This window comes from Coenobita brevimanus, chromosome 20 (assembly GCF_032717465.1).
Source record: "Coenobita brevimanus isolate Jiangsu-jjx chromosome 20, ASM3271746v2, whole genome shotgun sequence".
Classification (NCBI taxonomy): domain Eukaryota; kingdom Metazoa; phylum Arthropoda; class Malacostraca; order Decapoda; family Coenobitidae; genus Coenobita; species Coenobita brevimanus.
Window position 1 is genome coordinate 14,495,087 of NC_136973.1, and position 72,089 is coordinate 14,567,175.

Genomic DNA, 72,089 nt, shown 5'->3' on the forward strand with positions numbered 1-72,089 from the left:
ACACCTCTAGTGACCATCGAAGGCAACTTGACGGCTCCAACACACGTCGACAATGCTCTCAGGCCCAGTGTGATCCCGTTTCTGCCCGACCACCCAGGTGTAACAAGGTTACAATAACATAATGCTCATCCACATGCTGCTCGTGTCACAACTGAGTTTCTGCATGGTGAGAATGTCGGTACATTACCATGGCCTGCCTACTCACCTGATATAAACCCAATTGAACTGATCCAGGCAGTGCAAGAAGAGTGGGAGAGGCTTCCACAGTACACATTACGCGAACAGATGTACAGTATGGTATGAGGCATAGGATTACCTCTTGCATGGCTCCAAACGGTAGCCCCATCCCATATTGACGGACACATGTAGTGTGGCATTGCCGCATAGGAGAAAATTAACAAATGTGCTGACGACTGTTTATGTAATAAATTTCTTGACCTTATAGTCTGGCATAAAGTTGTAATAGATATTAATGGATTCACTGTGTGAACTACATTTAGATATGCCGAAACTTATATACAATAAACCATAGGTAACCTAATGTTGAGTTTCCATTAACTTAGTATAAATAGATAGATAGATAGATAGATATAGATATAGATAGATAGATAGATAGATAGATAAATAGATACATAAATAGATAGATAGATAGATAGATATAGATATAGATAGATAGATAGATAGATATATAAATAGATAGATAAATAGATAGATAGATACAGATATATAGATAGATAGATATAGATAGATAGATAGATATGCATGTACGTATAATTTAACTGTAGCAATTCCCTCTTTATATATGTTTTCGAGCAGTTTTACAATGTTCTCATTCAGTCCTTGTTCTTGCAATTTTATAATTGCTATTTGCTCCAGTGAGTCGAAAGCCTTTTCGTAATTAACAAAACCGAAGTATAATGGTTTATTATATTCTGTAGTTTTTATTAGCTGATTCATTTTATGTAGATGATCAGTAGTCGATTACTCCCTTCGGAATCTTGCCTGTTCACGAGGTTGGTTTTCCTCCAAATTTGTTGTTATTTTGTTAGTAAGGACTTTTGTGATGAGTTTGTAAATAACTGATAATAAGCTAATGGGTCGATAGTTCTGTCTGTCTATCTATCTGTTTATTGCCAGACGCCTTAATCTCATTCGGGGTGGCCACAAACAAATCGCCTCCACGTCGCCCTGTTCCCCACAATTTCACTGCCCTGCTCCCAACTCACATCCCCCTCTCTCTTATACCTGTCTACACCAACCATCCATCTCATCCTTGGCCTCCCCCTCCCCCTCTCCCCCTCCACCTCACTCACATACACTCTCCTCGTCAGTCTCTCACTCTCCATCCTCTCCATATGGCCAAACCACCTCAGTGTGTTTCTCCTAACGCTTCCTATCACATCCACATCTACGCCACAACGCTCCTTCACATCCTTATTTGTCAATCTGTCTCTCCATGTGACTCCACATGCTCCTCTCAAGTAACACATTTCCACAGCTCTCACTCTTGACTTGTGTCCCTCCAACAACGTCGAAGCTTCACTTTCATACCTTAGGACTGGTATCATAATACTGTCATGTAATAACTTCTTTTACTTCCATGCTTACACCCATGTTTCTTATCACTGCTTTCAAGGAACCAGAAACCTTTCTTCCTTGCTGTACCCTTTCAAGCACTTCACCCTCCAATCTTCCATCCTTACTCATCACACTACCCAAGTACTTAAACGAACTCACATTTTCCATTTCCTCATCATAGTCAATTCACTGACTTCACTTCTCTCAAAGACAATAACTTTACTCTTTCCTACATTCACCTTTAGATTCCGTTTCTTACACACTCTCCCAAACTCATCCACCAAGCCTTGCAGCTCCCCTTTGTTTTTACTCAACAACACAGTATCATCTGCAAACAATAGTACAGGAAGTTTCCGTACACTGCCCTCTCTCGCTAGGGCCGCTCCATCATCCACTGCCCTACCTTGTATCGCTTTTATAACCCCATCCATGTACAGACTGAACAACCATGGAGACATGACACATCCCTGTTTCAACCCAACTTTCAAACAGAAAAATTCACTCAGTTCACTATCCACACGCACTGCAGCCTTAGCACTTTCATACATATTCTTCACATCATTGAACAACTTCCCATCTACTCCATATATTCTTAATACTTTCCACAATCCTTGTCTATCCACCCTGTCATATGCTTTTTCCAGATCCATGAAGGCTGCATACAATTTCATTCCCTTCTCTAGAAACGCTTCCACTAAAGATCTAAGAATGTATATCTGATCTACACAACCTCTTCCCTTCCTAAAACCTCCCTGTTCTTCTCCAACTGCTTCCTCTGTTATTTCCCTAACTCTGTCAATAAGTATCCTACCATATACTTTTCCTATTACACTAAGAAGACAAATGCCCCTATGATTACAAACGTGAAATCCAATCCTCCGGGACCCTACCTTCCTCCCAGGCCAATCTGCACATCTTCCACATCCATTCTACTACTATCTCACCCCCATGTTTCAGCATTTCACCACAGACTCCATCAATTCCTCGGACTTTCCCCATTTTGACTTTCTTCATTGCTTCCTCAACTTCCATCCTACTGATTTCTTCCTGTCTTCTCACCTCCCGTCTTCTCGCAGCCATTCCCCAGCCACTTATACTCGCGCTACTTTCATTCTCTATGTTCAACATTTCCTTAAAGTGTTCTTTCTATCTGCTCACTTTTTCTTCCTTCTCTACTAGGAATCTACCATTTTTTTCTTTCATACCCCCACCAACTTCATTGCCACCCTGTCTAACTCTACCTTTTTCCAGAACACTTCTTTCAGTCCTCCACTTCACACTCAAATTCCTTCCAAATTCCTCATCCACTCTCTTCTTACTCTCTCTTACTAATCTTTTCACCTCTCTCTTCCTTTCTACATATAACTCTTTCTTCCATCTCTCAACTTCTTCCACGCCCCTATTTCTCATCCAGTCATTATATGCTTTCTTCTTCTGTGCCACAGCCTGTCTCACCTCTTCATTCCACCATGCTGGTCCTTGCACCCCCTTTTGTGTTCTCTTCATCCCACATACCACTTCACATGCTGCACGTACTTCTTCTGTGAATATCTTGCTCACACCTTCCACGTCCCCCATCTGCTCCAATTCTTATTTACCCAGTCGTTCCTCCACTTCTCTCTTACATTCTGCCTTTTTCTCATCCTTTTGTAACCTTTCCACTCCCCCAATCTCTATGCTCTTGCATCTATTACACACCTTTGCAACCTTTCATCCACACACACATAATCGATCATTGCCTTCCGTTCATTCACTTCACCACCCACCCTTCTCATGACTCGCCATGTATACTTGTGGATTATTTTGTGCCTGAAGAGGGTATTCGCTATCACCAACCCCCTCCTGGCACAAATCTCCACTGAAGCACTGCCATTCTCATCTATCTCAGCAGGCACACTCCACTCACCAACTACTCCATCCACCTTCACATTCCCTACTTTACCATTCATATCACCAATGAAAAACTCTCATTCCTTTCAAACTTTTCCATGCACACTTTCACATTTGTCCAGAACTCTTCTCTCACTCTGCTTCCACGATTTTGCGTTGACGCATACACGCACACAATTGCCCCCATTTGTAGTCCAACTTTCAATCTTACGTACACAATCCTTGAGCCAATTGATCCATACTCTCTTGTATTTTCCTTCCATTTGTTACTCACAACAATGCACACTCCTTCCTTTGCCTCTCATTGTCACCTACTCCTGCACATGTACCTCATCTATACTCCCATTACTAAGATCTTTTGAGTCACATTTTTTGTCAAGTAAAATAATTATTGCATTAGACCATGTTATGGGAAATTTCGCCTGCTTTGTACTACTCCTGCACTCAGCAGTAAATTTGCTATTACTCCATCTTCTCCCGGAGCCATCCCCCATTTCATATTTTTGAGAGAAATATTTAGTATTTCACTTGTGTTAACTGGAAAGTTATCTATTGGTACTACTGTCTTTAATGCATACAGTTCACTGTAAAATTCTTCAACTCTCTTCACCATCTCATCTCTACTTTTAATAACTTCACAGTTTTTATCCTTCAGTGACGTAATTTGTTGCTCTCCTAGTGCCATTTTACTAAAACCTATTTCATACTTCTTCCTTTTTTAATGGTTTCGTTGCTCTAATCCATGTCTATCATTGTTTTGTCTTCTCTTTGTCTCCTGTTGATAAGCTTATTTTATTCCGCTAGTTCTATTTCATTTGTCTTTGTTCTTACTTTCATTTCCTTTTTTCATAAGCTTGAGTGTCTTTTCTGAATTCTTCTTGGTTTTGGTTGTATTAGGTTTTCCTACTACCTCTGCTGATTCTTATATATACACACACACACACATAGACGTGTTAGAGGGAAGACGGGTCCACATATCGCTCCCCACCAGGCCAATCTCGGCCTCGAATGGCTATACCTAAAAAGTATCTTTGTATGAGTCAAGCTCTGTACCAGGTCCAACTAAATAGTGTTCTAATATAAAAGAGGAAGTTTAAGTAAAAGCGTAGTTTCAATAACAGAATACAACGAAGTAGTGTATGCACTGAACAAGCAAATCAGCTGCTTAGTGTTTATTGTTTCGTCTGCTCACGTAGAAGAATGCAAAACTGTGAGTAGAATCCTTCTTTTAACACCACAAGATGACCACCATCTTTAGCAAAACAAATTTGGAAGGAGTAAAGAAAAGGGATAAAGGTAGAAAGCAGGATGATAATTTCTACCAGGAACTGGTAGAAATGGAGCCGCATAATAAGCTGGTAGAACGAGTGTACAGATTAGAGAAGGCATCTCAGAGTGAAAAGGATGAAATTAAGAAGCAACTGCTCATGTAGAAGAAGGAAAATGACAAATTAGTAAAGGAGGTGAACAAGAAAGACACAACAATAAATAACCTGTTAGTAGAGGCAGATACACTTAGAAGGAAAATCAGTGAAATGGCAAGCACAGTTGTTAACCAGGAGAGTATTATGGAAGAGTTCAGAAACGATACAGAGACAATAAGGCAGGCAAGAACTCTGATAGATCATAGCAGTGGTACTGAGGAGAAGATAACTCAGGTGAATGAAGCGATGCAAAGCTACTAAAATGATGTGGAAACCACATATGCTGAAATGGTGAAAGTAAAGAAAGACTAAGACACAAGAGTGGAAGAAAAGAGCATTAAAAAGGAAGTGAAGAAAATAATCCAAAACAATCCAAACTTGGTCAAAGATACAGCAGACATCAACAAATCTATAGTAATCACTGGTATAGAGGAAGAAGAAATAAAAAAAAAACAAGATGTTGAGACACAAAAAGGAGATTGCAAATTTAATGAGCATATTAAAGGAAGTATCAGAGGAAATCTGTAGTAAAGACAAAGAGGAACACAAAAGGCTAGAGAAATATGAGAGAAATAAATCAAGGCCCCTGAAGGTAACCTTCCAGAGTGTAAACACTGTGGAGGAAATACTAAAAAAAATGCATACAAACTTATGGAAAAGAGAATTTCCAAAAATGTATGGATAAAAAGATGCCTAACTTAAGAGGAACTGGGATTACTAAAGAGAAGAGGGAGGAGGCAAAAACAAAGAATGAGGGAAGATCAGAGGAAGAGAACACATTCTTTTACAAAGTAATCAGATTGCAGGTACGAAAGTGGTACATAAACAGGAGGGAATAAAAAGGAGGAAGGTAGTAGACCCAAGTCGTGACAAATATGTAAACAAGATGATTAAGTTGATGTACTCTAATGTAGATGGAATGGTATCTAAATTACTAGAGATGAATGATTATACCAGAGGAAAGGAACCACATGTTTGCCAAACTGAAACAAAATTAACATCAAGGATATCAAAGGATACCCTAAACCTAGAGGAACACAATATTATGGAGAAAAGATAGGAACTTAAAAAAGGAGGAGGAATTATAATATTAACAAAGGAAAATCTGCAAGTCAAAGAAATAGAACTAGATGTACCCTCACAGGTAGAACTGATCACAGTAGAGATTAGCATATCTGAAGTGAAAGTAATTGTGGCAAATTTATACATGCCACCCAGATCATACATTTGGGAAAAAGGCGAATATGAAGACCTGGCAGAGAGCACAATTCAAAGTTTAAGACCATTACTACATAGAATGGAGAAGAAATGTGAAAGAATTATACTAACTGGAGATTTCAATACAAATATAAAATGGAATACTCTAGATATAAAAAGCCAGGAAAGCTGCTGGGACAAAAAGCTCCTGGACCTTGTGCAGGCGTTTTTCCTAACGCAGCATGTAAAAGAAAGCAGCAGAAAAAGAGGACTTGATGTGCCATCAGTACTAGATCTTATATTTACGAGGCAAGAAAATGATATTGACAATATTGTGTATCCCCCTCCATTCGGCAAAAGAGACCATGCAGTATTAAATTATAACTTCAGGATTGCATGTTTCACAGTTAATAGTAATGAAAGTAATAAAAAGAGCCTTAACTACAACAAGGGCAACTATCATGACCTAAAGAAATGCTTTTTAGATTGGGAAAAAGAGCATAGAGGACAAGATTTTATAGAAAATTTTGTGAACTTTATGAAATAGTAGTCCAAAATTACATCCCTTGGCACAAAGAAGCGGAAATGAAAATAAGAAAATGGTTTGTTGAAGAATGTAAAAAATCAAAGGAAATAAGAGACTTTCTTCTGGAATAGATAGAGAAGACACAATAGTGAGAGGGCATATAACAACTATAAACAGACAAGGAACGAATACACAAGAATAAGGAGAGAAGCCCCTAAAACAGTTTGAGGAGGACATCATAAACAAAAGTAGTGATCAACCGAAGCTATTTTACAGCTACATTCGAAGCAAAACCAAAGTTAAAGATAAAATACAAAACATTACGGATGAGGGATTCCTCTATACACAAGAGAAATATACCTGTGAAGCACTAAATATGAATTTCCAATCAGTTTTTAAAGAAGAAAATAATTTTGAGAGGGATAATATGGAACATGCAATCCCAAACATATTACCAGATATACAAATATCAGAAAAAAGAAATACAGGAGGAGTTACGTAAATTAGACAAAGGAAAAGCAAATAGTAGACGAAATTTCATGTTGGGTGCTACATGAATGTGCAGAGGAGTTAAGTAGACCATTATCTCTAATATTCAAGGAATCCTTGGGACAAGGTAAACTACCTGATATTTGGAAGAAAGCAAACATTGTTCCCTTCTTCAAGAAAGGGAATGGCCAAAATCCACTCAACTACTGATCAGTATCACTTACCAATGTTGTAAGTAAGATACTGGAAAAGCTGATAAGAAAAGTTTGGGTAAACCATCTAGAAGAACACAGTATGATAAAAGAAAAGAAATTTGGTTTCAGAAAGGGAAAATCATGTGTTACTAATCTATTAAGCTACTATTACAGAGATGTAGAAACTTTACAGAAAGATAAGGATGGGTGGACAGTATTTATCTAGATTTCAAGAAAGCTTTTGACACAGTACCATACCAAAGCCTGTTATGGAAACTGTACCATCAAGGAAGAATCCGAGGCAAACTGGACTGTTGGATGCAAGATTTTCTCAGGAAAAGGGAAATGAGAACACTATTAAGAGGAAATTACTTACCATGGGGGGAAGTGACTAGCGGAGTTCCACAGGGTTCAGTGCTGGCACCAATTATGTTTTAGTGTATATAAGTGATATAGATAGTAACATGTGAAATGAAAGCTATCTAAATATGTTGGCTGATAATAAAAAATACAAAGGAGAATTACTAACACAGACTCTTGTAAAGAGCTACAAGAAGAATTAAATAAACTTCATGAATGGAGTAATACATGGCAAATGGAATTCAGTGTGGACAAGTGTCATGTAATCAAGTTTGGTAAAAGTGGAGAAAGATCAGATTCGGATTACAAGTTAGGAAGTAAAACCCTACACATATCAGAAAGAGAGAAGGACTTAGGTGTGATTATCAATAACAGACTCTCCGACTGACCACATAAGTGAGAAGGTACTGAACATGTATACACTGCTTGCAAATATGAGAATAGCATTCACATACATAAATGAAGACATGCTGAGGAAGATAATAACATCTTTCATCAGACCAGCCCTGGAATATGCATCAGTATTCTGGAATCCTCATCTCAAGAAACACATAGGTAAGACTGAAAAAGTTCAAAGGGCCGCTGCAAGATGGGTACCAAGCTTAAGAGATCTAAGATATGAAGAAAGACTAGAAAAACTGAATCTGCCAACACTAGAGGAGAGAAAGAAAAGAGGAGACCTTATTATGGCATATAAATGCATATCAGGGAAGGAGAAAATAGACATAAATGAATATATAACCTATGGGGAAGCATCAGCAAGAGGACATTGCAAAAAAATGCATAAAATTAGAGGCGATAAAGACTTAAGGAAATTTAGTTTCCCAAGTACGGCAATTGATCAGTGGAATGCACTACCGAATGAAACAGTATGTGTCAAAACAATTCATAAATTAAAGGAGATGTATGATAATGGTTTTAAACACGGGACAGAACGAGCTTGACTCATTCCTGTAAAGATGCAATCAGGTAAGAATAATTAGGTAAGAACACACACACACACACACACACACACACACACATATATATATATATATATATATATATATATATATATATATATATATATATATAATTGACCAAGGACTGATCCCTGAGGTACACTGCAAGTTTCTTATCTCTTGTTTGATTTAGTGCCATTTACTGACATGCTTTGCTGCTGATAGGGGTCACACTGATGTGGTGGGGGGGCTCGAAGCACGGTTGGCAGTGCCACCCACTCTGCTGACCTGCCTACATTTGCAGGGAAGAAGCATCTCCCTCTTCGTCGCTGGAAGAGAAGGCCTGCTGGTGATTTTGCTCGTTCCTGCCCCTCCTCCATCTCGGGCTTGGTTATTGCCTCTCCAGTGTGTTTGTCGTGCGTAGCATCCTGTAATAGGTTGCGTGATGCTGCATGGTGCACCGTGCAGCTAGTAACATACCTCTTTGGTCACCTCTTCTGGCTAGACGGGCGGCCTGGTTGGGCCTGAGCAGGTCAACCGGCTGGTCATTTGTTGGCTAGGATCAAGTGGACACTGGGGGAGCCTGGTAGCTCCTATCGTCCTGGAGTCACCCTTAAATGGGTCACCCGAGCGATTACCTGCATATACTCCCTCACAACCTTTGGGGTAGCCAGCAGTGTTCTCCCTGACACATGACCTCCCAATCCTGGGCTCCTTGGTGAATGGAGGGGTGGGGGAATGAAGATGATCGTTGATGTACAATTACAAATGTTGACCATGCTGCATCTGCCGCCAGACATTCTTTAGACTTTTATTGCTACTCCTTTCAAAGCCCTTGAAGACTGTCCTTCTTTGCCCCAATGTCCAACTGGGACAACGGCTTTCACGTTGGGTTGGTGTGGCTTTGGGGTCAGGCCAAGACAGACTGTTTTGTATGTGAAATATCAAGCCCTGAAATCCTCTAGGGGTGGGTCAGTATTAAACTGACATTTTTGACCTTTACCATGCCATTGTTTCTGCTTGTGGCCATAAAACTAAAATCTCTTCCTTTTTGAGGTATCCTCCCCGGAAGAGAGCTCCTGTCTACAGGCTCTGACCTCTGTATCTGATAATGATATTTCTTGTGTTCCTCGTGCTACCTTCAACCAGTGTATGGGTGTCATTTTTTCCTACAACGTTCTCTAATACTTAGAGGCAAGGCTGTCGGAAGAACTGCAGTCTTCTGGTGTGGTGACTATTGAGCAGCTGCAGAAGGAAATAAATGGTATTCTGGCCCCAATTCCGACCTTGTTCTTGACATTTGGCAAGTTAACGTTGCCCGCTTCTATGAGACTTGCCTGGCTGTTACTTCCTGTCAAGCCTTACGTGCTGACCCCAGAGTGGTGTTTCCATTGTCAAGGGTATGGACATGTTAGCTGCTTTAGTCGCCATGCACTGGCTGGCCTTCCTAGTGTCTGTCTCCTGTAACAGCTGAAGCCATGCTGGGGACTGTCAAGGACCTCTGAATTACTATCACTGTGGGGCTGCCCATGCTGCATCTTCTCAACAATGTCCTCACTACCTCCTGGAGAAGATTTTGGCGATTCATACCCATGCAAACATTTCATTTCCTGATGCATAGAATGGGGCCCAGACTCTCTTTTTCCAACCCCAGGTTACTTATGCCTCTGTTCTTTCTAGTGCTCATGTGTGCCGTCCTGTGTCTCGAAAGCTGCCTCGATCTATTCCATTGCTCACTTCTCCATCTGATAATTTGCAGGATGCTGTTCTCGAGGCTCATACTGCTTGTGAAACTGGTTCTGCGCCCACTTCAGTGGCAGAGGGTTTGGTCTCTTCCATGGTGGTGGTGGATGTCCACACTGATGTCTCCTGTCCTGCTTTGTCCAGCCTTCCCAAAGTTCCATATGCACCTGTCAAGCATCACCATGGCTCTTCACACTCCTCTGAGCTTGAAGACCTCCCACTTACAGCTAAATCATCGAGAGAACAACAGCCCAGTGGTCCCTCACACCAGACCTGTGTTGGTGGACAGCTGATCAGTCTGGACTCACCTACAGCTTAACCACGATGAGAAAAACATCTCAGTGCTCCCTCACACCCGACCTTTCCTTCCACACTACCTAGACATGTAAACTGCTCGAAAGCAGTTCTTGCATTTTTTTTTTTGTTACTGTGAATATACAGTGCTCTGGAACTTCAGATTGATTAGATAGACACAGCAAGACACCGAGATGCATTTTCTGTATTTATATAAATAGTAGACTTTTGAACTTAGCAACAAAAACAAAAAATTTTAGATAATGAAGAGCTGTTACTCCTGTCCCCCTGGACCAGATGTTCTCAGCCAGGGGTAAATTTACTTCTAAGAGGTAAAAATATCCCATGGTTAAGGGTAAATATACTGTGCATCAATGAAAATGTACCATTAGGTTACCTATGTTTTATTGTATGTAAATTTCAGCATATCTAAATGTACAGTACTTCACACAGTGAGTCCATCAATATCTACAAGTTTATGCCAGACTATAAGGGTAAGAAATTCCTTACATAAACATTCATCAATGCATTTGTTAATTTACTCCTAGGCAGGCAATCCCACACTACATGTGCCCATCAATACGGGATGTGGCCACCATTTGCAGCCATGCAAGATGTAATCCTATGCCTCATACCGGACAACAGTTTGCGTAGTGTGTACTGTGGAAGCCTCTCCCACTCCTCTTGCATTGCATGGATCAGTTATCGTCTGCTTTGGGTAGACTGTAGCACCAGTCGAGCAGGGCAGTACTCCCGAGGTGGATGGAAAGCTGATGAGAGGGAGTGCTGGTGCTCCCGTTTCATCAGCCCTCAGGACTAGTTCCTGACCATCCCCCTTTGCTGAACTTTTTCAGTGTCTCAGTTACACAGAGAGTAGGCCAGCATGCTCTCCAATACTAGTTTCTCTAACTATCTACACCAAATTACATGCACAGTACACAATACACTTCCTTTTCCAAAATTCAGAAGAAAATTATGGCAGCTTAACACACGGCCTCAGAGTCCCCAGGGGAGGGGGGACCATAAATGACCCCACCTTCCGCCCCTCTCCCGGTGACGACTTGAGCTGCCTGGAACCACTGCCTGACTCACTTCTTCATTTCTGCAAAATTCATGGCCTTCCCTCTAACTTTTGCAATGTTGAGCACCACCTCACTTCCCCTAAACCTCACCTTCTCTTTCTAACTGAGACTAAGCTGTCTGAGGCAACTGACAGCAAACTCTTTTCTGTACCCTCCTACTTTCTTTATACTCATTTCAAAGCAAAAGGTGGCTGTTATGTATATACACACGACAACTTATCTTGCTCTCGTGTTCCTGAACTCGATTCTTCTGAATTCTTTACTCTCTGGCTTTGGCTCCCTTGATATTCTATGACTAAATATATCTGTGCTGCTTACTTATCTCCTAATTCTACTAACTATCAAAAATTCTTCGACTATCTTACTTCTACGATGGAACACATTCTATCCATTTCTCCTTTCTCTGAACTCTCCATTTTAGGAGATTTCAATGTTCACCATCACCTTTGGCTCTCCTCTCCTTTCACTGATCCACCTGGTGAACAAGCTTACATCTTTTCTATCCTTAATGACCTAGAGCAGCTTGTACAGCACCCTACCCGTATCCCAGACCGCCTTGGAGAGAGCTCCAACATACTTGACCTCTTCCTTACAACTAATCCTCCTGCTTACACTGTTAATCTTTTCTCTCCGTTGGGCTGCTGCAATCACAACCTTATCACCTTAACCTGTCCTATCACTCCGGTATGGCCTGTGGACCCTCCAAGGAAACATCGTCTGTAGTACTTTGGAGCTGCGGATTGGGAGGCCCTCAGGCAGCACTTCTTTGTTTTCCTTGGATTGATTATTGCTTCCATGGCTGTGAGCCATCTGAGTGTGCATCACGCATTACAGTGTTTATTCTCTCGGGCATGAAAGCATACATTCCTTTCTCATATCCTCTGACTAATGCAAGAAAGCCTTGGTTTAATCACGCTTGTTCTAATGCTGTCTGCAACAAGGAGAAGGCCTTTAAATGGTACCAGAGCCAACCCACCCCTAAATCACATCATTTATACGTTTCTGCCCGGAATCGTGCTAAGTCTGTTCTTCGCTCTGCTAAAAATCTTCGCTCAGACTTTCTCCTCCAATTCCACCTTAGACGGTTCCAGTGCTGTTCCTTCTTCACTTCCCCCCCTCTGACTTCCTCATGGCCGACATTAAAATGTTTTCAGCTGATGTATTTTCTGCCATCACAGGCCTCAATACTAACAAGGCATATGGGTCTGATGGAGTCCCTCCTGTTGTTCTCAAGAACTGTGCTTCTGTGCTTACATCCTGCCTAGGCAAACTCTTTCGTCCTTGTCTATGAACTTGTACCTTTCCTTCTTGCTGGAAGTTTGCTATTATTCAGGTAGTCCCAAAGAAGGGTGACCATTCCCAACCCTCTAACTATCGTTCCAACCTGGGGTTGGAAAAAGAGAGTCTCAAAAGTTTTCGAGTCAATTCTTAACAGAAAAATTTTAAAGCATCTTTCTTATCACAACCTTCTTTCTGATTGTCAATATGGGTTCTGTCAGGGACGCTCCACTGGCGATCTTCTCACCTACCTTTCAGACTCTTGGTCATCCATCTTTCGGGACTTTAGCGAAAGCTTTGCCATTGCACTCAACATCTCAAAGGCTTTCGATCGAGTCTGGCATAAATCTTTAATCTCCAAACTGCCCTCTTACGGTTTCTATCCTTCTATCTGTGCCTTCATCTCTAGCTTCCTTTCTGGTCGTTCTATAGCCGCTGTTGTAGATGGCCATCGTTCTTCTCCTAGATCTACCAACAGTGGTGTTCCTCAGGACTCTGTCCTATCACCAATTCTCTTCCTTTTAATCTCCAAAGACCTTCTAAGCTGTACATCTAACCCTATCCACTCATATGCTGATGACTCCACCCTTCACCTTTCCATTCAGTTCCCGCAACGTCCATCTCAGCAGTTACTTCAACAAACAAGGGATGAGGCTATGGCACACCTATCGTCTGACATGGCTCGTATCTCTGACTGGGGTAAAAATAATCTTGTTGTTTTTAATGCATCGGAGACTGAGTTCTTACACCTATCTACCCAACAAAATCTTCCACAGGTGTACCCACTAAAGTTCAATAATATGCAGCTTAATCCTGCATCGTCCTTGGACATTTTTTTTTTTTTTTTTTTTTTTTTATGTGTCTGACTCTGGGCAAAGGCTCAGGGCCTATTTCTTGGGGGCAGTCACCTATCCCAAGACCCAGTAGTCCTACATCTCCACATGTCACCACTTCGGCACTAACACCCACCGTCCATATTGAATACATGCTAGGGCTGTCTCATACAGGACTGGTGTATTGGTATTAGCGGGGGTACTTTTATGACATGTCGGCGGGTCATCTGGTAGATCAGGAAAGTCCGCTTTTAGGAAATTCAAATCCTTAAACTGTTCCCTGCCCTAGCCGGGATTCGATCCTGGGTCCATTAGGACTGCAGGCCGCCTCTCTACCGATTCAGCCACCGCCTCCCCCAATGCTTGGGGTTTCATTCACTCGGGACTCATCTTGGGAGGATCATATAACATCTCTTGTGAAATCTGCTTCCAAGAGATTGGGTGTGGTAAGCCGACTCCATTCCTTTTATACCCCTGCACAATTGATGAGTCTATACACAGGTTTTATCCGCCCCTGTGCGGAGTACAACTCGCATGTGTGGGGAGGTTCTCCGTATACAGCTCTTCTCAATAGGGTGGAGTCAAAGGCTTTTCGTCTCATTAACTCACCTCCTCTTACTGGCTCCCTTCAACCTTTGTCTCTTCGCTGCACTGTTGCATCTTTATCACTTTTCTATCACTACTTCAATGGTCACTGCTCCTCTGAACTGTCTGCATGCATTCCTCCACCTCTACGACGGTCATGTAGCACCCGTCAAGCAGCACACTCTCATCCCTTTTCTGTCCAACTCTCTAATGAGAGCGTTAACCGTTACTCCCAGTCCTTCATTTATGCAACAGGTCAACTCTGGAGATGTCTCCCTCTTTCTGTATTTCCTGCTTCCTATGATCTCCAGTCTTTCAAACGCAGTGTGTCCAGGGATCTCGAAATGATTGAATCTTGAATTTGGCTCTCTCTTGTATTTTGTTTTTCTCTTGGAATGAACGGTTTTTGCGGGCTTGTGGCCTTTGGTTCCTTCTTCCTAGCATTAAAAAATAATAAAAAAACGTGACAATTGGCGCCTCTTAAGATAATCCCACACACGTTCAGTAGGAGCGTTCACAAACTCAGGAGTTGCCAGTGACTACCGGGTAATTTAATTAGGAACTCGGTCAACTTCTTCCGGCACGCACAATCAGTACATTTTCTAAAGCTTCTTCCATGATATTTAGTGAGGAACAGTACATAAATTCTTCACTACTATAATCACTGGTTATCATGTTACTTTTTTATATGTGATTTACTGAGTAAAATAATGCAGAACAGTTATGGGAATCCATAAAATGACAAGTGGTCCATTAGCACTGATCTTATAATATTAGACGTCTCACTGCATGATTAATTTGAAACGCTTAACATTTAATTATCAAAGAGATTAATGCTTCGTCTGGCAAGTGCTGAAGAGAATGTACTAACTATTTGTGATCTATCTATCTATCTATCTATCTATCTATCTATCTATATATATATATATATATATATATATATATATATATATATATATATATATATAAAGGCATAATTGTGGAGCCAATAAAATGTGAAGACGAAGCCGCCAACCGAAATCGCAAGTAGCGATGTTTTCAGGAAGACAACAATAACACTTTATGCGTACATGTGCATGTAATTTTCATCTGATCCCTGTATCCAGCAAAACAAATTTATGTTAGTATTAAGTATAGGTATATATGTCTGACTAATTAATATGATCAGAATTATAGTGATAGACATGACTAAGAATATGAACAATCACTTTTAATCAACAAACAATATTTGTCCCGAGGTTAAGACGGTATAGTAGGCTAGTTTAGTGATTCCCTTCGAGTTAATCATACCGAAGCTTCTTTTCCTCATTATATTGAGTAAATATGTTAATATTATACTTATGAACAAAGTGATAAAGGAAACACAAAACAATAGTTTAGCTGACCGCATATGTATTATTCAGTTTAAAGGATCAGGTGAAGACCAGCAACTTTTGGGAGTTTGAATTCTCCCATTGGGTTTAAATCGGGTAAGCAAGCAGGCCGTGGTAATATACCGAAATTCTTAGCCTGCAGAAACTCAGTTGTGACACGAGCAGCATGTGGACGAGCATCTTGTTGCAGCCTTGTCACACCTGGATGGTCGGGTAGAAATGGGATCACATTGGGCCTGAGAACATTGTTGACGTGTCTTGGAGCCGTCCGGTTGCCTTCGATCATCACTAGAGGTGTATTGTAGTTGTCTGAAATGGCTGCCCATGCCATGATGCCGGGTCCACTCCAGCAATTACCCTGTCTCACACAACAGTTAGCATAAAGTTCATTACATTGCCTCCAAACACGCAGACGTCCGTGCCGTTTGTCCTGCTGACCAGAATCAGTCCCGGAGATGCAGCGTTCAGATTTTTTTTTTTTTTTTTTTTTTATGCGAGGAAGAAGGAATCAAAGGCCATGAGCCCGCAGTAACAGTTCCCTCCAAGAGAAAAACAAAATACAATAGAGAGCCAAATTCAAGATCCGATCATTTTGAGATGCCTGGACACACTGCGTTTGAAAGACTGGAGATCATAGGCAGCAGGAAATACAGATAAAGGGAGACAGTTCCAGAGCTGACCTGTTGCATAAATGAAAGACTGGGAGTAACGGTTAACTCTTGCATTAGAGAGTTGGACAGAAAAGGGATGAGAGTTTGCTGCCAGACGGGTGCTACGCGCACGTCGTAGAGGTGGAGGAATGCAAGCAGACAGTTCAGAGGAGCAGTGACCATTAAAGTAGCGATAGAAAAGAGATAAAGATGCAACAGTGCGGCGAAGAGACAGAGGTTGAAGGGAGTCAGTAAGAGGAGGAGAGTTAATGACGTTCTGTCGTGACGTATACTCTTCCAGGACGCCGTTGGTCGTTATGATGCCGCTGGATGAGCCTGACAATCGTTGAATCATGACAACCCAATCTTCGGGCTACCTCACGTTGCACCATAGCGCCCTCCAGCATCCCTAAGGCACGATGACATTCAACGCATGACAACCGTGGCATGGTGGCAATCTTTCAAAATCTAACATACCGTATTCCACTTACACACGAACCCGTCCTACACATAAAACAACCGCATCTTCCCTTTCCACTAACAGTCTAGTGGCTCAGCCCCCAATAAACATATGTTTGTGTGCTTTATGAAACAAGCATCAAATCTGGCACACAGATAGATATTGCCTTTGTGAATAATGCAGGCTATAGAAACACCACTGCAGCGCCCCCTGGTGGCAGGTGGGGTCACATATAAGCAACAAGGGCTCATAGGCTATGTCAGGTAAATGGTCATTACTTGTTTTGTAAATGAAATCTTATTATTCTAATTTCAGATTTCATTTCTTTGGATCATAAACAAAATCAAATGCAGCGCCCCCTAGTGGCAGGTGGCGTCACATATAGGCAGCAAGGGGTTAAAGGCTAAACACTGTCAGGTAAATGGTAAATAATTGGAATCTAAATGAAATTTTGATGATGCTGATTTAGTGCACTTATTAGAGCCAAGGACGGCCCAAACATTTAGTGAGTACGCTTCAACAGTCTTTCTGCCATACATTGACAGGCGACTACAAGATGTGCAACGTCTTGATTTTGTTTGAGACACATATGTACCTGAAATCCTGAAAGCATCAACCATAGGAAAGAGAGGGAAGGGAACCAGAAAGAAAGTCTGTGGGACATAAAAAATCCCAGCTTACTGGGGAAGTTATTCTTGGTGGAGGAAACAAGGAAGAACTTTTTGCCATCTTGTCACATGCAGTCATGGACAAACCACAAACAGAAAAGGCTAGGAACACCCAAAGCAATATTGTTGACATCATTTCACGCATTCACGGGATGCAATACGGTGTCCTCCTTTGCAGGAAGATCCAAGAAAATAGGCTTTTTGAAGAGTATGGAGAAGTTAATCAATCATTCGACAGTTTTTCCAAAAGCATTAGCACAATCATTGCAGACACTCATGCCCTGTTGGAGAGATTTGTCATTTTCCTGTAAGATCGAACAAGCCAACTAACAAACGTCAGTGAAGCAAGGAAGGACCTTTTCACAAGAAAAGGTAGATTCAAGCATAACAACCTTCCACCGACAAAAGCAGCCCTTAGTGAGCATGTTAAAAGGGCAGCATACCAAAGTGGACATGTATGGGGGCAAACTATGGATCCACACATATGACTGCCTGATCCAACAGAGTGAGGTTGGTCAAGAGGTGATGGTGGATGGCAGCCATGCTGGACGTCACTTCCTCAAGCCTCAAAAGGATGCAGGGAACTCATAAAATGCTGGTGTAGGAGGGTATGCAACCAAGGTCGTTGTGGATGTTTCCGTGCCCAGTTACCATGCACCACATTACGCTCATGTATTCTCATGGATGAAACGTAGACGTATTCTGAACAGCTGGAGTTGAATGTCCTTAGCAAAAGGGCAAAATATGTCTTCATGAAGACTTTGTCTTCAAACAGATGCAATGCATTTTTACGCTTTTCCCAAGTCCTGATAACAGTGTGCTCCCACTATTTATCTATATAATAGTTTATTTTATTTTCATGTAGGATTTTTGAAACTGATATATTATTCTGTTATCTGTATTTAAAGCATTATATATCTGTGGATGAAAATGACACATATAGCCTAAACTGTAAAACCGTTTCTGGCCTTGCATAGACAGTTCAGTAATCTGTCTACTAACAAGAAAATACTTTTATATGATCCATACAATTACACGGTCATGGCATAATATGTTAAGTATACAGACTGGATAGATGGATACATGTGTGGATGATGAACAGATGTCTGTGTTTGAGTAAAATATGGAGTCTAAAAATGATGCCGTGTTTAGAATGATCACTTCAGCTTGGTAATGTATGCAAATATGCTAACACATCAAGAAAATAGGAAGCTATTTATGCCTAGAATATAGCCAGTTAGTCTTATCATACATTTGCAGGGATTTTAAGCAGTCGGTTAAAAAATCTAAATGATAAAAGTCTGTTCAAATCAAAAGTTATGACCATTTATTTGATATGAAATGGTAGGTGATAAGAGATGGAAGGAGCACTTTGAGGATTTATTGAATGTAGAGAGTGAGAGCAATGAGAGTATAAATGGTTGGGGAGTGGCTGGGAGAAGAAGAGATGAGTGGAGGGAGGAAGATACCAGTAGGGCGGAAGTAGTTGAAGCATTGTGAAATGCTGAAGTATGAGGGAGGGGATGGCATTGTTGTGGAGTGGATATGGAGATTGTGTAGATTGGCTTGGGAAGAGGAAAGGGTTCCAGAGGACGGAAAATCAGGTATAATTGTTCCTTTAAATAAAAGGAAAAAGGGAGAGAGGAGTATGTGGTAACCATAAGGGTATTTGCCTTCTTAATGTGAGTGAAGAAATATATGGTGGAATACTTATTGATAGGGTTAGGCATATAACAGAGGAGCTAGCTGGAGAAGAACAAGGGGCATATAGTTAGGGAAAAGGGTGTGTAGATCAGATATTTGTTCTCAGATGTTTAGTGGAGAAGTAGCTAGAGGAGGGAAGGAAGGTGTATGCTGCCTTCATGGACTTGAAGAAAGCATATGACAGAATATACAGGCAAGGTATGTAGAATGTACTAAGAATGTTTGGAGTGGTTGGGAAATTGTTGAGTGCCGTTAAGAGTATGTACGAGCGAGCTACAGCTACGGTGCGAGTGAATGTGAGCTGAGTGAGTTCTTTGATCTAAATGTGGGACTGAAACTAGGATGTGTGATTTCTCCATGGCTGTTTAATGTATTCATTGTTGGGGTTGTAAGGGAGGTGCAAGGTGGGGCAGTGGATGTGGGGCTGGCTCTAATGAATGAGGGTGAGTGTGGAAGATTCCGGTGTTGTTGTTTGCTGATGATACAGTATTGCTGAGTGAAGATGAATGGGAGTTGCAACGTTTGGTGAATAAATTTGGGACAGTGTGTAAGAAGAGGAATCTGAAAGTTATGTAAACAAGAGTAAAGTTATGGTGTTTGAGAGAATGAAGTCACAGAATGCACAGTGAGGTTGGATGGTGAGGATATGGAGAATGTGAGTGTATTCAAGTACTTGGGTAGTGTGGTGAGTAAACATGGAAGTTTGGGGGATGAAGTGCTTGAAAGGGTACAGCCGGGAAGGAAGATTGTTGGTTCACTGAAAGCGGTGATGAGATATAGGGAGATGAGTATGGAAGGTAAGAAGTCACTGCATGATAGTACTGTGATCCCTGCCATGAAGTATGGAAGCGAGACGTGGACCTTGCTAAAGGGGAACAAGTCAAGAGTGTGAGCAGTGGAAATAAGTTACCTGAAAGGAGCATGTGGAGTGACATGGAGGGACAGGTTAAATGAAGAAGTAAATGAATGTTGTGGAGTGGATGTGGATGTGGTTGAGAAAATTAGGAGAAATACACTGAGGTGGTTTGGACATGTGGAGAGAATGCAGGATGAAAGACTGACTAAGAGGGTGTATGTAGGTGAAGTGGAGGGAGGGAGAGGGAGGAAGACACCGAGGAAGAGGTGGAGGGATGGAACTGAGAGGTAGACTGTATGAGGGAGGGGGGGGTGAGTTGGGAGGAGGGCAGAGAAACGGTGGGTGACAGAGCGACTTGGAGGCGTTTTGTCTGCGGCCACCCTTTGCTGGGGTAGGGCGTTGGGCGATACAGTAGATAGATATATGGATAGATAGTACCCCTACAATGAGCAGGTGGCGCCACCTGCCACCTTGGGACGCTGCAGAGGTGTTGCAGTAGCCTACATTATCAAAAATGGTGATGTCTGTCTGTGTGCCAAATTTGATGCTTGTTTCCAAAAGTGCACAACCACTCAGCTAAGCCGCTAGACCACAATGGGTAGCGAATGGAATGGGTGGATTAGATTAATCTCATCTCTGAGACAGCAGACACTGCTTCGTGAACAATGCAAATCTTATTGTTCAGATGGGTGATGTATGAGTTCATGATCATATCAAACTAGACCAATATTGGAAACAAGTAACGGTGCACGAATTATTGCATCTGTATTAGGTGGTGCGTTACCTTTGACTCTCGGAATATATCAGTCCTAAAATGCATTAATATTTTTGATTAACTCAATAAGTAAACTGGCTGACACACTGCAGCGGTAATGTTTCTGCTAATAATGTCCCTGGTATTTTTGCTCCATTCTGACTTATATGAGTGAACCGTATTTTTGTCTTCCTTATTCTAAGCTATTTTTTTTTATATAATACCTTGATATGAAAGGTACTTTTTAACGTCGTATTTTGTGCCTTTGTGCCTTTTATTGCGCGGGGGTCGTGGGTGGGGGGAAGGGCTGGTTACATCAAGCCTTGAGGGTAAATGACAGCAAAAAGGGTGGAAATCACTGCCCTAGACAAATTTTTCTGTGGCTGCACATGCTCAGTTGCATCATGACGTCAGGAGTTGCCACTGTTGATCCTTAGAGATCATAAAACATAGAAAAAGAGGAAATGCTGAACCTGCTTGATAATCAATGTAAATACTTCAGTGATCCCGTAAGTCGTCAACAGCGAAATTTACAGACTCGAAAGATACCAGGAGAATAAATTATGTGATCATCAGCTTGGAATTCACCCAGTCTAGGCTGGATGAATTGTTGCCTGGTCTCGCCTCTGCTGTCAAGGAGAGGAATAATGATGTTGCCAGAATTCAAGTACTCGCTAAAGAAAATCATAAGCTGGTACAGTAAACTCCAGTACATTGTTCACATTCATTTTGTTTGACGATGGTAACACCATTTAACCCGCGCCGTCCCGAGGACGTACTTCCACGTCCTCACGTTTTGTCACAGCTAATCCCGAGGACGTACTTCAACGTCCTGCAATTGCAAGGTTCATAATTTCCACAATTTTCAATTTTCGTGAGTCATTTTTGGTACGTATACACGGGACACCTGCCTCAACAAGATGCCAGGCAGAGACAATGCCTTACCCAGCATGACCTCCTCCCCCCCCCTGCATGCCCTTTTCTCAGCAATTCACCTGTTATCAGTGACCTGGCCAGTATAGCCATGTCATGCCACGGTACGAAATTCAGGGCCAGAGTGATTCCCCAATCAATGACAATGTGGAGGACAAACTTTACATAGCATTAGAGGCAGAAACAGTTAGAAATGATGATCAGGTAATGTGGCAAAAAAAGGTCAGGTATTAGTGAGTGAAACAATGCTTATAATGCCTATATTACTGCTTGAAAACCAATATACTCTTGTACTACATATAAATTCGTAACGGTAAATAAATAAATACCGTTTATGAGTGGTGTGAAATAGTTATCCTCCCATAGAACTCGTTTTCTTTGGTGCCAGCCTGATAGAAAACCCAGTAAGGTAAGGAGGCTCTCCTACCTGTAATGAGTATTTTAAACCTCAGGTGAGCGATTTCTCTATGAATTTTCGATGTTTATCACCAAAAGCGAAAGTTTTAGCAAAAAAAAAAAGGGTCGAAAAATGGTCGGGATTGGGGGGTACCAGTGGTCAAAAAGTGGTCGGGACGGGGCGGGTTAAGTGAATGGCGAGTTAAATAATGCTAAATATTGGATAACCTCAAACACACTTACATTTAATACTGTACTGATAAAACTAAATATATTATCTTTCACAGAAACAAGTAAATTCCTCAAACTATTGAACCCATAAAAATCGGAGACACAGTAGTGAATGTGAGATAGCATAAGTTTTCTCGGGGTTGTGGTAGATAAACAACTATCACGCAGTAATCTGGTTCATCACCTATCGAACAACAGTTGCTTCCAGTTCTGGTGCACTAAAACAGATATATTACTCTCTAATATATCAATATCATTCCTGCTGCCACATAGTAGCCTACCTATGGGGAGCAGCAGGGAAGAATAAACTAGATACTTCTGCAGTCGCACAGAAAAAGGTTGTTCGAACTATTACCTATAGCTCTAAATATACCCACACTAACGATCTGTTTCGGAATCTGAGACTGGTAAGTCTAGATGACGTTAATACCTATTATACTGTTGTATTTATGTATAAATTACTGCAATAATCACAGTACATGGGACTATTCAGTCAACATAAAAATGCCTGGTATAGCGTACGTAATAGCAGCCATTTAGAAGCTCCATACTGATAAGCTCCAGACAGTCACAAACATGTTGGCTTAGCAAGTTCCACAACGTGAAGCTCTGGAACAGCCTGCCTCATCACATACAAAATAATCCCTTAATATCTAGCTCTAAGTCTCTCAGGTCCTGGATACTACGTCAGTATTTACGCTATTTGATATCAAAATTTCTAAGAATTCAGATAAAATATAATGCTTATATTCTGTAACAGTTCATGTGGGCATATGCGCATCCAGATGTATCAATGTGTGTAGAGATTCACGTTGGGGCATTAAGAAGAGTGTAGTGTATGAAACAATACATTATATTTTCTAGACAGAAATTCTGCCATAAATGCTACAGCACTTGGACATTTGTAGAAGTAGGAAACTTCTGTGTTTTCAGATTGGCATTAACAAATTTGTTTTCGCAAATAATATTTTGAGTGTCAAACATACAAGGTGCCTTTAGGAGAGTTTACTCTCAAAAGGCTTAGCAGCCATTTTTGCTATATAGAAAGTACTGTAATAGTTTTAAGATTTATTGGCTGTCATCCTAATTTACTGGATACCCTCCTCACAGGGTTCTGGTCCTGTGGAGTCTGCTTCTACTTCTGAGGATTCTGAATGGTGGCAGTAGTTGCCCTACTTCACCCAGGGCGGCCTGTAAGATGACTTCCAAGCACCGTGTTCCTCCAGCTCAGAAGAGGATTGTTATAAAAATTTTCTTTCTCCTTGTTATCACCTTTGTCTTTGGATTGTCGGCACAATGTGCAGATTCCTGTGCTAGGCACTCTTTCTCTAACCCAGCGCGCTGGTTGACGTGTACAGCCGTCACGATTTGGGGGCGGATAAATGCCGGTTGACGTGAATAGCCACAAGCATCCTCTGCCACCCTTTGAACTTTAACTTATCCTTTCTCATCGACGGGACCACCTGGAGACGTGGGAATACTTTCATTTGAAAGACGGAGAGTTGATGAGTCTTATATATCTTTACTTTTTTCTCTAGCTGTTATAGTCTGGCAGATATTAGGGTTTGAAGTAAGTTTTTTTTTTTAAATCACGAAATCCCCCGTAGGGAGGAACGTGCAACATCAGAAATCCCTCAGCGTGTAGGGGCAAAGGGCTTTCCTATGCATCAGTCCAAACGTGCTCACTTGTAAGGGGCTGTGCAGCCCCACACCTTATCTTGATCCTCCTTCCTCTATGGGTTCTATCATTCAGTGCAACTGTCAGGATTACTTGCCAGTTGGGTGGAATTATGTTATCTTATTGCACAATTTTTGCCTGTATGCAAGTGCATCCAGGAGACCATTGTTGGTGATGCTGTTCCTTCTGGTCCTTTTGATTACCATGCTATTTATTCTGATCCTGTGCTAGGCCAAGTTCGTCAAGGAAGTAGTACTATTTTTCCTTCTGCTTGATGTTCAATTTACTCCTCTGGATCTCTCCACTCAACCACAAGCTGCTACTGTTCTGGCACTTCTATGCCATTGATAAACATTTTGTAGTATTATCTTCCTCCTAGTGCTACTGTCGAAAGGGTGGAAATTGAACACTTTCATAGCCTTCCTTCCCCCTTTCTTTTACTGGGTAATATGAATGGTCGTCACCAACCGTGGGCTGAAGCAAGGCCAGTCATTGGGGTGCTATGTTGGCATCCTTAGTGGACGTGAGGGGAATTGGGTGCTTTGAATTCCAATGAAATGACTCATTTCCAAAGCCACACTAGAATTTTTATTGCTAATGATTTCTCCCCATGTTCGGCTGATGCTGTTTTAGATTTTAATTAGGGTGTGTTGCCAGACCTGTATGGCAGTGACTATTACCTCTTACTTTTAACTCGCCTTCCTCACTGGCACTTGGATATGGCAGAGTGTCCACTTTTCATGGAAATAAGTTCCATTGACCATTCTGCGAATTATTTTGCCGGTGTTAATGAGGTCACACCAAATGCGGGAGAATCCCCTCAGGGCTGCGTCATCACTTATTCACAATTTCTCTCCATTTATTTCTGTCACGCACGGCCACTCTTCCTTGCTCAACAGACATCCCTCTCGCATCCAGCGCTCTCTTCACACTGTCCATCCATCCTATTCGTGGTCTTCCTCTCAGCCTTACACCTCTCACATCAGATCTAGTTAGCTTTTTCACCAATCGCTCATTATCCATTCTCTCCATATGCTGTGGCATATGGAGAGCATATGTTATGATGTGGCAGGGGTAAACCAGTTCTGCTGTCGGGCCCTGCTGCGGATGTCACTGATTGCATTGCGCAGTTGACCCTTGTGCGGTGTGGTGCGGTGAGGATCTGTCCGTTCTCCCCTTTGGGGTTAAGATGCGAATGAATGTGTTTGAATGGATGAGTAAATGGGGAGTGTGTCGTCCTGTCTCGGCTACCTCCCTTTCCATGGGGGAAGCAGCCTAGGTATATAGATAGATAGAGTTAATGAGGTGGTGTCTTATTTCTCTGATGTATTGCACTCAACGACCCTGATATCTATTCCAAGGACTAAAGGTCAGTTTCCTAAATGTCCAGTTCCTTGGTGGACCCTTGAGTGCAGTTCCACAGGAGAGCCAAACAATTCGCTTTCCCTCGGTTTCGTTGCCACCATGGGGATCGTCAGTATTTGGTGCCATTTCAGAGGGCATGAGCTCATGTATGCTGGGATTTAAAGGAAGCCAGACGTTCATACTGGAATGGCTGTTTCCTCCAGCAACCCGAGGACTTCCCTCACTTAGGTGTGGAACCAGATGAGGAAACTGGAATGTTTACCATTCTTTCCCCTCCTGTTTTATCTGAAGCAGGTAGGACTGTAGCTGATCCTTTTGCTGTTGCAGAGTTGTTTGTCGGACATTTTGCCAGTGTGTCACAGAATGATGTACATTCACTTTCGGCATGCCATGATCTGTACTCAGAGTCTAGTTGTCGCAGTTTTGCCTGTTCTGGGGGAGAGTCTTATAATGTCCCTTTTATTCTTCATGAACATTGGACGACTTTGTCACAGTGCCATACTTCATCTCCTGCTGTGATGACATTCCTTATGTCCTTTTACATCACCTGTCTGTTGAGGCCCTTTCGTTTTTGCTATTGCTGTTTAACAGGATCTGGTGTACTGGTATGTTGGGCTGTTTCTGTGTTATCCCCATCCCCAAGCCAGTTAAGGATCATCAGGCATCAAAATTATCGGCCCATTTCCATGACTTCTTGTATGTGTAAGTTCTTGGAAAAGATGGTAAATGGTCGACTTGTGTGGTTTTGTGAGAGAGACATGACCTGTTATCCCCAGCCCAGTATGGTTTTTGCATAGTGCAGTCTGCTTCTGATGCCCTGCTGTCCTTGGAATCTTCTGTCTGAGGCTGTCTTCACTAAACAGCATTAGGTCACGGCTTTGATCTGGAAAAGACACTACCTTGTATCACGGAATTTTACGTTCTCTTCATGAGTTTGGTCTTCGTGGGCTCTTGCTTCTTTTTAATCAGTTCTTATCTAACCGTTTTTTAAGAGTCCGAGCTGGGGTATGCTTTCTAATGCCCATGCACTTGAAGATGGGATGCCTCAGGGGAGTCTCATTATTGTTGCACTGTTTGTTGTGCCATCAACAGCATATTCAATGTACTACAAGGTTGTGTACATTGCTCATAACATGTCGATGATCCTTTGATATCCATCACTGCATCTAGAAAGTCTCTGGTTGAGAGGAAGTTGTAGCTTGTTCTAATAGAGTTTCCAAGTGAGGTATGTCCCGTAGTTTCCATTTTTCTTCTACAAAGACTGTGGTTGTGAATTTTTGTTGTCTTTGTGGGGTTCACCCAGATTCTGACCTGTATCTCTGTTGTTGCAAAATCTCCTGTGTGGAAGAGACTGGGTTTTTTGGTTTCATAATTATTTGATAGACGAATGACCCAGATTCCTCATATTCATAATGTTCAGGCAGCTTGTATTATGACCTTGAGTCATTTGAGGCTTTTGGCTCATACCTCCTGGGGTGCTGACCATCAAACCCTCCTCCTGTTGCATAGATCCCTAATTCTTTATAAACTTCAATAAAGGGTATGAGGTCTACTCCTCTGCTACAGATGCCCGACTCAGGATGTTAGATTCCATGCATCTCACTGGTGTTCATTTGGCAGCTCGGGCATTTAGGTCATCCTCGATTTTGAGTTTATTGGTGGTTGCTGATGCCCTCCCTTTGGATTTATGTCACCAGTCATTGATGATGGTTTGTTGGTATCATCTGCACCACCTTCCAGATGTATTGCCTTGCATCTTGATCTCCCAGGATTTCCCCCCGGCTGAGGGGGGGTTACCTTGACGTGGTGGCGGAACTTGAAGCGTGGTTGGCTGTGCCACCTACTCGGGAGGCATACCTGCCTTTGTAGGATTCGGTGTTTGTCAGCCTCGTGGAATAAGTACACCCTACATCACTGGTGGAGGAAGCCTGCTGGTGATGTTAATCCCTGCCCATTTGCCATCTAGGGTGGGACTGTTGCCACCCTACATGTTTGCCGTGTGTGGCATCCACGTAATGCTGGGAGACAGGAGTCCTGGGGATTGAGCGATGCTGCACGATGCACCTTGAAGCTAGCAATACACCTCTTTGTCCCTTATTCTGGCTAGATGGGTGGCCTGGTTGGGCTGGATTAGGTCAATCAGGTGGTCATGCATTGGTTAGGGTCAAGTGGACATTAGGGGGCCTGGTGGCTCCGATCGTCCTGGAGTCACCCTTGCCCAAGTCCCCCGGTGGTTACCCACATATACTCTCCTGTTACCTCTGGGATTGCCAGTGGTGTTGTCCCAGGCATAAGACCTCCTCTTGTTGGGCTCCATGGTGGGTGAAAGGGTGGGGGAATGAAGTTTATGTAGCATATTAATGGCTTTTTTACAAAAAAATAAAAGTAAAAACTGTTGATGACGCCTCATCTGTCCCCAGCAGCTCTTCAGAGTCTTCCTCCATCATTGCCACCCTGAAGCCTTTCCAGGACCCAAAGCACTATCCTCCTCTGACCCAGCGTTCAGCCGGGAATGGGAGAAGGTTATGTCAGTTGGTTTGGCTACGGGGTTCTGCACAGAAGATAATGTGCAGGAGACCTTTGCTGAGTATCTAATACTGAAGCCCTCTGTGGGTTGTACAGTGCTGGATGTAGACATTGTCCAATTGCACCGTGCCATTGTTTGCTTGTGGCCATGAACCGGTGATCATGACCCAGGGGGATGGTAGCCTACTTATTGAGGTGCCCTTCCCAGCAGAGAGCTCCCATCTCCAGACCCTGACCTTCTTATCTGGTCGCAGTATATCTTGTGTACCTCGTGCAACCATTAACCAGTGTAAGGGAGTCATATACTCTCAGAACCTCCTTCGGTACCCAGAGGCCCGGTTATTGGAGGAACTTCACTCTTCTGGTGCTGTAAGTGTTGATGGGGTACAGAAGAAAATTAATGTGTTCTGACCCCAACTCCGATGCTGTTCTTGACCTTTGACATATAAACATTGCCTGCTTCAGTGAAACTTGCTTGACTCTCTCTTCCTGTGATGACATGTTCTGTACCTGAAGAGATCTTTCCACTGTCAGGGGTATGGGCATGTTAGCCATTCTTGTTGCTGGGCACAGGGAGGTCTTTCTGGTATTTGTGTTTCTTGTGGTAGTTCCTCTCATGATGGTGTCTGTCAGGGGCCTACTAAATGCTACCATTTGGGGATGCCCATGCTGCGTCTTCTTAACAATGCCCTCACTATAGCTTTGAAAGGGAAATCTTACCTATTTTTACCCATGACAAGATTTCTTTTCCTGAAGCGAGGAAGAGCCCAGACTTGTTTTTTCCAACCAGAAGTTACTGATGTCTCTGTCCTTTCTGGTGCTTCTGTGCGGCATCCCAGGTTTCTAAAGGTTCCCTGAACTGTGCCATCACCAGCACCTCTTTCTTGCGATCTGCAGGCTGCCATCCCTGGGGATCATATTGTGAGACTACTGTTTCTGTACCATCTTCCACCCCTGTTTCCGCCTCCATTTCCATGGAGGAGGGGTGCTGCCCTTCTGTAGTTGTGGTGGACATTCATGTCGATGCTTCTCCTTGTCCTGATATATCCCAACAACCCGTTGTGCCTCCTGTGCATGGCATGCGTCATTGTGACTCCTCAGATTGCTCAGAGGCTGAACCCTGTCACCAAAAGTTTATGCTGTGGAGCCCCCTCCTCATTCTACTCGAGATTCTCAGGGGTCTGGACGAGTGCAGGCTGAGGATGGTGCTTTGTTAAAGGTCCGGCCCCCACCTGACAACAGTGATGCCCGGGTCATTGATGCGCCTCCTCAGCTGCATAAGACCTTGCCCTCTTGAGATCCTAGTACTGTGGGGTGAGCTACTGATCGTACTCCTCCTCGGGATGGCACTGCCTGCCTGTTTCAGCTAAGGCAGCTTGCAGCTACTTACAAAGCCATCTCTTACTCCACTGCAGAAGACCATTGTCTGGCCTTCTTGTTCCTCCTATTCGCTGTCTTTCAAATCGGGTATCTCAGGTTCCTCATCCAAGGGATTAGCCATAGTTAGGAAACCTGTTACTAAACCTAATCTTCGACCAGGTACTCGGAAACCCATCAAGGATCCCAGTCTCCAGAACTCCAGTACTGGAAGTAACCTGAAATAATACCACTCTTTATGGGATTTATAATTCAATGAAATTGTCGTAGTTTACGTGCTAATTGGGAGGAACTGCGTTGTCTTATTGCCTGCTTTTCCCCAGTATGCATCCAGGAGACGATGGTTGGGGATGCTGCTCCCTCCGGTCCTCCTGGATACCATGTATTTTATTCTGATCCTCTTCCTGCCCAGGGACATCATGGTGGAGGTGCTCTCTAGTTCATTGTGATGTCCCATTCACTTGTCTGAGTCTTTCAACTCCACTGCAGGATGGTGCTGTTCACATTTTCATTTGCCATCAATATATGTTGTGTAGTCTTCATCTCCCTCCAAGTGTTTCTGTTTAGAAGGTAATCTTGTTCACCTGGTTCGTGACCTTCCATCCCCCTTTCTTTTACTGGATGATCTGAATGGTCGCCACTCACTGTGGGGTGACAGTATGACCAACCCCAAAGGTGCTATGCTGGGTTCTTTGTTGGAGGACGAGGAACTGGGGGTGTTGAATTCAGGAGAAATGACGTACTTTCATAGTCAGACTGGTGTTTTCATTGTCTTTGATTTGTCTCTGTGCTCACCTAGTGCTCTTTTAGATTTCAGGAGGGATGTGTGGCCAGATATGCATGGCACTGACCACTTCCCGCTTATTTTAACTTCTGCTTAGTGTAAGCTGCAATGTCGTCTTCCTCACTGGCGCCTGGATAAGGTGAACTGGTCACTTTTCAAGGAGTTATGTGCCACTGACCACAATGTGGACGGTTTTAGTACTGCTGATCAGGCAATGGCATATATAATTGATGTAATGCACTTAGCAGCTCTTTTATCTATTCCCAAGACTTCTGGTCGATTTCCTAAACATCCAGTTCCCTGGTGGACCCATGAATACACCTCTGCAATGAGAGCCAAGTGGATCGCCTTCTCTCGACTTCGCCACCATAATGGGGACACTCAATATTTGGTGGCTTTTCGGAGGGCACGAGCTCATGCACATAACATGCTGAAGGAGGCCAGACATTCTTCATGGCAGTAAGTTTTTTCCCTTCACTCGCGGTCTTCTCTCACCCAATTGTGGAACCTGGTCAGAAAGAGTTCTGGCAGCTTTCCTGTTCCTTCCCATCCTGTTTTATCTGATGCAGATGGGGCTGTGACTGACCCCTTTGCTGTTGCTGAAGCTTTTATCAAACATTTTGCTGGTGTGTCTAAAAAGGACGTGGATCCGCCTTCAGCAGGCCAATGTCAGTGCTTGGAATCCTGTAGCCTCAGCTTCATCTCCTGGGGGAGAGTCTTACAAAGTCTTCTTTTCTGTTCCGGAACTTCGGTCAGCTTTGTCACAATGTCATGATTCGTCTCCTGGCTGTGATGATATTCCATACGCCCTTTTACGTCATATGCCTGATGAATCCCTTTCCTTTTTACTGGCGATATATAATAGACTTTGGTGTACTGACGAGTTTCTGCCCTCTTGGGGTGTTGTTGTAATTATCCCCATTCCTAAGCCTGGAAAGGATCATCTGCAGGCAACAAATTATCGTCCCATCTCTCTGACCTCTTGTGTTTGCAAGGTGTTGGAGAAGATGGTAAATGGCCAGCTCATGTGGTATTTGGAGAGAGGTAATTACAAAAGCTGTAATAAATCTAGCTAAATCAAACTTTCTTCAAAAGCAAGCATCAAAATATTTAACACCCCTAATGACAATAGAATATTTTGGTCAACTCTTAATTTTTTCAATAATAACTTTAACAAGTCATCTTCCATTCCCCCACTAAAGTCTTCAGATGGCAACATTACAAATGACCCGTGTGGGAAAGCGGATATTTTTGCCAGTACATTTGGCAGAAACTTTACCATAGACGATACCAGCCAGAATGTCCCAGTACTAGAACTTGACTCTCCCGAGTTCACCCCACTTAAAATACAGACAAGATACCTAAAATCCATTCTAGACAATTTACCTACCAACAAAGCTCCAGGCCCAGATGGAATTCCACCAGTTGTTTTGAAAAAGTGTTCCTTTGAACTTGCCTCTGTTCTAGTTAAATTATTCAGACTATGCATACGTACTTCTTTATTTCTAAATTCATGGAAAGAAGCCAATATTCACCCAGTTCCGAAGAAAGGAAGTTCCTCTGACCCCTCTGATTACAGACCAATAGCTGTCACATCTTCTCTTGGTAAGGTATTTGAAACTTTAATTAATAAGCACATTGTTAAGAATCTTGAATCCAACAACTTAATTAGTGATAGACAATATGGTTTTCGCCATGAAAGATCCACCATTGACATACTCTCTCTTGAATCATACCATCCATCAATCAATTGATCTACATGGAGAAACTCATGCAGCAGCTCTTGATATTTCTAAAGCTGTCGACAGAGTATGGCATCGTTCCCTGCTGTCCAAACTCCCTTGCTATGGACTAACATCTTTTGTTCCTTTGATTTCTTCATATCTTAGTGACAGGAAAATAAGAGTAAAAGTAGATGATGCTTATTCCAATTTAAACTCAATTATATCCGCTGTGCCGCAGGGGTCAGTTCTGGTGCCAACCCTATTACTGGTTCATATTAATGATTTCTTATCTGTCACCTACAATCCCATCCACTCATACGCAGATGACTCAACACTACATAGTTCATTCACAATCAGACACCCATTTACAAAGTCTAATATCTCTACCTCTAAACTCAGTACTGCCTTCTCCATAAATGAACACCTATCTACGATCAGTGAATGGGAACAAAACAACCTTGTCTCATTTAATGCTAGTAAAACTAAATATATACAATTTACTAATAGACAGATTTTGCCAGATTCATACATTACCTTCAGTGCTACTAATATTTCCATCTCCAAAAGTATTGAAATTCTCGGCGTCTCACTTAACAATGCCGTCAGCTGGACTTTACATGTTAGATCACTTGCTAAAACTGCCTAAAAAAAAAACTTGGATTATTGTACAGAGTCCATAACTTCTTTACTGATGAGTAGTTAGCTACAATGTATAAGAATTGCTCACCCTTGTGGAATGGATGTGGAGAGGTTGCATTAAAACAAGTAGACAAAATTCAGAAAAAAGCTGTTAGAATTATTAACAACCCTGCCATTGCAATTAAACTACGTCCCCTGCAAGTAAGAAGGAATGTTGCCTCCCTTGCATTATTTCAGATATTTTTATGGCAAATGCTCATACGAAGTTGCGTCCATGGTGCCACCTCTCCAAGCCTTTCCTCGTGCTACACGGGCATCTGGTAGCGCTCATGGCTGGGATGTCACTCAGCCATATTGCAGAACTTCTGCGTATCAGAATTCTTTCATTCCCCGAACTGCATCTCTCTGGAACTCGCCTCTGCAGAGCTGTTTCCCTCCAAAATTCAACCAACTGTTCAAGTCTAACTGTTACAGATACGAACAGAGGACACCAGTAATCTGGTGTATGGATTATTATTTTTTATTCAATTGTTTTTCCTTCCTCCATTCTGATATATATATATATATCACCAGTCCAGTATGGTGTTTGTAAAATGTGATCTACCACCACAGATGCCCTGCTGTCCTTGGAATCTTCTGTCTGAGAAGCTTTCTCCATTAACCAACACCAGGTTACTGTCTTCTTCGATCTGGAGAAAACATGCGGCAGTACCTGGAGTCATGGCATTTTACTTTCACTTCATGAGTTTGATCTTCGCGGGCACTTACCTATATATATTCAGCAGTTTTCATGTAACTGTTTTTTATGGGTTTGAGTGGGAGTAGTGCTTTCTAATGCTCAGGCACTTGAAGATGGGGTGCCACAGTCGAGTATCTTTAGTGTTACTCTCTTTGCTGTGGCCATAAACAGTGTAATCAGTGTACTTCCCAACGGTGTGTGAGGCCCATTATACATAGATGACCTCTCAATTTCCTTCACTGCATCTAGGATGTCTCTGATAGAGAGGAAGTTGCAGCTGGCTTTTAATAGAATTTCTAAATGGGCTGAGTCTCTTGGCTTCCGTTATTTCTTAACAAAAGCCAGTGGCAATGCACTTTTGTCATCTTCGGGGGGTTCACCCAGATTGTGACTTGTATCTTTATGGTCGTAGAATACCCTGTATGGAAGAGACTCAGTTTTTGGGTCTTCTGCTTCATAGACGACTAACCTGGGTTCCTTATAATCGTTCTGTGATGGCAACTTGTATTAAGGCTTTGTGTCTTCTGAGGAATTTGGGACATACTTCTTGGGGTGCTGATCATCAGACCCTCCTCCTCATGCATAGATCTCTTATCCTTTCTAGACTTGCACGTGGGTGTGAGTCTGCTCCTTTGTAACAATTCAGCTCATCCCCTTTTCGAGTTTGTTGGTGGATGCTGATGCCCTCCCTTGGCTTTGTGTCGCCAGTCATTGATGATATATTGGCATCGTCATCACAGCCTTCAGACTGTTTCTTTTGCTATTATCTCCTAGGATTCCCGATCATGTTAATGATTCCCGTCCTAGTTTCCCGAAGCCCTTTGGTTACAGAGTCCAGTCTGTTATGTCAGCCCTCTCTGTTCCCAGACTGGCAGTCTGTCCACATCATATCCCAAGGATGGGCTACTACCTCTTTTAACATTCTGTAGGTCAGTTGTTGGAAAAAAGGGTTTCTTTCCCTCTCACATGTCCCTTTCTCTCTTTTTAGAACATGCCTCCACTCATGAGGGTTCTACCCCTGTCTATAATGATGGATCTAAGACTGATACTGGAGTAGGCTTTGGTGTTGTCTACCCTTCCTTCAGTAGGGGAGGAGTAGCCTTCCTGGTGTTGCTTCAGCGTATGCAGCGGAACTGACTGCAATTTTATTTGCTCTCCAAATCATATTTACTCTTCCCCAATCTGCTTTTGTGATTTTTAGTGACTCCCATAGTGCTGTCTCTGCACTGGAGTCTATTAATGCATCCCATCCATTAGTTTTATCCATTTTAAAATGGCTCTTTCTTCTTGTCCATCGTGGCCACTGTGTAGATTTCTGCTGGGTTCCCGCACATGTTGGTGTTGTGGGCGATGAGAGGGCAGATACTTAAGCTAAAGGTGCGTCATCTCAATGGTTACCTACTGACTACCCGGTTCCTGCTTCTGATGTAACACCTTACTTGCGATACGTGATTTATATGCGTTGGCAGAGATGGTGGGATGGTGTTGCTCATAACAAACTAAAGGAAATCTTTCAGAGAGTGGCTGTGCCAAGGGTTCTCCCCTCCATGCCTCGGCAGTTGGAGGTGACTCTTACTAGGCTTCACATTGTGCACTCTCAGCTTAAGCATGGATTCTTGATGAGTGGTGGGACTCAGGTGTACAGTGATGATTGTCTTGTTTCCCTTACTGCCCGTCACTTGCTGGTCGAGTGTCCAAGTCTGGGAGACTTACGTCAGAGACTCCTTTGTAGGCATAAGGGGACAGATGGTGCCAGTCTGTCTGTCTTTGATATTTTTTTTTTTTATGCGAGGAAGAAGGAACCAAAGGCCATGAGCCTGCAGTAACAGTTCCCTCCAAGAGAAAAACAAAATACAATAGAGAGCCATATTCAAGATCCAATCATTTTGAGATGCCAGGACACACTGCGTTTGAAAGACTGGAGATCATAGGCAGCAGGAAATACAGACAGAGGGAGAAGTTGCAGAGTTGACCTGTTGCATAAATGAAAGACTGGGAGTAACGGTTAACTCTTGCATTAGAGAGCTGGACAGAAAAGGGATGAGAGTTTGCTGCTAGACGGGTGCTACGCGCCCGTCGTAGAGGTGGAGGAATGCAAGCAGATAGTTCAGAGGAGCAGTGACCATTAAAGTAGCGATAGAAAAGACATAAAGGTGCAACAGTGCAGCGAAGACACAGAGGTTTAAGGGAGTCAGTAAGAGGAGGAGAGTTAATGACATGAAAAGCCTTTCACTCCACCCTATTGAGAAGAGCTGTATGTGGGGAGCCTCCGCACACATGAGAGTTGTACTCCACACGGGGGCGGATAAAACCCCTATATAGAGTCAACAATTGTGCAGGGGTAAAGAAAGAGCGGAGTCGGCTTAGCACACCCAATCTCTTGGAAGCAGATTTTACAAGAGATGTAATATGGTCATTCCAAGATAAGTCCCGAGTAAATGAAACCCCAAGCATGTTCAAGGATGATGGAGGATTAAGCTGAATATTATTAAACATTAGTGGGTATACCTGTGGAAAATTTTGTCGGGTTGATAGGTGTAAGAACTGAGTCTTAGATGCATTAAAATCAACCATAATATTTTTACCCCAGTCAGAGATATGAGCTAAGTCAGACATTAGGTGTGCCATAGCCTCATCCCTTGTTTGTTGAAGTAACTGTTGAGATGGGCATTGCGAGAACCGAATGGAAAGGTGAAGGGTGGAGTCATCAGTGTATGAGTGGATAGGGTTAGATGTACAGCTTAGAAGATCATTGATGAATAAAAGGAAGAGAGTTGGTGATAGGACAGAGCCCTGAAGAACACCACTGTTGGTAGATCTAGGAGAAGAACGATGGCCGTCTTCAACAGCGGCTATAGAACGACCAGAAAGGAAGCTAGTGATGAAGGCACAGATAGAAGGATAGAAACTGAAGGAGGGCAGTTTGGAAATCAAAGATTTATGCCAGACTCGATCGAAAGCCTTTGAGATGTCAAGTGCAATGGCAAAGCTTTCGCCAAAGTCCCGAAAGGAGGATGACCAGGAGTCTGAAAGGTAGGTGAGAAGATCGCCAGTGGAGCGTCCCTGACGGAACCCATACTGACGATCGGAAAGAAGGTTGTGATAGGAAAGATGCCTTAAAATATTTCTATTGAGAATTGACTCGAAAACTTTTGAAATACAGGACGTTAAAGCAATTGGACGATAGTTGGGAGTGGTCACCCTTCTTTGGGATTGGCTGAATGAGAGCAAACTTCCAGCAAGAAGGAAAGGTACAAGTTGACAGACAAAGGCGAAAGAGTTTGCCTAGGCAGGGAGTAAGCACAGAAGCACAGTTCTTGAGAACAACAGGAGGGATCCCATCAGGCCCATATGCCTTGTTAGTACTGAGGCCAGTGATGGCAGAAAATACATCAGCTGAAGAAATTTTAATATCAGCCATGAGGAAGTCAGAGGGGGGAAGTGATGGAGGAACAGCACCGGAATCGTCTAAGGTGGCATTGGAGGAGAAAGTCTGTGCGAAGAGATCTGCTTTATCAGTAGAAGAAATAGCTACAGAACCATCAGAGTAGAAAAGAGGAGGGAAGGATGATGAGGTAAAGTTGTTAGAAAGATTTTTGGCAAGGTGCCAGAAGGAGTGGGAAGAATTCGAGTTGGAGAGTTGAGAGCATTTAGTATGGATGAAATTATTTTTAGTAGAGCGAAGAACAGACTTAGCATGATTCCGGGCAGAAACGTAAAGATGATGTGATTCAGGGGTGAGTTGGCTCTGGTACCTTTTGTAGGCCCTCTCCTTGTTGTGGACAGCATTAGAACAAGCGTGATTAAACCAAGGCTTTCTTGCGCTAGTCAAAGGATATGAGAAAGGAATGTATGCTTCCATGCCCGAGAGAATAACCTCCATAATGAGCAAGGCACACTCAGATGGCTCACAGCCATGGAGGCAATAATCATTCCAGGGAAAATCAAAGAAGTACTGCCTGAGGGCCTCCTAGTCCGCGGCTCCTAAATGCCACAGACGACGTTTCCCTGTAGGGTCCACAGGTCGTACCGGAGTGATAGGACAGGTTAAGGTAATAAGGTTGTGATCGGAGGAGCCCAACGATGAGAAAAGATTAACAGAGTAAGCAGAAGGATTAGTTGTGAGGAAGAGGTCAAGTATGTTGGAGCTCTCTCCAAGGCGGTCAGGGATATGGGTAGGGTGCTGTACAAGTTGCTCTAGGTTATTAAGGATAGAAAAGATTTAGGCTTATTTACCAGGTGGATCAGTGAAAGGAGAGGAGAGCCAAAGGTGGTGGTGAACATTGAAATCTCCTAGAATGGAGATTTCAGAGAAAGGAGAAATGGATAGAATGTGTTCCATCGTAGAAGTTAGATAGTCGAAGAATTTTTGATAGTCAGTAGAATTAGGGGATAAGAAAACAGAACAGATATATTTAGTCAGAGAATGACAGGAAAGCCGAACCCAGAGTGTAGAGAATTCAGAAGAATCGAGTTCAGGAACACGAGAGCAAGATAAGTCGTTGTTTATATATACACAACACCCACCTTTGGCTTTGAAATGAGTACAGAGAAAGTAGGAGGATACAGAAAAGGGTTTGCTGTCAGTTACCTCAGACAGCTGAGTCTCAGTTAGAAAAAGGTGAGGTTTAGAGGAGGTGAGGTGGTGCTCAACAGAGCGAAAGTTAGAGGAAAGGCTGCGAATGTTGCAGAAATGAAGAAGAAGAGAGTCAGACAGTGGTTCCAGGCACCTCGAGTCGTCACCGGGAGAGGGGCGGATGGTGGGGGCATTTATGGTCCCCCCCCCCTGGGGACTCCGAGGCTTGGTGATGAGACGCCATTTTAGTGAATTTTGAATAGGAAGTGTAGTGTGTACTGTGCATATAGTTTGGTGTAGATAGTTAGAGAAATTTGTACTGGAGAGCATGCTGGCCTACTCTCTGTGTAACTGAGACACTGAAAAAGTTCAGCAAAGGGAGATGGTCAGGAACTAGTCCTGAGGGCTGATGAAACGGGAGCTCCAGCACTCCCTGTCATCAGCTTTCCATCCACCTCGGGAGTATTGCCCTGTTCGACTGGTGCTACAGTCTGTAGTACTTTTACTGATGTTTCTAGTTTTCTTCAGGAGGCAGGCCTCTTTCCACATTTTTAAGACATTGTTTTTTTATAAACTACAGTAGTCTCTCTAATATCTGATGTACTGTAATACAGCCAAAGGCATGTCCGGGAAGTGGGTTTATCCAGATACTTGGACCCTGACTCCTAGACTGGTACATATGGACCCTAACCCAGCCTAACTCAGAAAACCACCTACATACCTCCCTACCGGAGATGCATAGCACTTATTTAAGACCCTATTCACACAAATAAGGGACAGAAAACATGAAATAAATGAAAAGGAACCAAAGAATGAGGAATTAGAAGTGAGTATGCAAAATATCAGCAGTGTACAGGGTACACTGTTGCTGTCCACAACAAGGAGAGGGCCTGTAAAAGATACCAGAACCAACCCACCCCTGAATCACATCTTTTATACGTTTCTGCCTGGAATCGTGTTCTTTGCTCCCCTTAAAATAATTTCATCCGTACTAAATGCTCTCAACTCTCCAACTCGAATTCTTCCCGCTCCTTCTGGCACCTTGCCAAAAACCTTTCTAACAACTTTACCTCATCATCCATCCCACCTCTTTTCAACTCTGATGGTTCTGTAGCTATTTCTTCTACTGATAAAGCAGATCGCTTCACTCAGACTTTCACCTCCATTTCCACCTTAGACGATTCCGATGCTGTTCCTGCTTCACTTCCCCCCTCTGACCTACTCATGGCTGACATTAAAATTTCTTCAGCTGATGTATTTTCTGCCATCACAGGCCTCAATACTAACAAGGCATATGGGCCTGATGGAGTCCCTCCTGTTGTTCTCAAGAACTGTGCTTCTGTGCTTACACCCTGCATAGGCAAACTCTTTCGTCTTTGTCTGTCAACTAGTACCTTTCCTTCTTGCGGGAAGTTTGCTCTCATTCAGCCGGTCCCAGAGAAGGGTGACCATTCCAAACCCTCTAACTATCGTCCAATTGCTTTAACATCCTGTATCTCAAAAGTTTTCGAGTCAATTCTTAATAAAAAAAATTTTAAGGCATCTTTCCTATCACAACCTTTTTTCTGATCGTCAGTATGGGTTCCGTCAGGGACGCTCCACTGGCGATCTTCTCACCTACCTTTCAGACTCCTGGTCATCCTCCTTTCGGGATTTTGGCGAAAGCTTTGCCATTCCACTTGACATCTCAAAGGCTTTCGATCGATTCTGATAAATCTTTGATTTCCAAACTGCCCTCTTACGGTTTCTATCTTTCTATCTGTGCCTTCATCTCTAGCTTCCTTTCTGGTCGTTGTATAGCCGCTGTTGTAGACAGTCATCGTTCTTGTCCAAGATCTATCAACAGTGGTGTTCCTCAGGGCTCTGTCCTATCACCAACTCTCTTCCTTTTATTTATCAATAACCTCATAAGCTGTACATCTAACCCTATCCACTCGTATGCTGATGACTCCACCCTTCACCTTTCCATTCAGTTCCCGCAACGTCCATCTCAGTAGTTACTTCAACAATCAAGGGATGAGGCTATGGCACACCTAACGTCTGACATGGCTCATATCTCTGACTGGGGTAAAAATAATCTTGTTGTTTTTAATGCATCAAAGACTCAGTTCTTACACCTATCAACCCGACAATATCTTCCACAGGTGTACCCACTAAAGTTTAACAATACGCAGCTTAATCCTGCATCATCCTTGAACATGCTTGGGGTTTCATTCACTCGGGACTTATCTTGGAAAGATCATATAACATCTCTTGTAAAATCTGCTTCCAAGAGATTAGGTGTGCTAAGCCAACTCCGTTCCTGTTTTACCCCTGCACAATTGTTGACTATACACGGGTTTTATCCGCCCCTGTGTGGAGTACAACTCGCCTGTGTGGGGAAGTTCTCCACATACAGCTCTTCTCAACAGGGTGGAGTCAAAGGCTTTTTGTCACATTAACTTTCCTCCTTTTACTGGCTCCCTTCAACCTGTCTCTTCGCTGCAGTGTTGCATCTTTATCTCTTTTCTATCGCTAGTTCAATGGTCGCTGCTCCTCTGAACTGTCTGCATGCATTCCTCTCTAATGCAAGAGTTAATTGTTACTCCCAGTCCTTCCTTTATGCAACAGGTCAACTCTGGAACTGTCTCCCTCTGTCTGTATTTTCTGCTTCCTATGATCTCCAGTCTTTCAAATGCAGTGTGTCCAGGCATCTCGAAATGATCGGATCTTGAATTTGGCTCTCTCTTGTATTTGTTCTTCTCTTGGAAGGAATAGTTTTTGTGGGTTTGTGGCCTTTGGTTCCTTCTTCCTAGCATTAAAAAAAAAACTTACAAGAGTAACGTTACGAAGGTTAACCCTCCTCCTCTAAGGCTCTGGCAGTGGTAAAAATGTTCTTGAAGCACATACAATAATCCAGTATTGTGCTGCACTTAATCTTTTGCACTGGGAGTTTAATACTGCACATTCTGTTCTTAATTGCGCTATGCCTGTTTCAACCGCCAGTTTGCACTCTGTACTTAATCTTTGCGCTCTGAATTCTAATTTCTTAACACTACACAATACCGTTAATTCGCATGTGGTCTAGTGGCAAGGTATTGCAGTTTATTCACTGTTTATTCACAAGAATGAGCACGTGCAGCATTCATTGCGATGAGCATCTAGTTAGGATGGTAGTTAGGTGGTAACTGGAGAGGGGAAAGGACAGGGTCGAGTGTAAAAACAGCTGTTCAGTGCGCCAAGTTCAAAGTACGGTTGATTTTTTTTTTTTTTTTAACGTTTTTCAGCCACTTTGCGGTTCCGAAGTCCTGGACCCAAAGCGTCTGGGTAGTGAGGTGCCCCGGTTATTGGGCATCCAGATATTACGGGGATTACTGTATTCTTTTATTTTTGGAGTTTTGTTTCTAATAATGGGTATTATGCACATTTTATTTGCAGCATTTGTTACCTGGTTGTCTGCCGGCATATGACCCTAGCAGTTGCATCGCCAGATTTTAATTATATTCAATTAATCAATCTGGTCTTTTATGTCACTTTTCTCTGTTCCTGGATTGGCAGTTTGTCCGCGTTGAATCCTTAGGTTGAATTTTTGACTACTCCCTTGTGTGACATTCTGTAGGTCTGTTGTTGGTACAAAGAGTGCACTTTTCTTTCAGGTGTTCCTCTCACTCTGTTTGGAACATGTCTCTGCTCATGAAGACTGTCCATGTCAGTAGTGATGGATCAAAGATAGATACGGGAGTAGGCTATGGTGTTGTCTTCCATTCCTTCAGTCAGGGTGGTAGCATTCTGGCTTCAGTATTTATGGCGCACCTGACTGTGATTTCTTTTTGTTCTACAAATAATTTTTACTCTCCACTAGCTTTTTTGTTTTACTTAGTGACTCACAGAGTGCTCTATCTCTATCTTCCCTGGGGTGTTTTGATTCATCTCATCCACTGACGTTATCAGTTTTAGAGTAGCTTTTCCTCCTTGGCTGTCATGGCTGTCGAATGGGGTTTTGTTTGGTTCCTGCCCATTTGGGGGTGTCTGGAAATGAGCATGGCTGATATGCTAGCTAAGGCAACATCGGCTTGCTGCTCTGCTACTGTGGAGTCCATCCTCCTGTACATCTGCTGCCTGCATATGATTTTACCCTTTTATTGCTGGACGAATTTGGCATTATTGGCAAGACCACTGAGATGCAGTGGGACCTAACAAGATGTGTGCTATTCGTGGCCAGGTGGGCTTCTTCACTTACTGAGGCCTGTCCTACCAGTGGGAGACATTTTTAGTTGCGAATTGGTCACACCCAGTTCTTAGGGATTTTCAATGGAGGGCACTCCCCCTCCATTCTGTGAGGATTGTTTGGTCCCCCTGACTGTTTGGCATTTGCTGGTGGAGTGCCCTAGTCTTGGGGATATACAGTGTCACTACCTATCTGAGCACTAGGCGGGTGATGGCTCATACAGTCTTTCGTCAGTGCATGGGCTGGTGGCCTGTTGTATGGGAGGGGGAACCCTCAACATTGTGGAGGCAGCTGGACTACTCCACAAGATTTAATATTCGGTGCTTTGTTTTTGACGTTTTGAATTATTTTTGTGTATTTTTGTGTTTTTAAGGTTTAATTTTAACCCTTTTACACACGATAAGTTTTGGAAAGTTTCATGTTCTGCAACAAATCGTCTTTCTCCCCACCCCCAGCCGCCCACTGCAAGGATTTTGCACAAAGGTAGTGCTGCCTGTCATCCACATGAGAATGTGTTACGAGAACACGGTGCACAGTTTATGCTTTTATTTCACGTAAGACATAACCAAATCCATGATTTTATGAGAGATACAGTATAGTTCACCACTACAAGTACATGCACGTGTTCCAAAAGTCACTTTTGGTTTCGCTATCTCCGTGGTAACTCAGGTGTACGAGACGCTTTCTTTGTTACGAATACATTGTTCACGCTTTCATTTTCTTGTCACATTACACATAAAAAAAAACAATCATTTTATGTGACACACAGTATAATTCACCACTAAAAATGTACATACATGTGTTCCATAAGTCATGGAGGTGGCCCTTGCCTGTACGCCAAGGTGTTCCAGACGATGACTTTCCTTATAAAAACACAGTGCACAGTTTACGCTTTTATTTCACATGAGACATAACCAAATCCATCATTTTATGAGAAAATATTTCATCACTACATGTACATGCACGTGTTTCGTAAGTCACGTTCGGTTTCGCTACCTTTGTGCTACCTCAGGTGTACTAGATGCTCTCTTTGTTATGATCACGTGGTTCACTTTCAGTTTCTTGTCATTACACATAAAGAAATTTATCAATTTATGAGATACACGTACAATTCACCATTATAAGTACATGCACGTCCTCTGTAAGTCACAGACGTGGCCCTTACCTGTGCGCTAAGGTGTAGCAGACGATGTCTTTCCTTACGAGAACATGCTGCACTGTTTACATGTTTTGTTTACATGAGACATAACAAGATGCATCATTTTATGAGAAAGACAGTATATTTCACCACGAGAGTACATGAACGTGCTCTGTAGGTCACATCTGGAATACCTAAGGTATCACAGATGATATTTTCTGACAAGCACATAGCGCAGTGTTTACATTCTTCCACACAAGCATACGATAAACATATCACTATAACACTCATGTTTTATTTCATTCAAGAAGCATACAGAATAAATATACCAATATAATAAAGTGAAATATCCCTATAAACCTCCTCTGTTTTATCCCCTCATGACAACGGCGTGGCATGGCTGTAAGGTGTACATGACTCCTGCCCTAGCCAATATTTTATCATGTACACTCATTGCACTGTGCTCCTATATATTGCACAATAACACTATCCACCATATATCAGCCGAAAACAATGATTTCAGCCACACCTTGCCAATTATTCCATTCATGACAACCCCGTGTCGTAAGGCAGCTACCCGCCTCCCCCTTAAGCTGTTGAAAGTTTCACATGTACTTCTTCACTAGCTATTGCACACTGTATTCACCTAATTCACTGTCACTATTGTTCAATGGTTGAATACTCACATTGGGTGCAGGGTAGAGGCAGTGCAGTTGTTGGACCACGGCAAAAAAGAGATAGCACAATCTTTGATGGGCCAACGACTGATAACGGCCACGAATGATTCACAAAAACCTAATTTCCTATTGCAAACACCAAATCTAATCATAACAGTGTCCAAAAAGTAGACACAAGCACTATTGGTATGGTGAAATATGACGCATGCCAAGGATGGGGTAAATAGAAAAAAATTTAAAGGGATGCTGCCCCACACTACCTTCTCCCTTGACAGCCGATGTGGTACCAATCAACCTGTCCGTGCTGCCACGCGTCTTGGTACCCACAGTTGCCAAGTCATTACTTTTGGTGAGTGGCATGGAAGCTATGACGCCTCCAAAAATGACACCGATTGGCCAATAACTTCCTGGCAAAGGTTTTTATGCTTTTATGATGCCAAAAACGTAAACACATATGTATTCAACCACACCATAATGACGCCTAACGCGTCATCGTGTATGGAAGGGTTAACTTGTGTTTTAGATTCTTTCCTGTTTTTATTCTTTGTTAGGTCATGTTTTCACACCTGTCCGTTTGTTTGTTGGTCAGTTGGTTGGTTGGTTTGTGAGCAAGATTACACAAAAACCACTGGACGGATTTCCATGAAACTTGGTACAAGAATGGGCCTTGGCCCAGAATACATCCCATTAAATTTTGCACCGGATCCGGATAAAGATGCAGATCCTGGATTTTTTTTTTTACATTCTATAACATCGCGAGATAGGGTGCTGGTGGAGGTAGCGCTCTACTGTCATTCTAGTTTTTATTTTGTATATCCCGTTGGCTGCGGCATTTAGTTCAACAGGACCCTTTGCCTGTGCGGCTTTCTGGCCAAAACTCAACTCTCGCAAAACAACATGAAATATATATATCAGTGTGCTCGCCATATATCTGTGTATCCTCTGGTAAACATTTTTTTTTCTAAAATGCCTCTGGTAATGGCGAAGTTGTGAATAGAAGTTAGAGAAGTTGGTGACATAAAGCATCTTTCACATACCGAGTGTGAGGGAAAACGGAGCATCAGAGTGGACCCTAAAATAAACTGAATCCGCCGATGCAAATGTAAACCATATTGGGAAATGGGGGTACTGATAAAGTACGTGGCTGATGTGGACCGTGGAATATAAGAACAATATTTGGATATGGATATGGCGTGGATATGAATGATAGGGTGATGTTCTAGTCACACCGATATAACTGTACACCTGATAATAGCTCGCTAAAATGCCCAGGTATATTCACAAGTTAGCTGGTTAGTGACACTAAGAATTTGTTGTGTGTGTGTGTGTGTGTGTGTGTGCATATAAGTGTTGTACAGGTGGGTAAGAATCTGGGTGAAGAGAGGAGAAAGGATGGACAGGAAGGAAAGAGGGGTGATGTTTTGAGTTTCCTCACACCACCCCCCCTAAACTAAAAACATCACCCCTGTTTCCTTCCCATTCATCCTTTCTCCTCCCTTCCCCAGATTGATACCCACCTATACAACACTAGTATACACACACACACACACACACACACACACACACACACAAGGCAGTGGAGGTGTGAGGGGGCTAGAGGTATTGGTAAGGGGGGGTTGTAGAGGGGCAGGTAGGGCAAAGGTGAGGTCCCAGGGGGAAGGGATTACGGATCACAAAGACGAAGAGAAAGAAAGAAACAAGGGACAGGTGTAGTGAGAAATCCTTTGGGAGGGAGAAGGAATGTTGGGAAAGGAAATGGGGGTCACAAGGGGAAAAGGATGGCCGATCCCAGCACGGGTGTGTGTGTGTGTGTGTGTGTGTGTGTGTGTGTGTGTGTGAGAGAGAGAGAGAGAGAGAGAGAGAGAGAGACAGTTCATGTATGTGGAATTTGTATCTGTGTGTGTGTGTGTGTGTGTGTGTGTGTGTGTGTGTGTGTGTACATACAAGTGTTGTATAGGTGGGCAAGAATCTGGGTGAAGAGAAGAGAAAGGATGGATGGGATGGAAAGAGGGGTGGTGTTTTGAGTTCCCTCAATAAATAAAATATGTTAACACTGATGATAATAAAAATCAGAGAGAGAGAGAGAGAGAGAGAGAGAGAGAACACCGGTGGGAGATGGGAGAGACAAAGATGAAGGTCATGTCAAAGCCATTTCCAAAGGGCAGGTGAGGGTAAAGGATAACTGGACGAAGGCGGAGCTGCCGGAAATCGAGTGTGTAGAGTGAATTGCACGTATTTCCTGGCTCTAATAAATGTATATCCATACTCATGAGATGTGATCATAGAAGATGACTAACAATCTGTCGTCGGATCTGCATTCCTCGCATTCCTTTGACATTGTATAGTACGGAATTATTATAAGAGACGTGGATATGGATGAAAGAGTTATGTTCAAGTCTTATAGGCTCACATGCATATGGATGGGATAACAGCTGGCTAAAATGCCGTCTTTATTATACTATGGTGGTTTATATAAGGGTGGTTTCACTAAAGCGGGATCATGGTTCAGATAAAGTATCCTGCCTTTTTCACATTCATTTGAAACTGTACAGCACTGAATGTAACAAGCGATATGGATTACAGGGTTAGGGTCAAGTCATATAGACACATAACTGCAGATGGGATAATAGCTAGCTGTAAATCGCGAAATGGTTGATTTTTTTTTTTTTTTTTTTTTTTACTGGAAGGCATGTGGGAAACTATGGTTTGAATGTCTGACTTTCATTTCCAAAGGCCGTGGTAGCTTAGTGGTAAACGATTGAGTGGTTACAATGAGATGTGGTTGGTTTTGTACAAACTCGTGTCATTTTCCTCAGGAAAATGACACGAGTTCATTTTCCTCAGGAAAATTACAGGAGTTTGAAGAACCTGAAATGAGTTTTTAAAAAATATAATTTATTTTTTTATTTTATTTTTTTCATACACTCAGACTCTCCTAGCCATAAAAATATAACAAGAACATGACATGTATTGGAATAGTATGGTTGGAGGTAGAATACTGCCGTGACTGCTTGCTGCATCCACCCTCCATCGTGACTGGCAGGTGACTGACCCGGGTAGAAGTCTAGACGAGACGGTGAGAAGGGGTTGACAGGTGTCGCTGTGACCTATAGTATGTCCTACTTTAGGAAGTAGGTCCGGGCTAGATGTGGGTGTATCGCACGCACTCAGGAATGTCCAGATGTGGGTGTTTCGAAGCTTACGGGTTAATCAATCAATAACCTGTTGCTATGCTATGCTTTCGTCCCTTCGGCCAGGATTCTGTCCATTTTATGATATCGACGCCTATACCGTGTGCTCGAACCTTCCTAACTAACCTTAAATGTGAAACCCTATCAAAGGCTTGACTAATGTCCAAATAAACACTATCGTATATCTTATAGCTGTATACCGCCTCATAAACCCGCGAGAAAAATAATAAGTTTGGGAGGCAGGATCGTCTTGCATGATCCTGTAATGACTTACTTGTGAGATTAAATCCTTCTAGGTGTTCTCTAATTTTATTTGCCAAGACTGACTCAGCATTTTTCTTACTACTGATGTTAGTCTTATCGGACGATAATTCGACGAAACTGATTATCAAGCATTTTAAGAATGGATACTACGTTCACTATCTTCCTCGCATCTGGAACTTCTGAATTTAAATAAATTATTAAGTAACGTTGTAAGTGGCTGACACAATTCTTCCTTAGTCTCGTCTACAATTCATGGATATCTGACCTGCAGATTTTTAAAGTTTTGGTTTCATGATTGCTTTCATTATTTCTTACTTACTAACGGATATTTTACTAAGAATATTGCCCTTATTACCAGCGTGAATAACGTGCTTCAGGGATCAGATCTAAATTTTCCCTGATATATACTGATATGAAATAATTATTTAGGAGAGAGTGCATTTCTTTATCTTCAGTGGTGATGTTAATTATGTTTAAAGCGTTGTCTTTTTTTTTTTTTTTTTTTTGTACAGTACAACTGTTAAAAACCCTTGGGGTTTTCTTTCGATTTCTGAGCACCGCTAATCTCATAACCACGCTGTGCTGTCCTTATCTCCAGCTTTACTTCCCAGTTCAAAATCATGTATCGGTTACATAAGTGTTCCTCTCCCGTTATTATTTTTCTATATATTCCTTTTCTTTGGCCTATGAGAAATTTTAATCTCTTGTCTAGGCATCTCGTCTCTCCATTATTCTGTATTTATCTTGGCCTCTAATTATATTTGCTAACTCGTTCCATACCTCACTGACCGAATCACTACTTGGAACATGACCCGAAGTACACTCCTATCTGTCCTTTACTATGACCTGTGTTTGCCCAGTGACCTCAGTGACCTGACATACACCTCCACCTGTATCACGCCAGCCACATATGACCTGAGCTTTCCTAGTGACCTCACTCACCCTTAAGTCACCAGCATGCCTATGGATTATGGTTCTGAAATAAGCTCGTAATCCTTCAAAGTCCCCAAGACGAAAATCAGGAACAGTCGATCGGTTATCAGTAGAGAGGTCATTCAAACTAAATTTGAACTTAATACCTTCAGGATCGGAATTACCAAGTCGTCCGTCAGCTTCTGTATCACCAGTGATGTCTTCTCTATTAAGATAAAACCAAATCTAGTACACTTCCTGATATACTGATAGACCAGGTGTTGTCAACCAGGAGTTCGCAGGAGGGTTTCCAGGGGTATTTAGATGGCTGACGAAAAGTATAAAAATCTGCTGAGAGATTGAGTACGACGGTTATAGATGCGCGTATCAAGGTGGTTCAGTTCAAACAACAGCCTGAGTGAGGGTGGGGGTACTGTCTTATTGGTCAGCCGCCGCAACTGATGCACGTATTTGTTGCCCCACTGTCTCCAAATGTTTTTTGTTTACCTAAATGAGGTATTTGCACAACATTTTCTTACGACGGTGATGGTAATATGACTTCCTGATGGTGTTTTGACTTGATGTTTTGACATTATGACTGCCTGGAGGTGCTTCTGCTGTGTGATCTTACCACGGTGATGATAATATGAATGCCTGATGGTGTTTTGATTGTGCAGGCTTATGACGGTGGTGATATGATAACTACGTGTCAGTGTCAATGACTTTATGTATGGCTTTGGTTTATAAGTGGTTTTATTACAGTTCCAGATACCATTATGGCCTCATCAGCAAAGAAACTTCAGTATGACGGAAGATACATTCAGTATGGATTCACTACTGTCGTAAAAAACGGGTGTGAACTTCAACAGTGTGTTATATGCCAATAAATTTAATCACTGGAGTCCATGAAACCAAGCTTTCTCAAGCAACATATCAATAGTTGTCATCCGAATCTGAAAATTAAGAATGTCGCCTTCTTCAGGCAAAAGGAAGAGGGACTGAAGTGGACAAGCTTTGACCGTTCAGGACAGTTCAGTCAACCAAATGAATCTGCGTTACGTACATCGTACATTGTATCACCGAGAATTACACACACATAAAAAACTCAACATCACAGAGAAGTTAATCGTCCCTTGCTGTAAAGATATAGCCCTCTGTGTTACTGAATGTGATGTCAAGCAGAAGGTCACATCAGGAACCCGTTAAAATAATATTGTTCGTTGGCGAATATTAGATATGTCTGAAAATATCAAACATGTGATTGATGAAATAAAAGAGGCATCTTTAGGCAAATTTGCAGTCCAGCTTAATGAATCAACCTACGTGGCTGCTTGTGCCCAACTCCTGGTGTTTGTACGAAACATCAGTGGTGGAGATTTCAAGAAGGAATTCTTGTTCTGTTATGTTTTGGAGTCAACTACAAGTGAAAACATTTTCCATAAAGACTCCGGATATTTAGAGGCTGAAGGACTTTCATGGAAAATATATTGAGTAGCAGCAATGCTTCGCCGTCGATTGGTGTTTCGAGGAAGAGGGAATGAAGCGAATCCTGAAACAAGGCATCTTCACTGTATGCTTCGTATATATGCTTAAGGCATCTATAACTCTCCACTTGATCTGCTTGTGGTAAATATCATCAAGTGCCTGAAATACAAGACTCATCCACCTACTTTGACATGAGTCTGGAGTGGATGAACCAGTGTTACTGTTTCACATCGAGGCTTGCTGGTTGTCGCAGGGAAATGTGGTATCAAGAGTAGTCACTGAAAAAGGAGCTTCTCGGGAAGATCAGTAATTATAAAATCTTAACATGTTTGAACACCTTAGTGAGGCACTTGATAAAAGCAAGGGCACTTGAAAACTATAATTGGTGCAACTTATGCAAACACATCTTTCTTCCTTGTGACTGGAGTTCCAGTATTATTTTCCTAAACTGAGCCAGTTGGAACCAAAACCTATTTAGAAACCTGGTCATTGTGAATGTCCACCTTCTCCCAGATGGCATGCAACAAGATTTCCAAGAGTCGGTGAACAACTTTCTTGCCAAAAATGCATTGGAAACACTTCCTCTGACAAGTTGTGGTCTAAAACAGTGAACTTTACCCTTCTGTGGCTGGTGTTGCGGTGAAGTCTTTTCTGATATTCCTTAGTATTTACCTATGTGAGCAAGGACTTTCAGCATTGTTGGACATGAAAACTAAACACCGAGCACGGCTTAATGTGGAGCATGACGTTCGAATATGTCTGTCTAATACTACCTGAATTGATAAACTTGTTTGCACAAAACAGGCACAGCCTTCACAGTGATGTTTAAGACTGGTTGTCATACATTTTTTTTTTTTTTATGTAAGGAAGAAGAAACCAAAGGCCAGGAGCCCACAAACTGTCCCCTCCAAGAAAAAACAAAAACATGATAACAGAGAGCCAAATACAAGATTCGTTCATTTCGAGATGCCTGGACACATTGTGTTTGAAAGACTGGAGATCATAGACAATAGGAAATACAGCCAGAGGGGGACAGTTCCTGAGTTAACAAGTTCCATACATGAATGACTGCGAGTAAAGTCAACTCTTGCATTAGAAAGTAGGACAGAACAGGGATGAGTTTGTTGCTAGACGGGTGCTACGAGCCCGTGGTAGTGGTGAAGGAATACATGAAAACAGTTCAAAGAAGCAGTGACCATTGAAGCAGCAACAGGAAAGAAATAATGATGCAAAGTGCAGCAAAGAGACAGAGGTGAAAAGGCCAGTAAGAGGAAGAGAATTCATGAAACGAAAAGCCTTTGACTCCAGTTTGTTGAAGAGAGCTGCATGTGGGAAGCCTCCCCTCACGTGAGAGTTGTACTCTACACAGGGACAAATAAACCCCGTGTAAAAAAGACACCAACTGTGAAAGGGTAAAGAAGGTATGGAGTCGGCTTAGCACACCTAATCTCTTGGGAGAAGATTTTACAAGAGAGGTAATATGATTTTTCCAAGATAAATTCCTAGAGTAAGGATAAATTCCTTAAGTATGGGTAAAGATGATGCAAGATTGAGTTGGATATCGTTAAAAACTTTCGGGTACTCCTTCTGAAGAATTTGTTGGGTGGATAGATGTAAGAACCGAGTTTTTGATTCATTAAAACAACAAGACTATTTTGACCGCAATGAGAGATATGAGCCAAGTTAAACATTAGGCGTGCCATAGCTTGATCCCTAGTTTGTTGAAGTAACTGCTGAGATGGATGCTGCAGAAAGTGAATGGAAGGGTGAATGGTGGCGTTATCTGGTTGTGAGTGAATAGGGTTAGATGAACAGCTTAGAAGGTCGTTGACGAATAAAAGGAAGAGAGTTGGTGATACGTCAGAGGCCTGTGGAACACGACTATTGATAGCTCTAGGAGAAGAACGGTGGCCGTTTACAACAGCAGCTATAGAATGACCAGAAAGGAAACTAAAGATGAAGGCAGAGATAAAAGGATAGAAACCGTAAGAGGGCAGTGTGGAAATTAAAGACTTATGCCAGACTCGATCAAACGCCTTTGAGATGTTAGGCGCAATGGTAAAGCTTTCGCCAAAGAATGACCAGGAGTCTGAAAGGTAGATGACGGAACCTATACTGACGATCAAAAAGAAGGTTGTGACAGGAAAGATGCTTTAAATTTATTGTTAAGAATAGACTCGAAAACATTTGAGACTGGCCGAATGAAAGAAAACTTTCAGCAAGAAGGAAAGGTACAAATTGGTAGGCAAAGGCAAAAGAGTTTACCTAGGCAGGGTGTATGTACAGAAGCACAATGTTGAAGACAAAAGGAGGGACCCCATCAGGCCCAAACGCCTTGCTAGTAGTGAGGCCAGTGATGTAAGATTATTCATCAGTTTAAGACATTCTGATGGCAGCCAAGACGACGTCAGAGGGGGGATGTGATGGAGAAACTGCACCGGAATTGTCTGAGGTGGAATTGGAAGAGAAAGTCTGAGAGAAGAGTTCTGTTTTATCAGTAGAAAAAATAGCTACAGAGCCATCAGAGTGGAAAAGAGGAGGGAAGGATGATGAGGTAAAGTTGCCAGAAGGAGCAGGAAGGATTTGAGTTGGAGAGTTCAGAGCATTTAGTACGAATGAAATTATTTTTAGCAGAGTGAAGAACAGACTTAGCACAATTCCGGTGTAGCGTGCAAATCTGACTCCCTCAATTATCGTGACTCCTTGCGTTCATTGCGCATGCGCTGTCGGCTGCCAGAAACATGCCAGATGTACGAATCATTCATTTTCTAACTCTGGAGAGACAAGAACTCGTAGCTGGTTATTTCATCTTTCGGCGCATTCGGACTAAGGAATATCACCCATGATTATCTCTAGGGGCGTACCTAGAGGTCTGGGGGCCCGGGGGGCTAGGATCTTTTCGGGGCCCCCCCTCCAGGAGGAGGGTCTCGCAAAGAACCTAGCCCCCCTAATTCTCAGAACTTTGTAATATATCAGCCGGGATTGTCGGGATGATAAATATATATATTTTTAAACACTGACTATAAAGCTTATAAATTTTTAAGACCTTTGGGGGGCCCCCCTGAACTGGGGTCCCGGGGGACAGTTTCAAACAGCCCCCCCCCACCCCGCCCCCCTCAGGTACGCCACTGCTTATCTCGACTGATTTATATTGTTAAGCCAGGTCATTTTTATCACTTTAGAATCCTGATCTCACGTTTATTTTCTTCTTTTTTCTCTGTCGTAATGTATGATGGGTCTAATTCGCTGAGCAGAACAAAATAAGGGACGAATCCACTGTAAACAAAGAAGTTGCAGTGTAGTGAGATATCTCGTCCTCTTGCAAAATCTTCGAATGCTATAAAGCATTCAACATACTGTACTTAGTTATTCTTTGAATACATGACTTACAGGATCAACTACCTCCAACTCATTACACTTAATTAAAATTTTAATTCTCAACTCCTTTCTTTCTTTCCTCTTGCTGCCTGTCGTACTCTGTTCACAGTGCCTTTTCTCTCCTGTCTCGCCTGTAATCAAATCTTTTGGCCCTGGTATTAGTTAAGCTTAATGTACGTGGTCTAACATGCCACCTCTTGACATATTCTAAAGAAAGCGTAAAATGTTGTTTTCAATACAGTACTAGGGTTCAAAACATTTACCATAGCCACTGCTAAAAATCATTTTGATAAAGTAACAGTGTCTTAATAATATTGGTGCAGTGGAATATTTTTGCTTATCCTCATGTTAAATTACACTCCTAATAAGGAAATCCATGACAAGACATGTTGAAATGCAGCAGAAGGCTTGTACTGTATATATGATGATACTAATTATTTTTTTAATGAAATGCTTTATTAAAATAATGACTATATTATTACTTGCAGTCTAAAGTGCCGTACCACTGGATTAACCTTTCCCAGGCCTTAATGAAATGGGTAAACACTACTTAACTATATACGAATTTAGCCTAGTTTATATTGCATCAGATTTGGGTAGGTTAGGTATGCTTGTTGGCAATATTACTTTGGGCTGTTAGGCTGATAGAAAAAAATAATGTACAGTACTTGGTAGGCTACCATAGTTACAGTTATTCAGTAAGACCCTCACTGGTTATCATAAAATCCACAAATTTAAAGTCTTTTTCTTAATTATCTGTATTACCACGACCAAAGATTCATCATGAAGTCAGAGAGGACAGTTACAAAAGACAACTGTAATACCTTAACCATCAGTTTCATGAGTTGTACCTAAGTTGGGTAATGTTTAGTTAACCCCCTAACAAGGGTATGTATTTGTGAAATAGAGTACATGTAGTTCACATCCAAAGAAAAACACTCATTGGATATCTATCTATCTATCTATTGCCAGACGTCATAATCCCGTAAGGGGTGGCCATTGGATAATCCATTATTTAGAATGACAAATATGAAGAACCGTGCTCGATAGCTTTCCACTAAGACTACTCGCCGAATCGATTTTTGGAGTTTCCTGCTATAATCACATTGATTTAGATGTATGTAGTCTACTGTTTGCGTTATCTGTGTTCTAGCATTTTTCTGCTATGATTCTAGACAAAGAGTACCATGCAGTATTCTGTGCCTTAAATATGGGGGTGCAGGACAGTGATCTGCAAATTTAGGGATTATGTTGCTGTTGCTGTTGCTCAACCCCAGTCATATCTGGCCAGCAGACCCATCGGCCACAGGGAAACAGGTGCTAGTATGGGATTTTCCCACAGGTTCTCTATGCTGTTGATATTGTGTCTGCATTTTAGTGTGTCCTGTGCTGTGTGCTAGGTTGTAGGGGCCCTTTCCACAAGAAGTTGGAGAACCTCTGTTTTAGGGCAAAGTCACAATGTACAGTGAATTTGACTGGCCGTTTGATGGAATACTGATTCCTTCAAAGTTCTTAGGTTGTTGAGATGATTTAAGATGTGAACATGGGTGATGAAGTACATGAGAAAATTCAACATGGAAAGAGGGTTGTAGTTATACTGCAGGTATTAGTAAGGAATAGGTTAAGTATGGAAGTACAGCATAGAAACGATTACATGTCAGTACAGTATTGTAGTTTAAAACTGATGTATGTAAGCAGAGCATGACCACTGTTGGACAGTCATGTCTCATGTGAAAGCCACCAAAATAAGTTATCTGAATGGAGCTTTTGGAGTAGCCTGGACAGAGGCACACAGATGAAATTTATAGACAGTGTTGTGTTCATGTGGATGCCTTGGAAAGTATCAGGAGGAATGCCTTGGGGTAATTCTTCCATGTGCAGTGAATAGAGAGTAAGTGAATGACTAGGGAAGTGTATGAATAAAATTGAAGAGAATCATGATAATGGGAAGACTGAGGATTAGGTGGTGGGATAAAGTGGAGGGGTATATGAGAATAGTCTGAAATAGAAAGAGCGACTTTCGTTGCATTTGTCTTCTTAGTATAATAGGAAAAGTGTGTGGTAGGATACTTATTGACAGAGTTAGAGAAAGAACAGACTAATCAGTTGGAGAAGAACAGGGAGGCTTTAGGAAGGGAAGAGGTTGTGTAGATCATATATTCATTCTTAAATCTTTAGTGGAAAAGTTTCTAGAGAAGAGAAAGAAGTTGTATGCTGTTTTCATGGATTTGGAGAAAGCATATGACAGGGTGGATAGACAAGGATTGTGGAAAGTGTTAAGAATATATGGAGTAGATGGGAAGTTGTTGAATGCTGTGAAGAGTATGTATGATGGTGCTAAGGCTGCAGTGCCTGTGGATGGTGAACTGTGTGAATTTTTCTCTTTGAAGGTTGGGTTGAAACAGGGATGTGTCATGTCTCCATGGTTGTTCAATCTGTACATAGATGGGGTAATAAAAGAGGTACAAGGTAGGGTAGTGGATGTTGGAGTGGCCCTGGTGAGAGAGGGTAGTGTTTGGAAACTCCCTGTACTGTTATTTGCAGATGATACTGAGTTGTTGAGTGAAGACAAAGGGGAGCTGCAAGGCTTGGTGGATGAGTTTAGGAGAGAGTGTAAGAAACGGAATCTAAAAGTGAATGTAGGGAAGAGTAAAGTGATAGTCTTTGAGAGAGGTGAAGTCAGTGAATGTACAGCAAGGTTGGATTGTGAGGAATTGGAAAATGTGAGTACGGTTAATTACTTGGGTAGGGTGATGAGTAAGGCTGGAGGTTTGGAGGGTGAAGTGCTTGAAACGGTACAGCAGGGAAGAAAGGTTGCTGGTTCCTTGAAAGCAGTGATAAGAAACAGGGAAGTTAGCATAGAAGTGAAAAAGTTAGTACGTGACAGTATTGTGATACCAACTCTAACATATGGAAGTGAAGCTTGGACTTTGTTGGAAGGACACAAGTCAAGAGTGAGAGCAGTGGAAATGAGTTATTTAAGAGGAGCCTGTGGAGTCACATGGAGAGACAGGCTGACAAATGAAGATATAAAGGAACGTTGTGGTGTGGATGTGGATGTGATAGGAAGCGTTAGGAGGAATACACTGAGGTGATTTGGCCATGTGGAGAGGATGGAGGGTGAAAGACTGAAGAGGAGAGAGTGTATGTGAGTGAGATGGAGGGGGGGAGAGGGAGGGGGGGGCCGAGGATGAGATGGAGGGATGGGGCGGAGAGGTATATGAGAGAGGGGGGTGTGAGCTGGGAGCAGGGCAGTGAAATGGCGGGGGACAGGGTTACGTTGAGGCGATTACTTTGTGGCCACCCCGAACGGGATTGAGGCGTCTGGGAAATGAATGATGATGACTTTCGTTGACTGGAAGATGGTGGCATAGAGGCAGTTTATTGAAACCCTGTGTAATTGGGTCTATAAAAGCCCGCATTGCCTAGAGGCAAAGCGAGGATCCTCTGGCTCAGTGGTAACGTGCACGCGTTTGAAGCACGAGGGACTGCGGTCGACTGAATCTTGGCTGGACTAGTGATTAATTTGTTAAGTTTCAGTTTGGTTATTACACTGGTTGGCAGCGGTGTGTCATGTGAGGCGAGGCTGGGATGGTAATGGTATTCTTGGTTAGCTGACAGCGTCCTAGTCCTTACATTCTGGGGTTGAGCTGTCCGCTGTGGTTTGCAGTGTCCCCATTGGTGGTGTCTGATGCTACGCAACCATTCCTACTGGTCTCTCCTTACCGCTACCTAGCTGCAATATACTGCAAGCCCCATTCCTTGTTGTACATCTTGAAAATATTATCAGTGCTTTTATTTTCATCATCACACAACCTAAGAAAATATATACTGTTGTTCATAATGTATGCCTCTGAATGGCCAATCAGAAACACTGCACAGTCAGTAATTTCATTCCTCTAAAATAACAATGATGCTCTTTTACACTGTCAGATTTGATTCTCAAATACAGCTCCTAAAGCTCATGCCAAGCACTATTCATTTACCATCACCAAGGAAAGATATGTATCATCTGCAGATAAATTCATTATTTCTCAAACAAAACTTCCATTAACTTCTAAACTCTTGTCTGTTTCCTTCCACTTATTTTTTTTTTTTCACTTTGTATGTCTCCTGCAGCTCATGCCTTCATTCATTAGACTCTTTGGACTTCATTTAATCTAAAAGTAAGCATTGCTGTGCCTTACCATATCAAATCTCCAATACTTATTTGATTTAATGAGAATGTTGGCCAGAAGTTAATATGCTATGCTGAAAGGTTGAAGTTCAGCAGAGCTACCAGTAGAGTACTGTTTTAGGTGAAACAAAGAATGGCTTACAGTTCAGTTATAAAATGCAATCATCACAAGAAATTATAACTAGTATTAGTGTTTAACTGTCTATTTTTTTTAACTTAAATTCCATATCCATTTAGCAAACCCACTTCTGGTAAATCAGAATGGTTCTTACCTGTTAAATTCTACTTAAATAAAGAGGCCTTCAAAATGTATAACTATTATTGTTTTTACCTGCAACAAAAAATATGTAAATGAAAATGATAGTGCAAATAATGAGATGGTTTGGCCAAGATAAAAAGTTAGAAGTTGACAGTCTGACTTGGAAAGTAAGAGGGGGAGGCCAAGGATGAGCTGGAGGGATAGAATGCAGAGATATGAGAAGGGGTGTGAGGGTAGGAGGCATGGCAGCTAATGACAAGAAAACTCACTGGTTTTGTGCTTTATTAAAAGGGCAATATCTCGTGGTTTCTGCACGTTTCCTACAACTAGGCACTGAATCGACTGTCAGATGGTTTCTGAAAATCTCTTGGAATTCCATTTAAATTCTATATGTAACCTCTGTTTCTGTATTTAGTATATATTGACATTTCTACCTATGCTTCACCATGATCAACAGCACATGCAACTTCGTTATCGCTGATAATTGTTTAACCATCCCCAAACCACTGATTACATTCACACACAGTTTCAAAGAAGCTACCTGTAAGCCACGGGAATTTCTTGTAATAGCTTTAATAGGGTCATAACTACAATCAAAATGAAAATATCAGTGGGTAACTTTTCTTCCCCAACATGCGAGTACTATTGTTTACTGAGGATTCGTCCCTAAGTTATTTTTCGCCCACCGATTTAGGCTCATTGCACACGGTTGAAAGGAGAAAAAGACATTATAATGACAATAAGACTATCTATCTATCTATTGCCAGACGCCATAATCCTGTAAAGGGTGGCCATTTGACTCTGAGTTATTTGTTTTACGGGGAGGGGCACTAACCCTCCACCAACCCACTTGCTAACACGTAGGGAGCACGTATGGTTTGGTTATATGGTTACCACCCAGTGTTGTAAATGGTTTCTTGGCATACAGGAAACCACTTGACTTGTCATTCAATGTAAAGCCACCTGTAAAGGAAAGAAAAGCAATAAGAAGTGACAGGAAAGATGGGAGAAATAGGAATTGAGGAAGGCAGGTACAGGAAAAGAATGATAAAGGCTAAGGAAGAAGCAGGCAGCATTACATCAAGTGAGTGGATGATGGTCGTTAAACTGATAAAAATTATGGGTCTGAATTATGAAATCAGCACGGATTTAGTTGACAGAACTCCCGAGTCCACTGACGTACGAAATAACCGATCATCCGCCTAGTTCCTCTCTTTGCACGGCTTATGCTGCGAAGTGCGAACGACTCGTACGTCTGGAGACTACGGCGCATGCTCAATGAACGCAAGGAGTCACGATCATCGAGGAAGTTAAATTTGCACGCTACACCGGGCAGAAACTTAAAAAAAAAAATGAGATTCAGAGGTTGGTTGACTCTTGTACCTTTTGTAGGCCTTCTTGTTGACGACAGCATTAGTACAAATGTGATTAAACTTTTTTTTTTTTTTTTTCCATTTAACCACAGGATATGAGAAAGGAATGCATGCTTCCATGCCCGAGAGAATAACCTCCGTAATGGGTAGTGCAAACTCACATGGCTGTCGGCCATGGAAGCAATAATCATTCCTGGGAAAATCGAGGATATGCAGCCTGAGGGCCTCCCGATCAGCAGCTGCAAAATGCTACAACCGTCGCATCTTGGGAAGGTCCACAGGCCTTACTGGAATGATAGGACACGTTTAAATAATACAGTTGTGATCGGTGGAGGCCAAAAGAGAGGAAAGATTAACAGTGTAAGCAGAAGGATTAGTTGTAAGGAAGAGGTCAAGTATGTTGGAGCTCTCTCCAAGGCAGTCAGGGATATGGGTAGGGTGCTGTGCAAGCTGCTGTAGGTCATTTAAGAATAGAAAAGATGTAGGCTTGTTCACTAAGTGGATCAGTGAATGGGGCAGTGAACATTGAAATCTCAAAGAATGAGGAGTTTAGAGAATGAGACATTGATAGGATGTGTTCCATCTTAGAAGTAAGATAGTCAAAGAATTGTTCATAGTCAGTAGAATTCGGGGGTAAGTGAACAGCACAGATATATATAGTCAGAGAATGATAAGAAAGCTGAAGCCAGAGAGTAGAGAATTCTGAAGTTTCAACTTGAGGAACACGAAATTAAGATATGTTGTTGCATACAAATTCACAACAGCCATCTTTGGCTTATAAATGAGTATAGAGAATGCAGGAGGATACAGAAAAGGGTTTGCTACAAGTTGTCTCAGACACTTAAGTCTGAATGAGGAAGAGATGGTGAGGTTTAGAGGAGGAAAGATGGTGCTCAACAAAGAAAAAATTAGAGAAAAGGCCACTAATGTTGCAGAAATGAAGTGAGTCAGACAGTGGTTCCAGGCATCTCGCTGGATTGTCACCGGGAGAGGGGTGGATGGTGGGGGCTTTGATGCCCCCCCCCCTGGGGACTCGAGGCTTGGTGATAGTTCGTCATTTTTAGTACAGTTTTGAATAGAAGGTGTAGTGTGTAATGTGCATGTAGTTTGGTATTTACAGTTAGAGGAACTTGCATTAGAGTGCATGCCGGCCTACTGTCTGTGTTACTGAAACACCGAAAAAGTTCAGAAAAAGGGGGATAGTCAGAAGTTAGTCCCGAGGGCTGATGAAACGGGAGCTCCAGCGCTCTCCCTGTCATCAGCTTTCCATCCACCTTGTAAGTACCACCCTGCTCGACTGGTGCTACAGTCTACTCCCTATAGTGTTAATGCTTGCTTGCCAAGTGAAGTAATTATTATTTCGATAGTCTAACAATAGCCGATATAGTACGACACTACAATGAATTGGTGCTAATGTTCATTTTGTCCATGAAATAATTACGGTTTCATTCCTGTGTCGTATTATCATGCATTGACTATGATGTTAATGTTGAACTGCTTAATAAAGTCGTTACAGTTTCAAACATTTGGTAATATCCATTGTTGTACCACTGTTCACTGAAATACTCTGAATATACTCGTATTACCGTTCTACATTTACTATCCTCACAATAAACACAACCTCATATCCAGATAAAATTCATCCAGTGAAATGTACACTCTTGAACCAGTGTCTGGCATCCCTCGATCTCAGCCCGTGGCTGGAGTGAAGACGTTATCAGGGTCTCTTACCGAAAGAACATGTATTGTCCAGTGTTGAGGTGGATGTTCGATGCACTGTTAGACTAGAAGAATAAGTGTCATCGTAAACTGTTTCAGACTAAGTTTCCAATAACTACCAAAACATGTCATAAAAGTTCTCTCTTCGATGACAAACTCTGGACAAAACGTTGCAGTGAAAAGAATCCATTTGCGGTCAACAGTTTTATTATAGCATCTTGAAAAGCTAAAGAACTGACAGGATGTTGTGAGCCAGATAATCCCCCATTGAATTACTGATATTTTTTTCTTCCCTCTCAGTGTAGGAAACTCTGAATGAGATCTTGGATGTTTGCTTGCCTTACGTAACAACGCAGCAATCATGCCGTTCCACGTTCCATTTGGCAGCCTCAGTCCAAACGCACCATCTTCTGGGGTCACGAGCGTTATCCTGAAAAAAAGTAGGCTAGATGTTATTTGCATTTAGTTTGAAGCAGACTTTACTGATCCGGCATAAAACCCCCCGACATGTAAAAATACCCCCGCTAATACTACTACACCAGTCCTTCATGAGACAGCCGTAGCATGTGTTCAATATGGTTGGCACGTGTAAGCACCAAAGTGGTGACATGTGGAGATGTATGATAGTAGGAGGACTCCTGGGTCTCAGGGAACGGGTTGTTAAGTCTGTGACCAGAGTCAAACGCATAAATATTGGAAAAAAATAAAAAAGTGATCATGTTGAAGAGGTCAAAGAAAAATGTGCACCATTGATGAAAAAATGTACATTAACCCCTCGTACATGAGGAAGTTTTTTTTTTTTTTCCTTCTACAGTCAGATGATTATATTTAGTGCAAGACAGAGATTTGATAGTGAAGCAGTTAGACACTAGGCCTGTACCCTCAACCATATTTGCCAGTAAAGTGCACTTTGTGAGCGCGTGACGAGCGAGGGAGATTTATGTTATCACAATTTCCCTCTTGATATAAAATTACAGGCGGAATCTCTGATATTTAATTGCTAGAATTGATGCCAAACACAGTGTTACGACGGAAACTCGTTTTTAATTTGATTTCGTAATTGAGGAGTTCACCGATTTGAGCGAACACTGCCTTGGAAACCTCGAGATTCTAAGGGGTTCTTATGCCAATATGGGTGAGTTTTTAGCTGATGACAAACTTTATTGAATGAATGTATCAAATGCAGAATTTCAACTGTACTTCACTTAGGAATGAAGTTATTAGCTTCTTCTTAGCGTGACGGTCAGTCTGGGTCTGGCCGGGTCGGACCGGGCCGCTCGTTTCCAGACTTAACTGAGAGTAAACATTGATTCGCTGTCGTATTTAGATCTTTTTTTTTTTTTTTTTTTTTCAACGGAAAGAACTAGACAAGAGACGATTGTGCACTCCTTTTCCTGATCTTCCTGAAAAACGGTATGGTTATAAAATGCGGTAGTTTTCGTCTTGTAACAAAGAACTATTTACAAAGCTAAATCAGGGGACACAAGAAGATTCGACCACCTCCTTGTCCTTCCTGCAAACCAAAACCTGACTTACGACAGGGAAATGATCGTAAGCGCATTTTGTATCTCAGTCCAGGAAATGTGTTGGAGAGTGAGAACTACGTGATTACAATGGGAGTGCAACTACATTTTACCCACGTAAAGTTGATGTACTCAGCGATGATCTCCAGCAGGGTCAGCATGGGATTTTCTACAATGGTCCGCTTCCCACCAGGCGAGTTAGGGTCGTCAACCACCCGGACAAATGAAGGCAGCGCCACGTTGGACACCCGCAGACGTGGCCTGTGTGGCATTCTGGGAAGAGAGAGAGAGGAAGACAGATTATGGTTGGTTTGAAGAAGACTGGAATTAAGGCCAGTTTGAAGAAGACTGATATTATGGCTGGTTTGAAGAAGACTGCGATTAAAGCTGGTTTGAAGAAGACTGATATTATGGCTGGTCTGAAGAGGACTGGAATTAAGGCTGGTTTGAAGAAGGCAGATATTATGGCTGGTTTGTAAAAGACTGATATTATGGCCGGTTTGAAGAACTCTGGATTTATGGCGGGTTTGTCTTTATGTAATGGGACTGCGCCACTCCTACAACTTGAAAGCTACGTCATGTTGTCATGATATTCACTGAGTGTTATTTATGCAGTAGGCGCAAGTCTCCTTGGTTACATGTCAAATTTATCATTCAGTCTAACTGCACATGGCCGCTAGCAACCGAGCTGAAACAGGTCAGATATGTTTGTCAGGTGGAAATAAACGCGCCACAGTATGTTTCTGGACTGGCGGTGGTATCCTTAACCCCCTTAACTCCGATGGCGTACAGTGTACTGGCATGTAATGCCTCCTACTTACCTACTATTATATTCACACGAGCAGAGACGTATTATTTATATGTAGTAGGGGATTTGGTCTGAGCCTCCAATAATTCTGTCAGTACAAGGGTGCTTTTCCTATCTCAGTAATATCACATGGAGGAAACAAAAAAACAAAGACGTCATCGGAGTGAAGAGGTTAAGCCTTCAGTTGCAAAGAAAGGAAGCCCTGTTATTTTATGGACATTTTTAGAACACCTGTAGGTGCTGTATTAAACTTTCAGGTGGATAAAATTAATTAGGGATGGCATGTTTTTCAACGTATGATTATCTCTCTATTTAAATAAGGATAGGGTGCTTGAAACTTACTTTCCAACACCCTCAGTTCAATGGTTCTTCCGAAACTGAATATCGTGCATTGTTAGATCAATACCCGATAGATCAGAGTTATCAGTTTTTAGTAGATATTATATCGGTAAATGTACGTTTTCTTTAGGCAGGATGACCTTATCAGGTCAGTTGAAGTTTGTTCTCTTGAGTTTTCTGTTTTAGGGTGGTAAACAAATGTTTTCTATTTATATATTTTTATCATCATGTTCCTTATGCCTCACCGACGTTTGTAGTGGTGAACTTCTTCGAACTGCTTGGTTAGGTTAGGTTAAAATGGTAGGATATGTTAGGTTAGGTTTGGTTAGATTAGGTATGGTTAAAATGTAACGTTAGGAAGAGGTACTAAAACCCTGGCCGTACGTTCGACATGACCGCCATTACCGTCGAGAAACAGATGATACTGCAGAAGGGACAAGGCTAAAACCAACAGAGAAAGAAATATAACGTGAAACGTTCATTTTCCACCCCAGAAATAATCAGAAAAATATAAAAGACTGTCAGGAAGATGAACTGATTAGGAAAGGTGGCTCTGCTGCCTAAAGTAAAGCATTTGTTTACATATAAAAATAATCTGATACACTTACGTTTTAAACTTTTCAGGGAACAACGAGAGATAGGATGTGCTGACTAATCCAGAGACTGGATTCCAAGATGCGACTCGCTCTGGGTAACCACCAAGGCTGGTGTATGGCAGCTGCACGTACACACTGCACCTGAAAATGTATTACCTGTGAGGACAAGCATGCGTGTTACAAACTTGTTGCCTCAAATTATCTCAACCTGGGGTGAGCGACTGGTCACTCTCATCTTCAGCTTCTGGATCAAGTAACCTACATTAGCATGAGAATCCCACTCTCCTCATTGACCAGTAAAAAGAAGAGATAATAGATCAGTTACTTAAGTATTGGCCAGCTCCATGCTGCCCTTCTTGTTAGTCATGTTTTCTTTATTATACTTTTGTTAAATTGTGACAGGCACTTCTACGCTTTAAAATTAACCGATCCCAACAAAACCTGGACACAATGATCAGCCTGTGGCCTAGTTGTGTCCGCAAGGTTTTTGGTTGCTAGGTAACTGCTCATTGCCTAGCAACGACCGAAAAAACGCTTTTTTCGTACTTTTCCCGTTTTGAGCTATGGAAGCATTACTAAAGGGCATAGAAAGCTCTGGCTTCCTTAGGCACAATCTTGAGATCGTTCCCTATCGGAAATGTTCTATACAATTTTCCCCTCTCTCCTCTAGTTTTCGAGTGGCAACCCTGTGAAGATTGGCCTCAGCGTCCCTTGCAGTCTCGTTTAATTGTGGCAGGCACTTCTACTCTTCAGAATTAACCGATTTCTACCAAACCTGGACCCAATGACTAGCCTATGAACTAGTTTTGTCCACACGGTTTTGGATGCTAGGCAACTACTCGTTGCCTAGCAACGACCCCCTTAGCCCTTTCTTGGCAGTGGGTCCGGAAATTGTCAGGAACCAGTGGCCGATCCCGGCACTATTTTTTGAAATTTCAAAAATTAATTTCTTTCTTAGCAAACTGAAGAGACACGTGTGGAGCACCTGGCAATGCAGTTTTTAGCTTCCGAAACCGATCCTGTCATTCGCAATGAAACATGAAAATTTCGCAAAATGACTTCAAACATGCCAGTGAAAAATAAGCAGAGGAGATAAAAGCCATTGCACTAAGAAATATCCACATTTTCACTCCCCCCAAAAGTTTCAATGGTGTTCAAATTATCTGAAATTACTAGACATGTATATTACGAACAAAATCAGTACCATAAATAGTATGGGAGGTTTTAGTATATGAGGCCATGCAGGGAGAATTGTGGTAAGTGTCATTATTACAAATGTCAGAAACTGCAGTTAAACCTTGCACAACTGTAACCAAGTATAACTGTGTTGTTTTATGCAGGACTTCCAACCTTACTTCTGATGTAGCTTTGGGGTAAGTAACGTGCTTGGCTGATAGAGGAAGGGTCAAAATAGTGTTATATGGTGCTAACTAAAAACCAGTCTGGATGGTGCTTACCACATTTCTCCTCACATGGCCTCATATATATCATCATCATCATCATCAGCCGTTTGAGTGTCCACTGCAGGACCGGCCTATCCCCACCGAAGTGGGGACAGTACAGCCTATGTATCTCTACCAAGTGGCTTAGGCTGTCTGGTAGAGATTGTATGTTGGGTGAGAAGTGCTTGTAAGTGTAACTGTAGTGTTCAAGTGGCTTTGGATATGTGTGTAGTCTGTGAACCAACTGTATCGGCCTGCACAAGCCGACTGGGTGCAAGCATACTTTATAGTATGCGACACTAGTTCAACCACAGCACCCATTATGTCCGCCAAAGCAGTACGGGGCCAGAAGAACGCTCCCGAAGTTACTCTGGTGGGGCACAAACCCTCGTTCTTCCATGTACGAAAATGCACACTTTACCACTGTACCACAGAGGCTCCCTCACATATATATACTCGTGTGTGTGTGTGTGTGTGTGTGTGTGTGTGTGTGTATCGGGGCAGGTAGAAAAGGAACCAAGTTAGGGTTGCCAGGTTGAAACATAGAATGGTGTTCCTTAACAATGACAGTAACACTATGAAAAAACTGTTTTGATATATACATGCCCATTCCAGCAACTTGGATAAAAAAAAAATGGGGTTATTTCTCAAAAAACTTAGAAACACATGCTATTTTTTTGGATGAACTAATATGCAATTTCTGTGTTAAATTTCAATTTTAAAAATAAAATAACAGTTGTAATAAATGTCTTCAGATCATATGAAAGGCATTATTTCATGAAAAAGAAAAAAGAACAGTAGATATGGCATGAACAGTTGAACACATCAAAAGTCTTGTTTACTTTCACGCTTCGGGAACAAGCTGCGAGATCACTTACACTGGATGAGCATACCATGACGTGATTCATGCCCAAATACTTTTCTTGTGGTGGATGTGACGTCCTTGACGCAGCGTTCCACTGCTTGGGAATGGCAAGGGTACACGTCAAGTACGATGGGATGGCTTTCGTCCATTTGGTCCAGTCTGTTCTTCAGCAATGGAGGAACTGTGGCAGAAGAAAGCTCTACCAGTTCAGTGTACTTCTTGGCATCGAAGTTTATCTTCAGTGCCGATTTTTCAAATATTCTAACTGAGGCTATGTCATCATTCTCATTCATCTGTGCTTGTTTCAACTTGATCGCCATCTAACGTACGCCAACATCTTCATCAGCAACAGCCGACAACAGGATGTTCTCTGGGTGACAAAAGTAGCTATTATTGGCAGGCACAGGGCGAATGATCGCCTGATCCTCCAATGGCAGCTTTTGAAGGAGCTCCACCATGAAGAAGAAATTATTGACTCCATCCTGACACAAGCTGTTGGCTTTCACCCTGAGCCACACAGGAGCATAGTAGTTAACAATGAATGAAACGAGACGTTTTAGGGTTGATGATGGTTGCTCCTTTGACATGTAAAGTCGCAGTACACAATTAGCTTTCCTAAGTCACCTGGCATGATTTAGCGGTCCTGGTTGTGCAGATGGTCCCACACCTTCATTAGTCTTTCCACTTGGCAATTGCACTACCAAACATGCACGGTACAGGTAGCCCTGATCATTGCTGAGTTCACTTAAAACTCTTTCTGGTAAAATGCAAGTTTTTCCAGCAACACGTTCATAACCAACAACTGGAAGATCTTTAGGGTTAAATTCAAGCGATTGACCTACTTCTTTGCAGCCTCGTGGACCTGTTGTCGAACCATCAACTGCCTCGAAATACCTTCGGAAAATGATTTCAACAAGATGCAACAAACAAATAACCCACTGTAGTTATCTGCCAAGCTGTGTTTCGAACTCACGGATCACTCCATTGTCCCATCATGGACGATAGCTTGCAACGAATCTATTGAATCTGTTTCCCGAATGACAGACATAACTTCCTTGGCAATATCTGCTGCTCTTCCACTTTCGGGAGCAACGTGGTCGATATAAACGGCGTCAGGAGAAGCAACTACTGAGTAGTGATCTTCCTTGACGATTCTCTGACCATCTGGGCTTTTCTTTGAGCGTCTGATCGATTTATTCTTCGAAACCGATCTCCTTCATTCTTATGCTGTTGCAATGTGACATTTCTCCAGTATTTTCTCTGACGGCGGAGTTTACTGGGATCAACTTTATTTTCTCCGCAAAGAATATACGTATCTTTCAGTGCTGCATTCACAATGGAGCAGATGTCTCTGTTGTTTACTCGTCATCGATCAGCTATACGTCTCAGTTCAGGATAGACTAATCTGTTCTGACACTGTTCTGACTGTTTGCTTCCATCTACTTCTGCAGTATCATCACCAACATATTGATCATATTGTTCATCACAGGCATCACTTTCGTCAATACATGCTTTCATTATATCTTCATTATTTTGCGTAGTATCTCTAGTGGACTCTTCATGAAGCTTCCTGTTCATCACTCTATTTGCTGCACACTTATTTTGTGCTGTCTTTTTCCGATCTATTCCATCAATATACATTTTTCTTCAATTATTTTGGTCAACCCAGAAAGGCCACTCCTCAGGCGGTATCTTGTCTGCTCTAGCCCATTGACACTCAGACCTCTCACGTGCATTGAAGTTTTTGAAACATTTGCAACGACTAATGTCAAATAAGGTTTCAAAGCTGGTGAGCTTCTCTGTATGGGTGTTGGAAGTCATTTTGTTCACTGGATATTTCCTAAGCTCCAGTGCCTTTGCTATCAGGCGTTTCACACGAATAACAACTCTGGAGTAATCAGTAGTTGAGATGGAAGCTTTCTCGTAAATTCCTGCTACTTCAGGTGCAACCGTTTCCACATAGGCTTGGGTACTCAGTGACGGATTTGTGGATTTATGTTCCAAATATGCCCTTATGACATTACAGCTAGTGGCCAATTGATGTACCGGAAGACTGAGTGATGAGCCGAAAACAGAGTCTTTCGTGCTTTCTCGTGTGCTGAAAATGGCCATGATTCCGGTAAAATTAGCAAACTCATATAAAATTCAAAACTGTAAAGCAGTGCCAGTTCGTGTAGTTGGTAACAGAAATGCAAAGCAATAGGTTATCAGTTATACAGTTGCCAATCACTGGTAATCACTGAATGCTTGGAGTGTCAGTGCCATAAAAACTAAATTGAAAGTTGCTGGACTACCACTGACTCATTTTAAAAAATACCATTAGTTCATGTGAAAACATGTGAAAACATAATATAGGTCAACAAAATAGCCATATTTCGTCGAATTATAAATTTTTGACCGACCCTAATGTATATATATATATATATATATATATATATATAGAGAGAGAGAGAGAGAGAGAGATACATACATACATACATAAATACATACATCGTATATATATATATATATATATATATATATATATATATATATATATATATACAGAGAGAGAGAGATAAATATATATATATATATATATATAGAGAGAGAGAGAGAGAGAGAGATAAATACATACATACATAAATACATACATATACAGTATATATATATATATATATATATATATATATATATATATATATATAAAATCTATCTGTCTATATGTATAAATAGATAGTTAGGTAGATAGGTTTTATATATATATATATATATATATATATATATATATATATATATATAAAATCTATCTATCTATCTATATACATATAGATAGATAGATAGATTATATATTTATTTATCTATCTATCCATCTATCTACATCTATCTATCTCTCTATCTATCTATCTATATATATATATATATATATATATATATGAACAGGAAAATATCAACTTGGGTGAAAGAGCAGACAAAAGTCAAAGATATTATGAAAGTTATAAAAGAACAAAAATAGAGGTGGGCAGGCCATGTACCAAGAATAAGGGATAACCGATGGAGAAAGAGGTTTCCTGACTGGACACCGAGAGCTTGTAAGCGTAGCAAAAAAAAAGGACAGATAGGAGGTGGAAGATGAGATAGAGAAATTTGCAGGGAAAACGTGACGAAGATTGGCTCAGTCAAATAATTCGTGAAGATGGTTGGGGAAGGCCTTTGTTCAGCAGTGGACTTAAATGGCTGATGATGATGATGATGTTTAATCTATCTATCTATCTATTGCCAGACGCCTCAATCCCGTTTGGGGTGGCCACAAACAAATCGCCTCCAAGTCGCCCTGTCCCCCGCCATTTCACTGCCCTGCTACCAACTCACACCCCCCTCTCTCATATACCTCTCCACCCCATCCCTCCATCTCATCCTCGGCCTCCCCCTCCCTCTTCCCCCCTCCACCTCACTCACATACACTCTCTTCGTCAGTCTTTCACCCTCCATCCTCTCCACATGGTCAAACCACCTCAGTGTGTTCCTCATAATGCTTCCTATCACATGCACATCCACACCACAACGCTCCTTTATATCATCATTCGTCAGCCTGTCTTTCCACGTGACTCCACAGGCTCCTCTTAAATAACTCATTTCCACTGCTCTCACTCTTGACTTGTGTCCTTCCAACAGTGTCCAAGCTTCACTTCCGTACGTTAGAGTTGGTATCACAATACTGTCATGTAGTAACTTTTTCACTTCCATGCTCACTTCCCTGTTTCTTATCACTGCTTTCAAGGAACCAGCAACCTTTCTTCCCTGCTGTACCCTTTCAAGCACTTCACCCTCCAAACCTTCATCCTTACTCATCACACTACCCAAATACTTAAACGTACTCACATTTTCCAATTCCTCACCATCTAACCTCGCTGTACATTCACTAACTTCACCTCTCTCAAAGACCATCACTTTACTCTTCCCTACATTCACCTTTAGGTTCCGTTTCTTACAAACTCTCTCAAACTCATCCACCAAGCCTTGCAGCTCCCCTTCGTCTTCACTCAACAACACAGTATCATCTGCAAACAACAGTACAGGGAATTTCCAAACACTATCCTCTCTCACCAGGGCCACTCCAACATCCACTACCCTACCTTGTATCTCTTTTATTACCCCATCCATGTACAGATTGAACAACCATGGAGACATGACACATCCCTGTTTCAAACCAACTTTCAAAGAGAAAAATTCACTTAGTTCACCATCCACACGCACTGCAGCCTTCGCACCATCGTACATACTCTTCACAGCATTCAACAACTTCCCATCTACTCCATATATTCTTAACACTTTCCACAATCCTTGTCTATCCACCCTGTCATATGCTTTCTCCAAATCCATGAAAGCCGCATACAACTTCTTTCCCTTCTCTAGAAACTTTTCCACTAAAGATCTAAGAATGAATATCTGATCTACACAACCTCTTCCCTTCCTAAAGCCTCCCTGTTCTTCTCTAACTAATTTCTCTGTTCATTCTCTAACTCTGTCAATAAGTATCCTACCATACACTTTTCCTATTATACTAAGAAGACAAATGCCCCTATGAGTACCACACACTTCTTTTTCCCCTTTTCCTTTGTACAAGGGAATAATTATACCTGACTTCCAATCCTCCGGGACTCTACCTTCCTCCCAGGCCAATCTGCACATCTTCCACATCCATTCTACTACTATCTCTCCCCCATGCTTCAGCATTTCACCACACACTCCATCAATTCCTGGGGCTTTCCCCGATTTAACTTTCTTCATTGCTTCCACAACTTCTATCCTACTGATTTCTTCCTGTCTTCTCACCTCCCTCCTTCTCCCAGCCATTCCCCAGCTACTTACACTCGCATTACATCCATCCTCTACGTTCAACAATTCCTTAAAGTGTTCTCTCCATCTGCTCACTTTTTCTCCCTTCTCCACTAGTAATCTACCATTTTTATCTTTCACTCCCCTGCTAACTTCACTTCCACCCTGTCTTACTCTTTTCACTTCTCTCCAGAACATTTTCTTACAGTCCCTCCACTTTACACTCAAATTCCTTCCAAATTCCTCATCCACTCTCTTCTTACTCTCTCTTACTAATCTTTTCACCTCTCTCTTCCTTTCCACATATAACACTCTCTTCCGCCTCTCAACTTCTTCCACGCCCCTATTTCTCACCCATTCATTGTATGCTTTCTTCTTTTGTGCCACAGCCTGTTTCACCTCTTCAGTCCACCACGCTGTTCCTTGCACACCCCTCCGCCTTCTCTTCCTTCCACACACCACATCAAATGCTGCACATATTTCTTCTGTAAATATCTTACACACACCTTCCACATCTCCCATCTGCTCCAATTCATATTTGCCCAGTCGTTCCTCCACTTCTCTCTTATACTCTGCCTTTTTCTCATCCTCTTGTAACCTTTCCACTCTCCTTGCAACTACTCCTTCCTCTCGTCTTTCCCTTCTTCTATTCCTCCATCTCACTTGCATCCTAATTCTGGCCACCACCAAGTAGTGGTCAGAAAGTCCACTCCCCCAACCTCTATACACTCTTGCATCCTTTACACATCTTCGCATCCTTTCATCCACACACACATAATCAATCATTGCCTTCCTTTCATTCAGTTCACCACCCACCCTTCTCATCACTCGCCATGTATATCTGTGGATCATTTTATGCCTGAAGAGGGTATTGGCTATCACCAACCCCCTCCCAGCACAAATGTCCACTAACGCACTCCCATTCTCATCTATCTCGCCAGGCACACCCCACTCACCAACTATTCCATCCACCTTCACCTTACCAACTTTACCATTCATATCACCAATCAAAAACACTCTCTCATTCCTTCCAAACTTTTCCATGCACACTTCCACATTTGTCCAGAACTC